General features: G+C 44.9%; 2 long non-coding RNA genes across 2 annotated transcripts; one reads left to right on the top strand and one right to left on the bottom strand.

Annotated features, from left to right (window-relative positions):
- Positions 1-21,490: 21,490 nt before the first annotated feature.
- Positions 21,491-50,079, bottom strand: LOC120993362. Its single transcript, XR_005777229.1, has 4 exons — positions 49,993-50,079; positions 30,207-30,219; positions 26,783-26,788; positions 21,491-21,501 (listed from the first exon to the last, which is right to left on the bottom strand). It is a non-coding gene; the product is annotated as an uncharacterized LOC120993362 (long non-coding RNA).
- LOC120993363 lies at positions 40,535-58,684 on the top strand. The gene is made up of 3 exons (XR_005777230.1): positions 40,535-40,620; positions 41,379-41,389; positions 58,673-58,684. It is a non-coding gene; the product is annotated as an uncharacterized LOC120993363 (long non-coding RNA).
- The last annotated feature ends 13,405 nt before the right edge of the window (positions 58,685-72,089 follow it).

Raw genomic sequence — 72,089 nt, 5'->3', positions numbered from 1 at the left:
AATATTTAATATGAAGAAGGTGAGCAGTAAGGGACGTGGCAGTGGCCGTGATGCTGATGGTGCACGCAGAGGCCGTGCTGCCAGAGCACAATAAAAACAATCATCCACAATACCTAGCTTCATGTCCGAGTTTGCAGTGCGGCGCCGGACACCACTCTTGAAGTCAGACCAGTGCGACCAGGTGGTCGGTTGGTTTGCAGCAGATAATGCTTCCAGTCGGTTAAGCACCACCCTGTCTTCGACCAAGTCCAGACTCAGTAGCCAAGAGTCTGCTCAACCCAATCCTCACCCTGATCCTCCTTCCTTCCACCATAGAGAGTCTGGGCAAACAAGTGATCCCACACTCGGATATTCCGAGGAGCTCTTTTCAGCGCCATTCCTTGATTTGGCCCTCTCGCCAAGCACGTTTGAAGAGGGACAGATCTTGTGCCCTGATTTCCAAACTCTTGAGCATCCACAATCACAAGAAGATGACGGTGGGGAACGGCAATTACTGTTTAAAGGGTTTCTACCACCTCGTTTTGAGAAATTTAGCTGTCAGACACTAGCGATCCGCTAGTGTCTGCTCTACCAAACAATGCTATTATAATAGCTTTTTGTGCAGCCGTTTCCATAAAAAACAAACTTTTATCGATATGCTAATGAGCCTCTAGGTGCTATGCGGGCGTCTTTTCAGCACCTAGAGGCTCGGTCTACCTTCACAAAATGCCGCCCAGCCCGTCCCTCCAGCCCGCCCATCTCCTCTGGAATGCGATCCTCCCTCTGAGTCAGCGGACGAATTCTCGCGCATGCGCCGTGCGCGTCTGTCTTCGGCGCAGGCGCGGTTAATGTCTGACCGTGGAGATGTCTGTGCAGAAAGCGGTCAGACATTAACTGCGCCTGCGCCGAAGACAGACTCGCACGGCGCATGGGCGAGAATTCATCCGCTGACTCAGAGGGAGGATCGCATTCCAGAGGAGATGGGCGGGCTGGAGGGACGCGCTGGGCGGCATTTTGTGAAGGTAGACCGAGCCTCTAGGTGCTGAAAAGATGCCCGCATAGCACCTAGAGGCTCATTAGCATTTCGATAAAAGTTCGTTTTTTATGGAAACGGCTGCACGAAAAGCTATTATAATAGCATTGTTTGGTAGAGCAGACACTAGCGGATCGCTAGTGTCTGACAGCTAAATTTCTCAAAACGAGGTGGTAGAAACCCTTTAACCTCTTTAGGACACAGGGTGTACAGGTATGCCCTGATGTCCTGGTACTTAAGGACACAGGGCGTACATGTACGCCCTGTGTATTTCCGATCACCGCCGCCTGGCAGGCGGTGATCGGAACAAGGTGCCTGCTCAAATCATTGAGCAGGCATCTCGGCTAAATGCGCGGGGTCAAATCAGACCTGCGTTTTGCGGCTTTTCATGTTGCAGGCGGCGGCGGTGCCATCGGCGGCGGTGCCATGGGGCTGTAAGGGGGACCCGATGGCATGGAAGGCAGCGCGATGCCTTCCTGAGGCATCGCCGCTGCCTTCCTGTGACGTGCCTGTGAGATCCAGCCCCCTGGATCTCACAGGCAGGAATCTGTATGAGTAATACACACAGTATTACTCTTACAGCCAATGCATTCCAATACAGAAGTATTGGAATGCATTGTAAAGGATTAGACCCCCAAAAGTTGAAGTCCCAAAGTGGGACAAAAAATAAAGTGCAAAAAAAGGTGGAAAAAAAAAGTTTTAAAAAAAATTTTAAGTTTCAAGTAAAAATAAACAAAAACATCATTTTCCCCAAATAAAGTAAAAAAATTGTGTTATTGTGTAAAACTTACATAAATAAAAATAATGTATACATATTAGGTATCGCCGCGTCCGTATCAGCCGGCTCTATAAAAATATCACATGACCTAACCTCTCAGATGAACACCGTAAAAAATAAAAACTGTGCTAAATAAACTATTTTTTGTCACCTTACATCACAAAAAGTGTAATAGCAAGCGATCAAAAAGTCAAATGCACCCCAAAATAGTGCCAATAAAACCGTCATCTCATCCCGCAAAAATTAAACCCTACCTAAGATAATCGCCCAAAAACTGAAAAAACTATGGCTCTCAGAATATGGAGACACTAAAACATGATTTTTTTTTGTTTCAAAAATGATATTATTGTGTAAACCTTACATAAATTTTAAAAAAGTATACATATTAGGTATCGCCGCGTCCTTATCGATCGGCTCTATAAAAATATCACATGACCTAACCCCTCAGATGAATACCTTAAAAAAAAAAACTGTGCTAAATAAACCATTTTTTGTCACCTTACATCACAAAAAGTGTAATAGCAAGCCAATAGTGCCAATCAAATTGACATCTCATCCCGCAAAAATCATACCCTACCCAAGATAATCGCCCAAAAACTCAAAAAACTATGGATCTCAGACTATGGAAACACTAAGGCCCATTTCACACGAGCGTGTCCGGATTAGATCCGGATGCGTCCCGGTGCATTGTCGCAAACCCGCGCGAGTAGGTACGCAATTGCAGTCAGTTTTGACTGCGATTGCGTTCCGATGTTCAGTTTTATCACGCGGGTGCAATGTGTTTTGCATGCGCGTGATAAAAAACCGACTGTGGAAAATATTAGCATTCTGAATACAGAATGCATAGTACAATAGGGCTGGAGGGATTAAAAAAATATATAAAAAAATTAAACTCACCTTAATCCACTTGTTCGCGCAGCCGGCATTTCTTCTGTCTTCTTTTGTGAGGAATAGGACCTTTGATGACGTCACTACGCTCATCACATGGTCCGTCACATGATCCATCACCATGGTGATGGATCATGTGACGGACCATGTGATGAACGTAGTGACGTCATCAAAGGTCCTATTCCTCACAAAAGAAGACCGTGGGAGCAGTTTCTCTGGATGTTCCCAGTGGAACTTTCTAACCAAAGAGGAGGCATGCATCCGATGCGCCGGCACCGAGGACCTCTCCTCAGGTCCAAAACCCCTCCAATCCACTAAGTACTGCAAGAAGTTTCAAACCTTCCTGACATCAAGGACCTTAGATATAACAAACTTATCATGGCCTTCTACTTCCCCGGGAGAGGGAGGACCTTGTGAAGGAACCACAGGTGAAATGTACCTCTTTAACAGTGACTTATGAAACACATTGTGGATGCGGAGGGAGTCGGGCAATTTCAGTCTAAAATACACTGGATTGAGAATCTCGGTAACCTCGTAAGGACCTACAAAACGCGGCGCAAACTTCCTGACAACCCCTTTCAAAGACAAATTTTTGGTGGATAACCACACCTTATCACCGATCATGAAGTCAACCCCCTTGGAGTGCTTCCTATTGGCTTCAACTTTTCGAGCCTCCTGGGTCTTCTCCAGGTTCGATTGAACCTGGGCCCAGACTGTGCACAGGTCTGATGTGAAGCTATCGGCCTCCGGGTTGAGAGAGGACACAGAAACATTTGAGCTAAAACGAGTATGATAACCCAGGTTACAGAAAAAAGGGGACACTCCCGTGGAGGAATTTACCTGATTATTGATGACGAACTCCTCCAACGGAAGATATCCCACCCAGCGATGCTGATTATCAGACACATAACATCTGAGAAACTATTCGAGTGCTTGGTTTAACCTTTCCGTCTGCCCGTTAGTCTCGGGATGGAAGGCTGACGAAAAGGATAAAGAAATCTTACACCTTTGACAGAAAGCTCTCCAAAACTTGGATACAAACTGAACACCCCTGTCAGAAACCACATTCTCAGGAACGCCATGCAGTCGTACAATGTGGTCAACAAATAAGGATGCTAGCGTCTTGGCAATGGGTAGTCTAGCAAGCGGGACGAAATGCACCATTTTACTAAAACGATCGACCACTACCCACACCACTGACTTCCCCTCAGAGAAGGGCAAATCGGTGATAAAGTCCATGGAGATATGAGACCATGGCCTGCAGGGAATGGGTAGAGGTTGAAGTTCCCCAGCAGGGCAAGTTTTAGGAGACTTGGATCTCACTTATACCTCACAAGCGAACACATAGGAATGGACATCTCTGGACAAGGTGGGCCACCAGAAAGATCTAGACACCAGCTCCATTGATAGCATTGATACCGGGATGGCCGCAAAGAACAGAGTCGTGACACTCACCTAAGAGTCGAAGACGGAAGTGGTACAGTTAATGACCGGGTTGTGGAGCTGCAACCAGGGCATTCCTAACACCATCTCCACAGGCAAATTCTCGAGAACAAAGAACGAACACCTTTCTGAATGACATACCCCGACAGACAAGGTTAATTCGGGAGTGCATAATTTGACGGTTCCTCCCAACAAGGGAGTGTTGTCAATGGCCACAATACGGATGGGAGTGGACAGATTCAAGACGGGAATTCCCACCTGACCCGCGAACCTGAGATCAATAACACTAAAGGCAGAACCGGAATCAATAAAAGCTCTACCTGATCCCCTGACAGTACCAAAGGTAACAGAAATAGGTAATAACAACTTCTTTCTTACCACCTCCGGGAGTACCTTTCTTTTGGATCCCTCAAACTTGGGTGGTCTTCCTGAGGGAGGGATCTTTGGACATTGATGAACCCAATGTTCCGAGTCGCCACAGTAGAAACAGGCACCCTGTAATCGGCGTCGTTCTCTTCGAGTCATACACAGCTGCATAGGCTCGTCCAAGTGAGACTTCAGGTCTGGAGGGTCCCTAGGGAAAGAAAAGATGTTCCCGCTGTCTCTCCCTGACACATACAGTACAGACCAAAAGTTTGGACACACCTTCTCATTCAAAGAGTTTTCTTTATTTTCATGACTATGAAAAATGTAGATTCACACTGAAGGCATCAAAACTATGAATTAACACATGTGGAATTATATACATAACAAACAAATGTGAAACAACTGAAAATATGTCATATTCTAGGTTCTTCAAAGTAGCCACATTTTGCTTTGATTACTGCGTTGCTCACTCTTGGCATTCTCTTGCTGAGCTTCAAGAGGTAGTCCCCTGAAATGGTTTTCACTTCACAGGTGTGCCCTGTCAGGTTTAATAAGTGGGATTTCTTGCCTTATAAATGGGGTTGGGACCATCAGTGGCGTTGAGGAGAAGTCAGGTGGATACACAGCTGATAGTCCTACTGAATAGACTGTTAGAATTTGTATTATGGCAAGAAAAAAGCAGCTAAGTAAAGAAAAACGAGTGGCCATCATTACTTTAAGAAATGAAGGTCAGTCAGTCGGCCGAAAAGTTGTGAAAACTTTGAAAGTAAGGGCTATTTGACCATGAAGGATAGTGATGGGGTGCTGCGCCAGATGACCTGGCCTCCACAGTCACCGGACCTGAACCCAATCGAGATGGTTTGGGGTGAGCTGGACCGCAGAGTGAAGGGCAAAAGGGCCAAAAAATGCTAAGCATCTCTGGGAACTCCTTCAAGACTGTTGGAAGACCATTTCAGGGGACTACCTCTTGAAGCTCATCAAGAGAATGTCAAGAGTGTGCAAAGCAGTAATCAAAGCAAAAGGTGGCTACTTTGAAGAACCTAGAATATGACATATTTTCAGTTGTTTCACACTTGTTTGTTATGTATATAATTCCACATGTGTTAATTCATAGTTTTGATGCCTTCATAGTCATTAAAATAAAGAAAACTCTTTGAATGAGAAGGTGTGTCCAAACTTTTGGTCTGTACTGTATGTCTAATCTAATGGCTAGGTTTATGGTCTCCTCTAAGGTTTCTGGACAGGGGTAACCCACAAGCATATCCTTGAGATTCTATGCGAGGCCTGACCTGAACTGACTTTTGAGCGCCGGTTCGTTCCAGCCAGAGGGTACGTGCCACTTACGGAACTGGGTACAGTAGTCCTCAACTGGTCTGTCACCCTGAATGAGGGACTTGAGATGGGACTCGGCTACAGAAGCTCTATCAGGTTCGTAGTACAGAACCCCCAGCGCCTGAAAAAATGCCTTGACGGATCGAAGACAAGGAGAGTCTGGGGGCAAGGTGAACGCCCACTACTGAGGGTCACCTTGGAAGAGGGAAATAACTATCCCCACCCTCTGCGGGTCATAACCTGATGAGTAGGGACGCAAGCAAAAGTACAACTTGCAGCTCTCCTTAAAGGCCAAAAAACACTTGCGATCACCAGAAAAACGGTCAGGCAATTTCACATGAGGCTCAACCTGCGGCTGTCACGACCATGGTCATGGTCGTGACTCCTTGGGAGCCGCATGCATTTGCCCGCGTCTGGTATTGTTGTCAACCACAGGTAAGGGCTAGTATCTTGTGGTTGTTGGGCAGTGGAGCAGCCTGAGCTGGTTGCTGGGCGGCTCGCTGTCCATGCATGCGGTTGTCTTTGGCAACGTGTAGTTTTGTGTCTGTTTGTTGTGCACGAGGTTATGTTTGTATGCACTGTGACACCTCCCTTCACTTGCGGTTGTCCACGGCAATGTCTGGTGTTGTGTGCATCTGGTGGCAGTGTCTCGGCCTGCTGGCTGTTCCTCAGGACATGGTTGCCACGCATGCCGTTGCCGGTGGTAACAGGTGAGTGTGTTTATGTGCTTTTCCCTTTAAGTGGCTTCACTACCCTGCCTGGTGTAGGAAGGGTTAACTCCCTTCTTTCTGTGTGAACACTGGGTGTGTCTGAGTGTGGGTGTGGCTACTTTGGGCTATAAAGCCTTTCTGGAGACCAGATGCTGAGGGGTACTTCAGCCATGGTTGCTGGAGGCATCCTCCTGGTTATTTACCATCTGCCAGTGTGGGCCACCCTTGTGGTCATAAGTTTATGTTACACATGATGTTTAGTTGATGTCCTATGCTTTTGGTTTTTATTGCAGCTATGGATGTCCTGGTTCCTCTGTGTTCTTATGTGTGTGCTGTTTGTCTAATGTTTGTGTGGACAGCGTTTCTGAGCACGGGTTCCAGTCAGCAAGGCTGTGGCAGGTTAGTGTGGAACTGTTTGGTTCACCTGTCATATTCATAGGTCTGTTCTTGTTCCCCTTCTCCCTGCTGCTTGGCCAGTGAGACTCCTGTTCCTCCGTGCCTAGGAGGAATAGGTAGTCTTACCCTCCTCCTAGTTCAGGGCCAGCCTGAGGGCTTCTAGGGACTATTAGGTTCCAGAGTATGAGCCCTCCTACCATCGGGGTCGGCTCATACGGCTAGGAGACAGGGTCATTATTAGGGACGCAATAGGAGGTGACCTACCCCCTAATTCTGTCGTCCTGGCCGAGTAGCGACCGGACATCTTCAGAATATCGCACGGCTGAGGGTTTCCCCCATCCTCAGTCGTGACAGCGGTGCAGTCGGGGCAGCAAGTGGGAAGGTCCGAGCGCATTCCTGGGCTTGTAATCTTTCCCCGAGCTCCTGAACTATTTGTGCCAGACTCTGCATGTGGTCAGTAAGGCCTTGCAGAGGCTCCATAGTGAATGTAATGGCCTGTGATTTTGTCACGCCGCCCCAGAAGGAAAGAGGGAGAGCGTGCACCCACTAGTCTGCCACCCACGCCCCTGTCCCTGCCTATTTGTACTTACCCGTCCTAGGTGACAGAGCGCAACTGGGCGGCGATCCCTAACTTGAGTAAGTGTGGGAGGGACAGAGAAAAGCAGAGACAGGCAATGGGCGGCGTGCGGCGACAGGAGCGTACAGCAGTCGAGAAGGGTCAACAAACTAGCAAAGAGAGGAACAGGATGAAGGCGGCGCAAGGGGAAGGACACGCGTCGCCGGCGTCCTGTGATAATTAAACTGGAAAATCTTACAAAAAAGTGAAACTTTGTAATTGTTTCTCTATTTTCCATAAATTCTTGTGGAACACCTAAAGGGTTAACGACGTTTGTAAAATCAGTTTTGAATACTTTGAGGGGTGTAGTTTCTAGAATGGGGTCATTTTTGGGTGGTTTCTATAATGTAAGCCTCACAAAGTGACTTCAGACCTGAACTGGTCCTTAAAAAGTTTTTTTTTTTTACATTTCTGAGAAATTTCAAGATTTACTTCTAAACTTCTAAGCCCTGTAACGTCCCCCAAAAATAAAATTTCACTCCCAAAATGATCCTAACATGAAGTAGACATATGGGAAATGTAAAGTAATAACTATTTTTGTAGGTATTAATATGTATTATAGAAGTAGAGAAATTGAAACTTGGAAATTTGCTAATTTTTCAAAATTTTGGGCAAATTTGGTATTTTTTTTATAAATAAAAATGAATTTTTTTAACTCCATTTTACCAGTGTCATAAAGTACAATATGTGATGAAAAAACTATCTCAGAATAGCGTGGATAAGTCAAAGCGTTTTAAAGTTATCACCACATAAAGTGACACTGGTCAGATTTGCAAAAAATGGCCTGGTCCTGAAGGTGAAAATGAGCCCGGACCCTAAGGGGTTAATGAGGTGGATGATGATGAGACACAGTTGCCAATAATAACTCAACGGCAAATACTGTCTCAAGAGGTTGATGAAGAGGATGAGACACAGTTGTCAATCACTGAGGTAGTGGTTAGGTCAACAAGTCAGAAGGATGAGCAGAGTGAGGTGGTGGATGATGAAGTCACTGACCCAACCTGTGAAGGTGGAAAGCCGAGCGAGGACAGCAGTACAGAGGGGGAGGGATCTGTTGTACCGCAACGGGCTGGAAGAGGCAGTGGGGTGGCAAAAGAGAGAAGGCGGCCACACCAAACAGGCCCGCAACTGTTCCACGGAGCACCCCCTTGCGGAAATCTCCCTTGCCAAGGGGTAGGTGTTCCGCAGTATGGCGCTTTTTTGAGGAAAGTGCGGACGACAAAAGAATAGTAGTTTGCAACCTGTGCCGCACCAAAATGAGCCGGAGCGTGAACACTAGCATCCTCACCACCACCAGCATGATCCGCCACATGGTATCCAAGCACCGTAATAAGTGGGACGAATGCCTGGGTCCACAATCTGTGTCTGCGGGTCACACCACTGCCTCCACTTCCCCTGTATTACGTGCTGGCCAATCCCCTGTCGAAGGCGCAGGGTCGGATGCCTCCCTCCCTGCACCTGGACCTTCGGTAGCACTATCAGCGCAGCGTCCAAATGTCCTTACCCCAGGCACTTGAACGCAAGCACAAATATCCAGCCAGCCAGCCACCCACCCACCCACAGGCCATAGCACTAAATGCGCAGCTTTCCAAATTACTGGCCCTGGAAATGATGCCATTTAGGCTTGTGGACACTTAGGCCTTCTGCAACCTGATGTCGGTGGCCATCCCTCGTTATGCAGTCCCCAGCCACCACTATTTTTCAAGGTGTGCCGTAGCCCGCCTTACACCAACATGTGTCCCGTAACACTTTCCCTGACCAAAACAGTTACTGGGAAGGTCCATGGACACAGGGAAAAGTGCATTTGGCCAGGGACGCTACATTTCCCTGACGGCACACTGGGTGAATGTTGTGGAGGTCGGGAGCGAGTCGTACCCTGGGATGGCACAGGTCCTACCGACGCCAAGGATTGCGTGCCCTAATTCCATCAGGGTTTCCGCCACTACCTAAGTTAGTGGCTCCAACCACCACTTTCCTCCTCCGCCTACTCCTCAACTTCCACCTCCGAATTATCCGCGTGCAGCACTAGTCAGTTGGTAGCTGGAAGCAGTGTAGCACTGCAGTGGGGAAGAGGCAACAGGCCGTGCTGAAGCTGATATGCTTAGGGGACAAACAGCACACCGCCACAAAGCTCTGGCAGGGGATAAGAGACCAGACTGAGCTGTGGCTCTCGCCACTCAAGCTAGAACCAGGCATGGTCGTGTCTGATAATGGCCGTAACTTGATGGCAGCTTTGTAGCTCAGCAAGCTCACACACATCCCATGCCTAGCCCACATCTTAAACTTAGTGGTTCAGCAGTTTCTCAAAACCTACCCCAATTTGCCTGAGCTACTGGGCAAGGTGCGCCGTGTGTGTGCACATTTCCGAAAGTCATTGACAGCTTCAGCCGGTCTGTCAACGCTGCAGCAGCGCTTGAAATTGCCAGCTCACCGGCTGTTGTGCAATGTGAGCACGGGGTGGATCTCTACGTTCCACATGTTGGCCAGACTTTGTGAGCAGCAGAGGGCAGTAGTGGAATACCAGCTGCAACATGGTCGTCGCCTTTCCAGTCAGCTTCCGCTATTCACAAGCGAGGAGTGGGCATGGATGTCTGACCTCTGTGAGGTTTTAAGAAACTTTGAGGAATCAACACAAATGGTGAGCGGCGATAACGCTATTATCAGTGTAACCATCCCACTTTTGTGTCTACTGAAACACTCGCTGATCACAATTAAGGATGACGCTTTGCATGTGGAAGAGGTGGAAATAGGGGAAGACATTACACAGGGTGATAGCCAGACCACCCTCAGTTCATCTTCTCAGCGCCAATTGGATGATGAAGAGGAGGAGGACGAGCAGGAGACGGTTGCCTCCGCTACAGAGGGTGGTACCCATGGGAGTTTAATTCCACCTGTTCTGCGTGGGTGGGCAGAAGAGGATGAGGAGATTAAGAGTGATCCTCCTGATGACGACAGCAAAATCTTGCCTGTTGGTACTCTGGCACACATATGTGGCTGACTTCATGTTAGGCTGCCTATCCCGCGACCCGCGCGTTATACACATTTTAGACAACACGGATTACTGGTTGTTCACCCTTGTCAATCCCCGCTACATAGAAAACTTCTCATCTCTCATTCCTCTGGTGGAGAGGACAAGCAAAATGGTACAATCCCAGAAGATCCTTGTTGAAAAATTTGCTCCAAAAATTTCCATCTGACGATGCTGGCGGCAGAGTCCGTAGTTCCTTGGCCAACCAAGAAGGGGAGACAAGGGGAACACACAGCAGTTCCAACAGAGGTAGGGCAACACTCTCCAAAGCCTGGAACAGTTTCATGACACCCCGCCAGCACCCTCACCCTGATGCGCAGCCTAGTGTCACAAGGAGGGAAACATTTTGGAAGATGGTGAAGGAGTACATAGCAGACTGTGTCAACGTCCTCAATGATTCCTCAGTGCCTTACAACTACTGGGTGTCCAAGCTGGACACGTGGCACAAACTGATGCTCTACGCCTTGGAGGTGCTAGCCTTCCCTGCTGCCAGCGTTTTGTCTGAGCGGGTATTTAGTGCTGCTGGTGGCATTATAACAGATAAGCGTATCCACCTGTCAACTAAAAATGCTGACAGGTTGCCTCTTATAAAAATGAGCAAGGCCTGGATTGACCATGACTTCTCGACTCCACCAGAGGAAAGCTAATGAACATAAAGGCACTTTAAATGTGTTGTTTATAATGTACTGAATACACTGTATTCCCATGCAACCCTTCTACCACAAACAAAGGTATGGTTGAATCTTCCTTTTCTCATCCTCCTTCTCCTCTTCCATCATATCAACATGCTTATTCGTTGCATATAATGCCCTCACATATATGCTCTTCGCATATAATGTTTTACAGGGTCAGCTCAGCTGCAGGCCCTCGTATATAATTTTTTAGAGGGTCAGCTCACCAGCAGGCCCTCACCTACAATGTTTTACAGGGTCAGCTCACCAGCAGGCCCTCGCATATAATGTTTTACAGGGTCAGATCACCAGCAGGCCTTCACCTACAATCTTTTTCAGGGTCAGCTCACCTGAAGGCCCTCGCATATAATTTTTTACAGGGTCAGCTCACCTGCAGGCCCTCGCCTACAACCTTTTAGAGGGTCAGCTCACCAGCAGGCCCTTGCATATAATTTTTTACAGGATCAGCTCACCAGCAGGCCCTCACCTACAATCTTTTAGAGGGTCATCTCACCAGCAGACCCTCATCTCAAATCTTTTACAGGGTCAGCTCACCAGCAGGCCCTTGCATATAATGTTTTACAGGGTCAGCTCACCAGCAGGCCCTCAGATATAATTTTTTACAGGGTCAGCTCACCAGCAGGCCGTCACCTACAATCTTTTACAGGGTCAGCTCACCTGAAAGCCCTCACATATAATGTTTTACAGGGTCAGCTCACCAGCAGGCCCTCGCATATAATTTTTTATAGGGTCAGCTCACCAACAGGCCTTCACCTACAATTTTCTAAGGGTCAGCTCATCTGCATGCCCTTGTATATAATGTTTTAGATGGTGAGCTCACCTGCAGGCCCTCACCTACAACCATTTAGAGGGTCAGTTCACCAGCATACTGTCACGGATGGTGTACAGGGAAACAAGACAATACAATATAATCTATGAGTCACTGGATCCACAACTAAGGAACAAAAGGGAGACCCCTGCATGAGACCTGCCACTCTCCCTGACTGCTCAGCCTATGCGAACACCCCAAAGGTGGATGGGCGCATATCCACGTACCTCGACTATCTTACAGCTGAAGACCCTACAATAGTGAGGGGACAAGACCACCGGCCCCCTACACAGACACGGAGGGAGCCAGGGTCACCTAGATCCAGCAAACAGAAAATCACAAATACATAAACAGTACTTATCTTGCAGACGACTGGGAACTAGGAAAGGCATGCACACACACTCCAGGAAGTTGTATAAGCCGCAACCTAATGCATCATGGGGAGGAACTTAAAGGGAAGCAATCAGTCCAACTGCATGACAGCTGAGATAGGCTAACGAGATGAGGAACTGAAATCAAAACAAAGAAACTCAAGGAGGAGGTTCTGGACAGCTCCTGTCAGAACTTCTCAGCTGTCTGGTTGTGACACATACCCTCACCTACAATCTTTTACAGGGTCAGCTCACCTGCAGGCATGCACATACAATCTTTTACAGGGTCAGCTCACCAGCAGGCCCACACCTAAAATATTTTACAGGGTCAGCTCACCTGCAGGCTCGCATCTAAAATCTTTTACATGGTCAGCTCACCTGCAGGCGTTAATCTAATTATACCTTATAGGTAATTTGCACGCATGCTGCCTTGCTTGAATGGGGTAGCTGTTTCTAAGGCTCCCTCTCCGGAATTGAACACCAATTAACCGTTAACCCGTGGTCACCTTGGTTTGCGCTGAACATAACATTGAAAGATGATAGGGCAGACATCCGAATTTCACGGGGATGTGCGATCGGACCCAGGTTATCTAGAGTCACCAAAGCGGCAGAGGGCCCTCATCCATAATGTTTTAGATGGTCATATCAGCAGGCCCTTGCTCCAAATGTTTTTGAGGGTCACCAGCAGGCCATCAATCATAATTTTTTAAGGCTGTGTAGGATGCCCTCCTTTATGTGCAACAAAGAGTGTATTGGAGAGCCAGTTCCTTGTAATTTTTGGCAGCCTTTTCACTTAGCGCATAGGCTTTATGAGTGTAGGAGTCCCACTACATGAACAATTGTACCACAATGTGAATAAGGCCCTCCTTTATGTGATATACAGGTTGTATCGGAGTGCCTCTTCCTTGTAATTTTTGGCAGCACTTGCACTTTGTATACAAGTAAATATACAGGAAAGAATGTTTCCTAATAATTTTTCCTCTAAAATCGATTTTATCTTCGGTTTGGTGTGTATTATTGTCAGTCTGTAAAAGTGGCCTACTACTCGGACAACATGGTTCCCAGCAGCGACCTGGGAGTCCAAGATGCATCCAGACATCCTCCTCATGCTGTTACCGAACCATTTCGGTGGTGTTTCCATCAATTTCTGACCTTTTCCTATGAACCAGGCACCCTCCCCTCTTCAGAGCAGGGGGTGCCTGGTTTAATGCTCGGGTTCTCCCATTGACTTTCATTATACTCCGCGCACCCGAGCATACCGATGTGTTCGGCCAGAGCCTCCGAGCACTTTGGTGCTCGATCAACACTAGTCACTATGTGATAATAACTTTGGAACGCTTTTACTTATCCAAGCCATTGTGACATTGTTTTCTCGTGACACATTGTACTTCATGACAGTCATACATTTGAGTCAATATATTTCACCTTTTTGAAGAAATCCCAAATTTACCAAATATTTAGAAAAATTCAAAATTTTCGAAATTTTTATTTCTCTGCTTTTAAAACAGAAAGTGATACCTCATAAAATATTTATTTATCAAAATTCCCCATATGTCTTCTTTATGTTGGCATCATTTTGTAAATGTAATTACATTTTTTTTGGATGTTAGAAGGCTTAGAAGTTTAGAAGCAATTTTTAAAATTTTCAACAAAATATAGATTATTTTTTTTTAAGCACCAATTCAGTTATAAAGTGATTTTGAGGGGCTTACGTAATGGAAACCACCCATAAATAACCCATTTTAGAAACTGAACCCCTCAAATTATTCAAACTGATGTTACAAAACATTGTCAACCCTTGAGGTGTTCGACAAGAATTAAAGGAAAATGGAGGTGGAATTTCAAAATTTCAATTTTTTGGTAGATTTTGTATGTTAATCAATTTAATCTTGCAACATAGCAAAGGTTAACAGCAAAATAGACCTCAATATATATTACAATGATTCTGCAGTTGACAGAAATACCCCATATATAGCGGCAAACTGCTCTATGGGCACATGACAGTGGTCAAAAAGATTTTGTAGGCAGATTTTGCTAGAATAGTTTTTAGGTACCAATTTCTATTTGAAGAGTCCCTGACGTACCACTACAGTGGAAACCCTCGAAAAGTGACCCCATTTTGGATACTACACCCCTTAACCACCTCAGCCCCCAGTGCTTAAACACCCTGAAAGACCAGGCCACTTTTTACACTTCTGACCTACACTACTTTCACCGTTTATTGCTCGGTCATGCAACTTACCACCCAAATGAATTTTACCTCCTTTTCTTCTCACTAATAGAGCTTTCATTTGGTGGTATTTCATTGCTGCTGACATTTTTACTTTTTTTGTTATTAATCGAAATTTAACGATTTTTTTGCAAAAAAATGACATTTTTCACTTTCAGTTGTAAAATTTTGCAAAAAAAAACGACATCCATATAGAAATTTTGCTCTAAATTTATAGTTCTACATGTCTTTGATAAAAAAAAAATGTTTGGGTAAAAAAAAAATGGTTTGGGTAAAAGTTATAGCGTTTACAAACTATGGTACAAAAATGTGAATTTCCGCTTTTTGAAGCAGCTCTGACTTTCTGAGCACCTGTCATGTTTCCTGAGGTTCTACAATGCCCAGACAGTACAAACACCCCACAAATGACCCCATTTCTGAAAGTACACACCCTAAGGTATTCGCTGATGGGCATAGTGAGTTCATAGAACTTTTTATTTTTTGTCACAAGTTAGCGGAAAATGATGATTTTTTTTTTTTTTTTTTTTTTCCTTACAAAGTCTCATATTCCACTAACTTGTGACAAAAAATAAAAACTTCTATGAACTCACTATGCCCATCAGCGAATACCTTGGGGTCTCTTCTTTCCAAAATGGGGTCACTTGTGGGGTAGTTATACTGCCCTGGCATTCTAGGGGCCCAAATGTGTGGTAAGGAGTTTGAAATCAAATTCAGGAAAAAATGACCTGTGAAATCCGAAAGGTGCTCTTTGGAATATGGGCCCCTTTGCCCACCTAGGCTGCAAAAAAGTGTCACACATCTGGTATCTCCGTACTCAGGAGAAGGTGGGGAATGTGTTTTGGGGTGTCATTTTATATATACCCATGCTGGGTGAGAGAAATATCTTGGCAAAAGACAACTTTTCCCATTTTTTTATACAAAGTTGTCATTTGACCAAGATATTTATCTCACCCAGCATGGGTATATGTAAAAAGACACCCCAAAACACATTCCTCAACTTCTCCTGAGTACGGGGATACCAGATGTGTGACACTTTTTTGCAGCCTAGGTGGGCAAAGGGGCCCATATTCCAAAGAGCACCTTTCGGATTTCACTCCTCATTTTTTCCTGAATTTGATTTCAAACTCCTTACCACACATTTGGGCCCCTAGAATACCAGGGCAGTATAACTACCCCACAAGTGACCCCATTTTGGAAAGAAGACACCCCAAGGTATTCCGTGAGGGGCATGGCGAGTTCCTAGAATTTTTTATTTTTTGTCACAAGTTAGTGGAAAATGATGATTTTTTTTTTTTTTTTTTTTTTTTCATACAAAGTCTCATATTCCACAAACTTGTGACAAAAAATAAAAACTTCCATGAACTCACTATGCCCATCAGCGAATACCTTGGGGTCTCTTCTTTCCAAAATGGGGTCACTTGTGTGGTAGTTATACTGCCCTGGCATTCTAGGGGCCCAAATGTGTGGTAAGTAGGTAAATGACCTGTGAAATCCGAAAGGTGCTCTTTGGAATGTGGGCCCCTTTGCCCACCTAGGCTGCAAAAAAGTGTCACACATCTGGTATCTCTGTATTCAGGAGAAGTTGAGGAATGTGTTTTGGGGTGTCTTTTTACATATACCCATGCTGGGTGAGATAAATATCTTGGTCAAATGCCAACTTTGTATAAAAAAAATGGGAAAAGTTGTCTTTTGCCAAGATATTTCTCTCACCCAGCATGGGTATATGTAAAATGACACCCCAGAACACATTCCCCAACTTCTCCCGATTACGGAGATACCAGATGTGTGACACTTTTTTGCAGCCGAGGTGGGCAAAGGGGCCCATATTCAAAAGAGCACCTTTCGGATTTCACAGGTCATTTTTTACAGAATTTGATTTCAAACTCCTTACCACACATTTGGGCCCCTAGAATGCCAGGGCAGTATAACTACCCCACAAGTGACCCCATTTTGGAAAGAAGAGACCCCAAGGTATTCGCTGATGGGCAAAGTGAGTTCATGGAAGTTTTTATTTTTTGTCACAAGTTAGTGGAATATGAGACTTTGTATGAAAAAAAAAAAAAAAAAAAAAATAAGCATTTTCCACTAACTTGTGACAAAAAATAAAAAATTCTAGGAACTCGCCATGCCCCTCACGGAATACCTTGGGGTGTCTTCTTTCCAAAATGGGGTCACTTGTGGGGTAGTTATACTGCCCTGGCATTTTCCAGGGGCCCTAATGTGTGGTAAGTAGGTAAATGACCTGTGAAATCCTAAAGGTGCTCTTTGGAATATGGGCCCCTTTGCCCACCTAGGCTGCAAAAAAGTGTCACACATGTGGTATCGCCGTATTCAGGAGAAGTTGGGGAATGTGTTTTGGGGTGTCATTTTACATATACCCATGCTGGGTGAGAGAAATATCTTGGCAAAAGACAACTTTTCCCATTTTTTTATACAAAGTTGGCATTTGACCAAGATATTTCTCTCACCCAGCATGGGTATATGTAAAATGACACCCCAAAACACATTCCCCAACTTCTCCTGAGTACGGCGATACCAGATGTGTGACACTTTTTTGCAGCCTAGATGCGCAAAGGTGCCCAAATTCCTTTTAGGAGGGCATTTTTAGACATTTGGATACCAGACTTCTTCTCACGCTTTGGGGCCCCTAGAATGCCAGGGCAGTATAAATACCCCACATGTGACCCCATTTTGGAAAGAAGACACCCCAAGGTATTCAATGAGGGGCATGGCGAGTTCATAGAAATTTTTTTTTTTTGGCACAAGTTAGCGGAAATTGATATTTTTAATTTTTTTCTCACAAAGTCTCCCGTTCCGCTAACTTGGGACAAAAATTTCAATCTTTCATGGACTCAATATGCCCCTCACGGAATACCTGGGGGTGTCTTCTTTCCGAAATGGGGTCACATGTGGGGTATTTATACTGCCCTGGCATTCTAGGGGCCCTAAAGCGTGAGAAGAAGTCTGGAATATAAATGTCTAAAAAATTTTACGCATTTGGATTCCGTGAGGGGTATGGTGAGTTCATGTGAGATTTTATTTTTTGACACAAGTTAGTGGAATATGAGACTTTGTAAGAAAAAAAAAAAAAAATTCTGCTAACTTGGGCCAAAAAAATATCTGAATGGAGCCTTACAGAGGGGTGCTAAATGACAGGGGGGTGATAAATGACAGGGGGGTGATCAATGACAGGGGGGTGATCAATGACAGGGGGGTGATCAGGGAGTCTATATGGGGTGATAACCACAGTCATTGATCACGCCCGTGTAAGGCTTCATTCAGACGTCCGGATGCGTTTTGCGGATCCGATCCATCTATCAGTGCATCCGTAAAAATCATGCGGACATCTGAATGGAGCTTTACAGGGGGGTAATCAATGACAGGGGGGTGATCAATGACAGGGGGGTGATCAGGGAGTCTATATGGGGTGATCACCACAGTCATTGATCATGCCCCTGTAAGGCTTCATTCAGACGTCCGGATGCGTTTTGCGGATCGGATCCATCTATCAGTGCATCCGTAAAAATCATGCGGACATCTGAATGGAGCTTTACAGGGGGGTAATCAATGACAGGGGGGTGATCAATGACAGGGGGGTGATCAGGGAGTCTATATGGGGTGATCACCACAGTCATTGATCATGCCCCTGTAAGGCTTCATTCAGACGTCCGGATGCGTTTTGCGGATCGGATCCATCTATCAGTGCATCCGTAAAAATCATGCGGACATCTGAATGGAGCTTTACAGGGGGGTAATCAATGACAGGGGGGTGATCACCACAGTCATTGATCATGCCCCTGTAAGGCTTCATTCAGACGACCGGATGCGTTTTGCGGATCCGATCCATGTATCAGTGCATCCGTAAAAATCATGCGGACATCTGAATGGAGCTTTACAGGGGGGTGATCAGGGAGTCTATATGGGGTGATCACCACAGTCATTGATCATGCCCCTGTAAGGCTTTATTCAGACGTCCGGATGCGTTTTGCGGATCCGATCCATCTATCAGTGCATCCGTAAAAATCATGCGGACATCTGAATGGAGCTTTACAGGGGGGTAATCAATGACAGGGGGGTAATCAATGACAGGGGGGTGATCAGGGAGTCTATATGGGGTGATCACCACAGTCATTGATCATGCCCCTGTAAGGCTTCATTCAGACGTCCGGATGCGTTTTGCGGATCCGATCCATCTATCAGTGCATCCGTAAAAATCATGCGGACATCTGAATGGAGCTTTACAGGGGGGTAATCAATGACAGGGGGGTGATCACCACAGTCATTGATCATGCCCCTGTAAGGCTTCATTCAGACGACCGGATGCGTTTTGCGGATCCGATCCATGTATCAGTGCATCCGTAAAAATCATGCGGACATCTGAATGGAGCTTTACAGGGGGGTAATCAATGACAGGGGGGTAATCAATGACAGGGGGGTGATCAGGGAGTCTATATGGGGTGATCACCACAGTCATTGATCACGCCCCTGTAAGGCTTCATTCAGACGTCCGGATGCGTTTTGCGGATCCGATCCATCTATCAGTGGATCCGTAAAAATCATGCGGACGTCTGAATGGAGCTTTACAGGGGGTTGATCAATGACAGGGGGGTAATCAATGACAGGGGGGTGATCAGGGAGTCTATATGGGGTGATCAGGGGTGATTAGGGGTGATCAGGGGCTAATAAGGGGTTAATAAGTGATGGGGGGGGGGTGTAGTGTAGTGTAGTGGTGCTTGGTGCTACTTTACTGAGCTACCTGTGTCCTCTGGTGGTCGATCCAAACAAAGGGGACCACCAGAGGACCAGGTAGCAGGTATATTAGACGCTGTTATCAAAACAGCGTCTAATATACCTGTTAGGGGTTAAAAAAAACACATCTCCAGCCTGCCAGCGAACGATCGCCGCTGGCAGGCTGGAGATCAACTCTCTTACCTTCCGTTCCTGTGAGCGCGCGCGCCTGTGTGCGCGCGTTCACAGGAAATCTCGCGTCTCGCGAGATGACGCGTATATGCGTGACTGTGCGCAGCGCTGCCACCTCCGGAACGCGATCCTGCGTTAGGCGGTCCGGAGGTGGTTAAAGAATATATTAAGGTGGGTACTGACTACTTTGACCCCCTTAGCGTTTTACAGAATTTGGAAACACTTGGCTGTAAAAATGAAAAGTTTTGTTTCTTCCAATAAAATGTTGCTTAAGCCCCAAATTTTTCATTTTCACAAGGGGTAACAGGAGAAAAAGCATCTCATATTTTGTTACTCATTTTTTTTCTGAGTATAGCAATAGCCCATATGTGGTGGTAAACAGCTGTGGGGGCACATGGCAGGACTCAGAACGGAAGGAGCGCCATATAGATTTTGAAGCACAGATTTTGATGGATAGTTTTATGGGTGCTATTGGTTTTTATTATTTATGTGATTGTCATTTTTTGCGGAATGAGGTGACGGTTTGATTGGTACCATTTTGGGGTACATAAGACTTTTTGATCGCTTGGTATTAAACTTTTTATGAACCAAGGTGAAATAAATGGCTGTTTTGGCATAGTTTTATATATATATATATATATATATTTTTTACAGCATTCACCTGAGGGGACATATAATGCAATATTTTTATAGAGCAGGTTGTTACAGACGAAGTGATACCTAATATGTCTATCATTTTTATTTTTGTTAAGTTTTACACAGTAAAAAGCCTTTTGCTGGGAGCCATATATATTTTTTTTTTAGCGATTGTCTTAGGTAGGGTCTTATTTTTTGCGGGATGAGATGACAGTTTGCTGTACATAAGACTTTTTGATCACTTGGTATTACAGTTTTTGTGAGGCAAGGTGAAAAAAAATGTTTTGTCATAGTTTTTTTTAATTTTTTGGCTGATTGTCTTAGGTAGGATCTCATTTTTTGTGGGATGAGATGACAGTTTGATTGGTACCATTTTGGGCTATATACGCCTTTTTTATTGCTTGGTGTTGCACATTTTGTGAGGGAAAGTGACCAGAAAATGACTGTTTTGGCACTGTTTTTATCTATTTCTTTTTTTATGGCATTCACCATATTGGGTGGATCATGTTATATTTTTATAGAGATGGTCGATATGGATGCAGTTAACCTAATATGTCTACTTTTCTCTTTTTCCTATTTTAAAAAAATAATAATTTAACTTTATTTTTGGAAAAGGACGCTTTTTTTTCTTTATTTGAAACTTATTTTTTTTGTAAAACTTTATTTTTATTACTTATTTTTTAACTTTCTTTTTTTGTTCCACTCTGGGACTTCAACATTTGGGGGTATGATCCCCTTTACAATGCATTACAATGCTTCTGTATTGTAATTCACTGGATGTAAGTGTATTACCAGTGTAATACACTTACAGCCTTCCTGCCTGTGAGATCCAGGGGGCTGGATCTCACAGGCTCACACAGATGGCAGCCACGATGCCTAAGGAAGGCATAGGGCTGGCGTCCAAGCCATTGGGTCCCCGTCACAACAGAGCGGGGACCCGATGGACACCTCGCACCCAGCAGGATACCGCACTTGCCTCGGTCAGCGCTGACTGCGGTAGTGCAAGGGTTAATGCGTCGGTATCGGTGTTTTCACCGATGCCGGCCCATACTGAAGGGGTCTGGCTATCATTTACTAGCGGATCCCTGCAGCTGATCAGGCGGGCGCAGCTCCTGCTCCCGCCCGATCAGAGCGCCGTAGCTGTACTTCGCTGGGAGTTGTGAGCCTGTTCCCAGCGCCGTTCATGTACAGCGCTGTTATCCTACGGGTTAATGAGTAGGCTGGAATGGAGAATAACAACTTAAATAGAAGCAATGTTGCAATTTCAGTCATAGACTGGTATAGTTATAGACTTCTATAGAATTTCAATACAAGTCAAAAGATCAGTGTATTAGTTTTTTCCATCCAAAACTTTGCATAGTCACTTATAGCAACTGTTCTCAGTGCATAGAGAGAAAGTCCCAAAGAATCTTAGCATTAGCTGGCTGTGCATTAACCCTTTCCACAGTGCTGTGCAGATATAGTGCAAGAACAGTGCAAATGAACAGGATAGATTACAATAAACATATAAAATGCAGTTCAACTATATAAAACAGTATAAGCGTAAACAAAGGCATAAATCATAGTGCAAGTTAACCCTTCCAATTGCACTAAAGTAGCGAGTTGATGGCTTTTCACAGTAGCAATAGGAGCAAATGTCCGCAAATATTTATAGTCCAAAGTTCTCTTGCCCCAGGGCATTCCAAATGCAGTTATTGCAGCACAAAGTGTTTACTAAAACTGTGGGTATATTTACACAATACAGTGCTTGGAATGATACTGCTATAATATGTACTTATTACAGAATAACACATTCACTAAAACTGCATGATATCTTGACTCAATACAATGCTTTAACTGAAACTGGTATATTAATGCAGTTATTGCTGCACAATGCACTCACTAAAACTGCATGTGCAGCAAGCCCGTGAGGAGCACAGGATGGGAGTGGTAGTGGCGCTGATGATGATGTATCATAGTGTACTCCCTCACTACCTGGGGTCAGTACAGTGAAGGAGGGGAACCCTGTCTTTGTTCAGGGCACTCCCTATAGCTGTGGGCTCCCTGATCTGCCAACACTGTTTCTGTTTTGTTTTTTTAAATGTGTCTGTCAATTCTGTGTGTGACCTTGTGCAGCTGATATACTTCTCTACTCTGCCAATATAACAAATAATAAACTTGTTCTAAAAAAAATGATTGGCACTCTCTCTGGATTCACACCAAACCTTGTATACTTAAAATGTAATCAATTTATTAGTAAATACAATCCAAATATATTAAATTCTTAAAAACCGGTGGTTAATAAAATTGTGTACACAACTACTGTATATAGAGATGTTTAAAAGTATAGTATAATATACAGTCCTGATCAAAAGTTTAAGACCACTTGAAAAATGGCAAAAAAATCATATTTTACATTGTAGGATCTTAACCCCTTCCCGACCGCAATCTGTATATATACGTGATAGCTGCACATACCCCGTGCAGCTACCACGTATATAAACGTCAAACCAGCTCTTTAATCCAAGCGCTGCAAAGCGCTTGGATTAAAGCTTCTGCCCGAGCCCTGCTGCTGTCACGGACAGCATACAGTCTAGTAATGCCGGCAAGGGACCAATCAGAGTGGCCCCTTGCCGACAATCGATCCGATTGGTTAGTCTGTGCAGACTAACCAATCGGATCGCGGCAGTGAAAAAAATGCCGGTTTCATGCTCTGATCTGCGCTTTGCAGATCAGAGCATGAAATCAGGTAGGGTCCTCATAATACCCCCCCATCTGTGCCCCCGATCTGTGGCTGTGCACCCCATCTGTGCCCCTCCAAGCCCCCCCTTGTGTCCGCCTGCAGCTCATCTAGAGGCAGCTGCCCTGATGCGGTCCGCCCCCTCCCCGCCCCATGCATTCATTCTCACCCGCCCCTCCTGCCCCAGCCTCCCTCAATATTGGCGGCCATACCCCCCCGATCACCCCCCTTTCCAGCGCTGCCCCCGAACCCCCCCCGATCCCCCTGCTGTGTGTGATGGCGGCGGCTCCATTACTGAGCCGCCGCCATCAGCAGAGAAAGTCAGCTCTATGCTGACACTCTCCTGTAACCCCATAGATGCTGCATTTATGGGGTTAATAGAGGGAGGGAGCTCCCTCTCTCAACCATCGGGGCTGCAGCACTGTGATTGCAGCACCCGATGGTTGCCATGGCAACCGGACGCTTTGCAAAAGCGTCCGCTGTTGCCACCTACAGGGCATTACAGGGCATCTAATAGTATTATACTTTGCAATGCAAGAGCATTGCAAAGTATAGTACAGCCATCAGCCCCACTGGATCTTCATGATCCAAGAGGGACTTGATAAAAAAAGAAAGTGAAAATAATAAAAATGAAAAATAAAAAAATAAATAAAAATGTAAATTAAAAAAAGAAATTGCCTTTTCCTATAAAAAAATGAAAAAATAAAATAAAATACACATATTAGGTGTCACCGCGTCCGTAACAACCGTCTCTATAAATATATCACATGATAGACCCCATCCGATAAACACCATAAAAATAAAATAAAAAAACGGTGCCAAAAAAGCTATTTTTGGCACCTTACATCACAAAAAGTGCAACAGCAAGCGATCAAAAAGGCTTATGACCCCCAAAATAGTACCAATCAAACCGTCACCTCGTTCCGCAATAAATGATACCCTATTTAAGACAATCGCCCAAAAAATAAAAAAGCTATGGCTCTCAGACTATAGAGACACTAAAACATCTTTTTTTTGGTTCCAGAAATGCTATTATTGTGTAAAACTTAAATAAATAAGAAAAAGTATACATATTAGGTATTGCCACGTCCGTAAGGATCTTTTCTATAAAACTATCACATGACCTAACTCCTCAGATGAACGCTGTAAAAAATAAATAAATGAAAACTGTTCCAAAACAGCCAATTTTTGGGTCACCTTGCCCTATAAAGTGTAATAATGAATGATCAAAGAATCCTATGTACCCAAAAATGGTACCAATAAAAACCTCAACACTTTCTGCAAAAAACGAGCCCCTGCACAAGATGATTGGCAGAAAAATAAAAAACATATGGCGTTCAGAAAACCAATCCAGCACAATCTGCCTTCCAAAAACCGTATGGCATTCCTTTCCTTCTGCGCCCTGCCGTGTGTCCGTACAGCAGTTTACGACCACATGTGGGGTGTTTATGTAAACCGCGGAGTCAGGGTAATAAATAGTGAGTTTTGTTTGGCTGTTAACCCTAAATGTGTTAAAGAAAAAAAAAATTGAAAATGGAAAATCTGCCAAAAAAGTGAAATTTTGAAATTTCTTCTCCATTTTCCTTTAATTCTTGTGGAACGCCTAAAGGGTTAACAAAGTTTGTAAAATCAGTTTTGAGTAACTTGAGGGGTGTAGTTTCTACAATGGGGTCATTTATGGGGGTTTCCACTATGTAAACCCCACAAAGTGACTTCAGACCTGAACTGGTCCTTAAAAAGTGGGTTTTGGAAATTTTCTTAAAAATTGTAAGAATTGCTTCTAAACTTCTAAGCCTTGTAACGTCCTAAAAAAAATAAAATGACATTTCCAAAATGATGCCAACATAAAGTAGACATATGGGGAATGTTAAGTAATAAATATTTTATTAGGTATCACTTTCTGTTTTAGAAGCAGAGAAATTTGGAAAATTTAGAATTTTGGTAAATTTGGGATTTTTTTATAAATAAAGGTGAAATATATTGACTCAAATATATGACTATCATGAAGTACAATGTGTTACGAGAAAACAATCTCAGAATGGCGTGGATAAGTAAAAGTGTTCCAAAGCTATTACCACATAAAGTGACGCATGTCAGATTTGTAAATTTTGACCTGAACACTAGGGCATCAATGACCCTTGGTCATGAAAGGGTTAACATGGTTCCAAGTAGAGCTTCAACATGCAACAAGAAGAAATCAGAGTGAGACAAAACATTTTTTGAGCATTCCATTAATTGAAAATAACGAATAAACTGAAACAGGCTGTTTTTCAGCTGATCCAAATTTTAGGACCATATGCCTTTTAAAAGGCCAAATCTGTGCAAAGATGTGGATTCATTGTCATTTTCTGTCAGTTAGTCGCACGTTGTGATGGCAAAGGCAAAAAAACTCTCCCTTTTTGAACGTGGTCGGGTTGTAGAACTGCATAAGCAGGGTCTCTCACAGCGCGCCATCGCTGCTGAGGTGGGACGCAGTAAGACAGTCATTTGGAATTTCTTAAATGATCCTGAGGGTAATGGAACAAAAAAGTCAAGTGGAAGACCCAAAAAAAAATTCATCACCACTGAGCCGGAGGATCCAATTGGCTGTCCGTCAAGACACTGGACGATCCTCAACCCAAATTAAGGCCCTTACTGGTGCTGACTGCAGCCCCATAACCATCAGATGGAATTTGAAACTGAAGGGCTTCAAAAACAAAAAACTTCTTCAAAGACCTTGTCTCCTTTGAACGCCACAGAACTGCTCGTTTGGACTTTGCAAGAGAGCACCAAACATGGGACATTCAGAGGTGGAAGAACGTTTTATTCTTTGATGAGAAAAAAATGTAACCTTGATGGTCCTGATGGTTTCCAACGTTACTGGCATGACAAGCAGATCCCACCTGAGATGTTTTCTACGCGCCACAGTGGAGGGGGCGCCATAATGGTCTGGGGTGCTTTTTCCTTCAGTGGAACAATGGAGCTTCAGGAAGTGCAGGGGCGTCAAACGGCCGCTGGCTATGTCCAGATGTTGCAGAGAGCATTCCTCATGACTGAGGGCCCTCGTCTGTGTGGTAACGACTGGGTTTTTCAACAGGACAACACTACAGTACACAATGCCCGCAGGACAAGGGACTTCTTCCAGGAGAATAACATCACTCTTTTGGCCCATCCTGCGTGTTCCCCTGATCTAAATCCAATTGAGAACCTTTGGGGATGGATGGCAAGGGAAGTTTACAAAAATGGACAACAGTTCCAGACAGTAGATGGCCTTCGTGCGGCCGTCTTCACCACTTGGAGAAATGTTCCCACTCACGGAAACGCTGGCATCAAGCATGCCGAAACAAATTTTTGAAGTGAGGAACAATAACGGCGGAGCTACTCATTACTGAGTTCATGTTTGGAAGTTGGATTTCTGTTTTGGGGAGGTTTAGTTTTTTTTTGGAGGTGTGGTCCTAAACTTTTGATCAGCTGAAAAACAGCCTGTTTCAGTTTATTCGTTGTTTTCATTAAATTGAATGCTCAAAAAATGTTTTGTCTCACTCCCATTTCTTCTTGTTGCATGTTGAAGCTCTACTTGGAACCTTGTTAAGATCCAGCCATGCTAAATATGATTTTTTGCCATTTTTCAAGTGGTCTTAAACTTTTGATCAGGACTGTAGTATAGATAATAGTGTGTATGTACACAATTATAGATGAATCTGCACTGAAAAGGAAAAAGATAAAAAGCATGCAAAGCAATCCTTATACAGTTGCAAGAAAAAGTATGTGAACCCTTTGGAATGATATGGATTTCTGCACAAATTGGTCATAAAATGTGATCTGATCTTCATCTAAGTCACAACAATAGACACTCACAGTCTGCTTAAACTACACAAAGAATTAAATGTTACCATGTTTTTATTGAACACACTATGTAAACATTCACAGTGCAGGTGGAAAAAGTATGTGAACCCCTAGACTAATGACATCTCCAAGAGCTAATTGGAGTGAGGTGTCAGCCAACTGGAGTCCAATCAATGAGATGAGATTGGAGGTGTTGGTTACGGCTGCCCTGCCCTATAAAAAACACACACCAGTAATTGGTTTGCTTTTCACAAGAACCATTGCCTGATGTGAATGATGCCTTGCACAAAAGAGCTGTCAGAAGACCTACGATTAAAAATTGTTGACTTGCATAAAGCTGGAAAGGGTTATAAAAGTATCTCCAAAAGCCTTGGTAGTCCATGGTAAGACAAATTGTCTATAAATGGAGAAAGTTCAGCACTGCTGCTACTCTCCCTAGGAGTGGCCGTCCTGTAAAGATGACTGCAAGAGCACAGCGCAGACTGCTCAATGAGGTGAAGAAGAATCCTAGAGTGTCAGCTAAAGACGTACAAAAGTCTCTGGCATATGCTAACATCCCTGTTAGCAAATCTACGATACATAGTACACTAAACAAGAATGGATTTCATGGAAGGATACCACAGAGGAAGCCACTGCTGTCCCAAAAAATCATTGCTGCACGTTTACAGTTTGCACAAGAGCACCTGGATGTGCCACAGCAGTACTGGCAAAATATTCTGTGGACAGATGAAACCAAAGTTGAGTTGTTTGGAAGAAACACACAACACTATGTGTGGAGAAAAAGAGGCACAGCACACCAACATCAAAACCTCATCCCAACTGCGAAGTATGGTGGTGGGGGCATCATGGTTTGGGGCTGCTTTGCTACATCAGGGCCTGGACGGATTGCTATCATCAAAGAAAAAATGAATTCCCAAGTTTATCAAGACATTTTGCAGGAGAACTTAAAGAGGACCTTTCACTACTCTACAAACTAAAAACTAACTATATCAGTGGGCAGAGCAGCGCCCAGGGGTCCCCCTGCACTTACTAGTATGTCTGGGCGCCGCTCTGTTCGCCCGGTATAGGCTCCGGTGTCTGCGCTCCCTCTGCTGTACTGGAGTGATTTCTTGTATGAGGCGTGTCCCTTGCTGCAGCGCTGGCCAATCGCAGCGCACAGCTCATAGCCAGGCAGAGGGAGTGCAGACACCGGAGCCTATACCGGGCGAACAGAGAGGCGCCCAGACATACTAGTAAGTGCAGGGGGACCCCTGGGCGCCGCTCTGCCCACTGATATAGTTAGTTTTTAGTTTGTAGAGTAGTGAAAGGTCCTCTTTAAGGCCATCTGTCCACCAGCTGAAGCTCAACAGAAGATGGGTGTTGCAACAGGACAACGACCCAAAGCATAGAAGTAAATCAACAACAGAATGGCTTAAACAGAAAATACGCCTTCTTGAGTGGCCCAGTCAGAGTCCTGACCTCAACCTGATTGAGATGCTGTGGCATGACTTTAAGGAAGCGATTCACACCAGACATCCCAAGAATATTGCTGAACTGAAAAAGTTCTGTAAAGAGGAATGGTCAAGAATTACTCCTGACCGTTGTGCACGTCTGATCTGCAACTACAGGAAACGTTTGGTTGAAGTTATTGCTGCCAAAGGAGGTTCAACCAGTTATTAAATCCAAGGGTTCACATACTTTTTCCACCTGCACTGTGAATGTTTACATGGTTTGTTCAATAAAAACATGGCAACACTTAATTCTTTGTGTGTTATTAGTTTAAGCAGACTGTGATTGTCTATTGTTGTGATTTAGATGAAGATCAGATCACATTTTATGACCAATTTGTGCAGAAATCCACATCATTCCAAAGGGTTCACATACTTTTTCTTGCAACTGTATATTCAGAATACTATATTCGCAACAGAAGGCATGCAAAATAATCTTTGTACATTTAAACTTGCACAGTACGGTTAATGCGACAATACTTCCACACTTAAATCCAGCCTCTGTTAATCTATGTCCATAACGATAACCGTTTTTTTTATGTGTCCTTTTAAATAACACTTGTTTATATAGCAATGAGTATATCCAATATATATGATTCACAACTCGTTAGTAAATGTTCAGGATCCTTTGTACTTTTGATTACTTAGCCTAAGTACCTTTAAAAACAAGCTGCAATCCTTCTCATGTTACGGCAAATTCTCCTTTATATTCACCCCATATGCCCACTAACTTACAGTTTGTTGCCGAGGGATCTCAATTGCAAGCCGGCCGTGGTGTCCCATGTGCCCCGAAGCTTGAAGCGATCTTACCTCAGTGCGAAGTTTCTGTTTGCTCTTGTACACTGGCGGATGGTATCAGCTGGGTGCCGTAGTTGTTCATAAGCCGTGCAGCAGTGATGATAGCAGGTACAGATTTTTTGCAAAAATTACGGAGCGCTCCGATGTATTATTGATTCCTGGTCTGTAGTCGCATAAAAATTCGGGGGTCCTCCTATACCAATAACAGACGCGTTTCGGAACTTTCTCTGGTCCCTTCTTCAGTGGTCAAGTTGTCAAGTTGAAAGCCCCGAAACGCGTCTGGTATTGGTATAGGAGGACCCCCGAATTTTTATGCGACTACAGACCACTCTTCTGTCTGTTATTCGATGCCCGTCCAAAGCTCCTGCATCATGTGGTTTTTTCCCCTCAAATGGAGGAGTTTCAGAACAGCCGGCTGTTGTTTCCCCCTGGCTGTGCTGAAGTTGGTGGTGCAGGTGTTACACTGACCGGATCATGAGGCGGTAGAGGAGGAAGCAGCAATAGGAGGCATTGAGAAATGTCCAGCAATCTTTGGTGGCGGTAGGACATGCACCAAACTGCTTTTTGCCTCAGGCCCAGCCACGACTACATTTACCCAGTGGGCAGTTAGGGAGATATAATGTCCCTGCCCGTGCTTACTGGTCCACATATCAGTGGTTATGTGGACCTTGCCACTGATGGTGTTGCGCAGCGCACACCTGATTTTTTCTGCCACTTGTTTGTGCAGGGCAGGGACGGCCCGCCTGGAAAAGTAGTGGCGGCTGGAAACCACGAACCATGGGACAGCGTCCACCATTAAGTTTTTAATACATCTCCACCAGAGGTAGCAGGAGGAGCCTCAGATCTTTTGTGATTATTCAGGTGTCTGCTCCACTGCAGCTGGTGCTTTGCAGTTATATTCCTGGTCATGCAGGTGGTGCTCAGGTTTAGAACAGTATGCTATGACTACACAGTGTGCAAACCACCCGCGTTTTGTCGTCAGCACATTGCCTGAAGAACTGCCACGCCAGGGAACCCCTTTGAGCTGGCTTTGGTGTGCTCTGTACCTCGGCGCAGTGGGCAGTAGCAGGCATACTGGCTAGGGGCTGGCCGCTGTGGTTTTGTACCCTGCTCCCTCTTTTGCTGTGCGGCTGGCGCTGCGTGACCACCACCTCTTCCTTCAAACTGCACACATCACTCGAATGACCTGTATGCCATGTGAGGTTTAGGACCTCATTTTCCTTTACATCATCTTCCACCCACTCCTCACCCCTGCCCACCTTGCCGGTCTGCACAGTGCAGAAAGCCGCAGAAGTTGAGACCTGTGTTTCATCATCATCATCATCATCAGAGACGCGCTGTGGCAGTCCTCCCATGTCCTAATCCTCAAACATAAGTGGTTGGGCATCAGTTTCCTCAATCTATTCCACTTTTGGGGAAGGGCTACGTGGATGCCTCACAGAAACCCCGCCAGCAAAGTCATCAAAAAGCATAAGTGACTGCTGAATGAATTGCTTGGCTGATGTGCAAGGAGTTGAGGTGGAAGACAGATGCCCGTGTGCATTCATAGAGCAGTATTGGGGCCTACAAAATGAGGCAGAATGTCCTGTCACCTGCATGCAAAAGAGGAAGGTCCTCTCCTTACAGCAGGAGCTCCACCAACACCAGCAGCATCACGACCATGGCCACGTCCCCTATTTGATGCTCTCCTCATTTTTTACGGTCACCCACCAAATTAGCTAACAGATGAACAACTGTACTTCTGTGTCAACAGCGCAAATGAAGTGTTTTTCACCCCAAGAAAATGTCTATAGGTCTCCGACAAAATTAACAGAAAGGTTAACTATTGTATTTCCGTGTCACTGATGCAGATGAGGTGTATCTCCCTCCCAAATAATGTGTTATGTCACCGACACAATTAACAGACTGTCTTATAACAGTAAGATGGAAGAAAATGTGGTGTTGTGAACCCCCAAAATGCCTTTATGTCACCGACACAATTAACAGACTGATTAACTGTCTTATAACAGTAAGACGGATGAAAATTGTTGGTAAGCCAACCCATGCGGATGGTTTTAGCTCTGAAAATGTTTATTGTTTATGTCTACCTTTGATGCACTGGCCTATATATGGTGGAAGTATGGAAATAAGGGATATTTGTTGTGAAGGGGAGCTCAGAGGATGTTATAAAATAGTTATATTCCTTGTCACCTTCCACCGCACTATACAGTACATTGATATATTACATCAGCCATGTCCACCTGTGGCTCTCCAGTTGTACTGAAACTACAATTCCCACCATGACCTGCTGTAGGCTGATCTCTTTATTAAAAGTCTGCACATGTTTGGAGTAGTAGTTAGCAAACAGCTGTACAGAAGCATATTGTGTATAACTGTATTTGAAATATATAACATTTGGCAAATGTTTGAGCAGTCACACTTTTCCCTGGTTACAACAACCCTGCTATCCACCAGCAGCAGCTGTGCTTGCATAGTATAGGAAAAAGTGCCATCTCTCTGTTGGCTGGAACCACTGGAGCTGGGATAGTCCTGCTTTTTTTCATGTATTGTGCAAGCGCGGTCACTGCAGCTGAATTTTATGGTGTTCGTAACCATGGAAGCAAGAAGTGTAGGAAGTGTTTAAAAAAATAGCCAGGCAGTGTAGTAAGAAATTTGGTTAATAAAAGTAGTAAAACATAATAAATGCTATCTGCAGAGGTGAAACAACCCCATATGATCCAAATAGACTGAAATGTGTGTTTACTGGCCCATTGAATGTATATGACCCAAATCATTTTGAAATTACATGTGTACTGCACTAACACAATTTTAGTAAAACACAGGTTACTGTATATGGTATCAACATAAATGTACTTCCATGTATACATTTTGTTGATCCATTTTTACACATGTGCTTTTACATGTGTGTGTGTACTGTAGGAAGGAACAATAATGGGCCATCATTAATGGTCGGTACGTGTCACCAAGGTTCCTGGCCAGGTAAGAGCCGTTTTTTTTCCCCCTGAAGTGTCATTATTGCATATTGCATAATGAAGTCAGGCGGCACAGCGTACTGGTTGAGGGGTGCTCGGTTTGTGTGGAGGTAATCCCAAAATCAGAAGAATGAAAGAAAACCGGCACTCCCAAAAATCTTTGCTAGTGATAGATTTATTGGTCACTCATATGACGCACGGCGTTTCGGCACTCACAGGTGCCTTTTTCAAAAAGGCACCTGTGCTGCTCACTTCTTGTTTGAAAAAGGCACCTGTGAGTGCCGAAACGCCGTGCGTCATATGAGTGACCAATAAATCTATCACCAGCAAAGATTTTTGGGAGTGCCGGTTTTCTTTCATTCTTCTATTGCATATTGCAGTCTGACACTTCAGCGGTTTAGTATGGCTGTTAAGCTGATCCGGGATGGCTCTTACTGGGAGTAGCCAAAGTGCTGGGTGGGTGGCTACTCCCCACGTTCCAGGCCTGGTCTTGGCAGGTTTATAAAAGGAGTCAGCATTATCAGGTGGGGTGGATTTTCCTCCATCTGACAGTGAAGATGTAGATTCCTCCAGGCTGAAGACTGCAAAAAGACGTGCAGGACGCCTGGAAGACTGCCAGTAAACTATTCTGTGGCTGAGCATTCAGCCAGGTGTGAACCGACACCTAGGATTCCAGGTGAACATTGTTTTGTTTTTGCTGTGTGTGAACAAGCACCAAGACTGTTATGTTTTGCTGAGTGTGAATAAAACACTGAAGTTTGATTTACAACCTGGTTCCTTGCCTCTATACTGTGTCCGCTAACCTGTCTACCAGGGCAAATCCCCACAATTGGTGGCTTGGAGCAGGCACATGCAGTGAGGCTGGCCTGAAGGTCTAAAAGTCTATTTTTTTCCGAGCACGGGTGTATGTCTTATATCAAGCCGGCAAGGTTACGACCTGTGTCCCCTGACAAAATGGAGGTGGTCGTGAAAGCCCTCATGGAGGCTAACTTGCAGCAGCGGGAGGCTAACAAGCAGCAGCAGGAAACCAACCAGCTGCTATTACAGCATGTGATGGCATTACAAGCTGCAGGAGCGTCCCAGAACGTCCACGATGCCCGGAAAGCTGTCTGTGCGGCGATCCCTAAGATGACCCCCTCGGACTACGTCGAGACCTATCTTGCGGTATTCGAAAAGGTGGCCATGAGGGAAAAGTTACTCCAAGACCAATGGACTGAGGTCGTCACTCCGTTCCTGGCCTCTGGACCCCAGCAGGTGTTTTTCGACTTACCAGATGGTCAAGCGGCCGACAACCCGACCGTAAAGGGTGAGATTCTGGCCAGACTAGGGGTGAATGTATTGGTCCGGGCCCAGCAGGTGCATCAGTGGGAATTTAACCCGGCTGAATCCGCCAGACCGCAGTATTATGATCTGCTACACCGGTTGCTAAAATGGCTGCAGCCTGACGTACTGAGTCTCACTGCTATGCTGGACCGTCTGTTGGCTGATGCGTTCTGGAGGGCTTTGCCGTACCATCTCCAGCACTGGATTGGCCAGGTGTCCCCTGGTAATGCCCTAGAGATGGTCGACCTGGAAGAGCGCTATGAGGCCATCAAAAAATCTACAGGGGGTTCTTTTGGGAGGGGGCCAGTTAAACCCCGGAAATCTCCACCCTTGACCAGGTGGCTGGTGCCAGCAAGGCCTGCTCGGGAAGTACTCCCTGCAGATCGAGCTCCGGTGGTCTGTTGGCGGTGTAAAGAGCCTGGTCACATAAGGGCCGACTATCCCCATCGGGGGGAACTCATGGAAAATAAATATGGCTACGGCCCTCAATGTATGCCAGGAGGCTGTGTGCAACCGGTACCCCCGGGACAATAGTCACCTGTGCCAGGTGCAAGTGGGATATACCCTGGCTGTGGCGCTGCTGGACTCAGGGAGCCTGGTGTCCCTGGTAAGAGCTGCCTTGGTGTGGCCCACCGAGTATACTGGCCGAAAAGTCGGCGTTGTGTGCATCCATGGAGACTTAAAGGACTATCCCACCGCCCTGGTGTCTATCCACGGTGGCCGGCAGTTGGACTCATAAGGTGGCCGTCGCCACAAAGTTACATTATGAACTAATAATTGGGAGAGACTTCCCCATTTTACCATCACTGTGGCCTGAGGTGAGAACCACCGATACCCAATACCCCAATAGAATGGCTCAGGGGGGAAACCCGGAACCCTGGGAACCTAAAACCAAAGGGCCAGCAGTAGGGGTGGCCGCCACTGCGGGGGAGGAGGGGAGCCAACCCCACTGAATGTAATGGTGGGCGACGTGAAGGATTTGCCGCCGGGTCCGGAATTGGCAGACCTCAACGTCTCTGGAGACAATTTTGGTACAGCGCAGCACCAGGACCCAACTCTACCTCGGGCCTGGGAAAATGTGGTAGTAGTGAGGGTGAACAGCAACAACTAGTCTATTTTCCCCCGTTTTGTGGTTCAACAGGAGATGCTGTATCGGGTAAATCAACTACGGGGTGAGCATATTGAACAGTTGGTGGTACCCAAGGCGTATTGCAAGCTCGTGTTGGAGTTAGCCCACCAACATGTTCTTGGGGGACACCTGGGCCAGCAGAAAATGCAGGACTGGATTCTACAGTGGTTTTGCTGGCCCAGTGTGTTCAGAGAGGTGGAAGAGTATTGCAAGTCTTGCCCAACCTGCCAGATAACTAGCCCCCAGCCACATTTCCGTAGTCCCATGGTCGTTCTCCCGATTTTTGAGGTTCCATTTGAGCTGATCACTATGGATCTCATAGGCCGAGTACCGAAGTCCGCTAGAGGGTGCCAACACATCTTGGTAGTCCTGGACTATGCCACTCGGTACCCGGAGGCGATGCTGCTGTGACATACCTCGGCCAAACTCATGACAAAAGAGTTAGTGGAGATATTTTCCAGAGTGGGCCTACCAAGAGAGATTCTGACTGACCAGGGGACCCCTTTTATGTCAAAGGTCATGAGGGAACTCAGTAAACGACTACAGATCAAACAGTTATGGACGTCCGTCTATCACCCGCAAACGGATGGCCTGGTAGAAAGGTTTAATCAAACCTTGAAAAACATGTCAAAGAGGGTGGTGTCTAAGGATGGGAGGGTTTGGGATCTTCTACTGCCCTATCTCATGTTCGCAGTGCGAGAGGTACCCCAGGCCTCTACTGGGTTCTCGCCCTTTGAACTGCTCTATGGCCGACATCCACGTGGTTTGTTGGACATAGCCAAAGAGGCATGGGAACAACAACTGACACTGCATAAAAGTGTGATTGAGTATGTCACTCGGATGCAGTAGCGGATGGAGACATTATTGCCGCTGGTTAAGGAACATATGGAGGCAGCCCAGCGAGCCCAGAGTAGGGTCTATAATCGTCAGGCTCGGGTTTGGAATTTTAACCCGGAAGATCGGGTTTTGGTTCTAGGTGCCGACGGTGGACAGTAAGTTCCTGGCTAGGTGGCAGAGTCCCTACGAAGTGCTTGAAAAAGCTGGGGAGGTTACCTACAAGGTACTCCAGCCCGGGCAGAGAAAGCCAGAGTAGGTGTACCATGTAAACTTACTGAAACTGTGGAAAGATAAGGAGACCTGTATGCACAACAGCCCCGGGCTGAATTTTCTGGGGGTAGAGTTTTCAGTCCCACAGCCTGATACGAGGGAAGCAGTTGCCAAAGTAAAGATTGCTGACAACCTTTCCTCTAAACAGACTCAGGAGGCCAGGGAGTTCGTCAGCAGCAGAACTTCTATCATCCGACATGACATTGTCACTGAGCCTCAGGCCAGAATCCGGTTTAAACCATACGGGGTACCTGATTCGTGGCAGCAAGCCATTTCGGAAGAAGTGCAGCTGATGTTACAGCTGGGTGTCATCAAGAAGTCAAAAAGTGAATGGGCCAGTCCAATAGTCTTAATACCCAAGCCGGACGGGACGTTACGATTCTGTAACAATTTCCGCAAACTTAATGAGGTTTCCAAGTTTGACGCATATCCCATGCCTCAAGTGGATGAGCTTATTGAGAAGTTAGGCCAAGCCCTCTATTTTTCTGTTTTGGACCTCACCAAAGGGTACTGGCAGGTACCCTTGATGGAGAATGCCAAGGAGAAAATGGTTTTAATCACACCAGAAGGGCTGTATCAGTACAAGGTATTACCCTTTGGTCTACATGGCGCTCCCGCCACGTTGCAAAGGCTAATGGACATTGTACTCCGTCCACATCATCGTTACGCTTCGGCGTACCTGGAAGATATCGTTATCCACAATACCGACTGGGAAAGTTACCTACCTAAAGTACAGGCTGTAGTGAACTCCTTTAGGGAGGCTGGCTTAACCGCTAACCCAAAAAAGTGTGCAATAGGGTTAGAAGAGACCAAGTACCTAGGGTATGTAATTGGGCGCGGAGTTATCAAACCTCAGGTGAACAAAATTCAGGCAATTCGGAATTGGCCCCGACCTGTCACTACTCGGCAAGTAAAGTCGTTCCTGGGAATGGTGGGATACTATATGAGGTTTGTCCCCCACTTTGCTACAATGGCTGCACCATTGACAAGCCTTTTGAAGGGATGCAAGTCAGTGACGGTCCACTGGAATGAGCAGGCGGAAAAGACTTTCTCAGCTTTGAAGTCGGCCCTGTGTGGGTCCCCGGTTTTGGTGACGCCCGACTTCAAAAGGAAGTTTATAGTACAGACCGATGCCTCCGAGGTGGGTCTCGGTGCTGTACTGTCTCAGGAGGTCAACGGGGAGGAGCATCCCGTTGTCTTCCTCAGCCGGAAGCTTACCTCAGCCGAGACCAGGTATAGTAGAGTTGAGAGAGAGTGCCTGGCTGTTAAATGGCACTCGAGTCTCTTCGTTATTATTTGTTGGGGAGAAAGTTTTGTCTGGTAACCGACCACTCCCCTCTCAAATGGATGAGCCAGGCCAAGGACAGAAATGCCCGGGTCACCCGGTGGTTTCTGTCTTTGCAAAATTTTAAGTTTTCGGTGGATCACAGGGCAGGCCGGTTACTAGGAAACGCGGATGCCCTGTCCCGGGTACGCTGTTTAATGTGTGTCCACCCATTCAGGGTTGAACAAAGGGGGTAGGTATTTAGGAAGGAACAAGGGGCCATCATTGATGGTCGGTACGTGTCACCAAGGTTCCTGGCCTCGGTGAGGTAAGAGCTGTGTCATTATTGCAGATTGCAGTCTGACACTTCAGTGGTTTAGTATGGCTGTAAAGCTGATCCAGGACGGCTCTTACTGGGAGTAGCCAAAGAGCTGGGTGGGTGGCTACTCCCCACGTTCCAGGCCTGGTCTTGGCAGGTTTATAAAAGCAGTGAGCACTATCAGGTGGGGTGGATTTTCCTCCATCTGACAGTGAAGCTGTGGATTCCTCTAGGCTGAAGACTGCAAACGTGCAGGCAACCTCGAAGCCTGCCAGTCAACTATTCTGTGGCTGAGCATTCAGCCCGGTGTGAACCGACACCTAGGATTCCAGGTTATCATTGTTTTGTTTTTGCTGTGTGTGAACAAGCACCAAGTTGTTTTGCTGAGTGTGAATAAAACACTGAAGTTTGATTTACAACCTGGTTCCTTGCCTCTATACTGCGTCCGCTAACCTGTCTACCCGAGCAAATCCCCACAGTGCATATACATTTAGAATTGTTTTCATGTTATATTTAAACAGTGCAATGAGTGAAGACCTGCTGGCAATCATGCCGCGATCAGTTTCGGCGGGAACTGGTCACTGCAAAGGGGCACAGTGGCGATGGGGGCCTTCGAAAGAAGCCCTAGCTATACACAAAGTGTAACATCCCAGAGTATGTCACTAAACTCTTTCTCCCTGCTACAACATGTCAGGTGCATATGTATATTGTCATCTTGTGTGATCTAACAATGCATTTTCCATTATATGTATTTTCCAGGCCTGTATAATGTATTTGCTGTAATTTCCATGTACACCAGCAGGTGGCAGCAATATGTTCAGCAGACCATAGCCAGTTTAGTATATCTAGACTGGAATAGTTCATTCCAGTCTAGCTCCCCCCTCTTTGAGGAGGAGTGGAATGTTCCCACATCCTACCTCATGGGGAGGAGAGGAAGTCTAGTTAGTGTGTTCCAGCTACCCCTGCTAGGGGAAGGCTGTGTTGGTAGAAGCTCCCAGAAACAGGGATCCCAACCTAGGATCCAGCCTCGGCTGAGGCCAAGGATCACTCTTCCAAGCCTGAGTCTTCTACCTCAGCTGGTGACAAAGCAAGCAGCACCTCTAGAACTACAGACCTCCAGGAAGAACTATTCCCTGCGAGCAGTCCTGAGAGTGCAGATCCAGAGTCCAGGAGAAACCAGATACCTCCTCAGCTAGTCAGGCCCATACCAATCAGAAGACAGAGCAGAAGATAGATACCTGCCAGATTCTCTAGGCATATGAATAGAGGAAGAATACATATTGATTCCTGCCACATATTGCCAATACCTGCTGGGACCCAAGACCTATGCTGTAACTCGTATGGATTCAAGCTGCCATTAAGTAAAGACGAGTTGGATTATATCACCAGTCTGGATCTCATTCCTTACTACCAAAGTTCCTCAGTTACTCCTACTAGCAACACTCATTTTATTGCAAGTGAGCCAGGATCCAGGAGTCCAGCCGTACCAAGGTAGGAGAGACCGTTGACACAATACCTACTACACAGAGACATTATCCCCCTCTGGAATTCCTCACCTGGTACGTGAGTTATAACACCTTAAAGGGCCCTGTTACAGTACCTGCGCAAGCTGCAATTGGCATCACAAACTACTCATAGACTTATATGCACATATCCTGACCCACTGCATCATTGGCCACCGTACCAGTGTCCTGCTCATTGCAAAAGCAGCTTCAGTTTCTGCTCCCTGTGCTGGATCTTAGGCCGTGAGTACCAAAGTTATTTCTTCTGCTATGCTCTCACTTGTTGCCTGGATTGCACATGCCTGGTAGACTTTGTTCTCAGCTTGTAATATACTGCCCATGTCCAGACCATGGCAGAAGAAGACTTCAATCTAGCATTGTTTCTACTGATATGACCTGCACAAATGAGTGACATGTTAAACATCTGAGGATAGCGAGAAGGAACATCCATCTGTGCAGGTCCCGTCAACAGTTCGTCAACATTGCTAGGCGGAAGTCGGTGTGGACAAGGACAGTACATCACTGCCAGTACTGAAACAGACCTTGGCCTCTGCTATGCAGCACATTGCTTATGGGAACAATGGACCAAGAAATTAGCAAATAATGTACTTTACTTTATACACTACATGAGATATGAAAGGTTTATTTGTGGTGCCATTTTGGAAACAAAGTAACCACTATATTAAGAGGTTCTCCAGCCTTTCAATAAATGACAAGCAATACTCAACATAGTTCATCAAATGTTTACTAGGCTGCTGGATCCCTGTATTCCAGTGTGGGTTATTAAATGTGTTTTATATGGTAATACCCTTTTATACACACATTGTTTATTAAAAATGCTCTCTCCTTCACAGCACCGTTGACAGCCTGGAGGAACTAGGGGTAATGCAAAAAAGCTCTACGGAGGAAGAGCAAGCTGCTGGTCTTCTGGAATTCCCTCGTTCTGTGGCTGAAGAGGAGTGTCGCAGGGGTGTCCGGAGAGACCAGAGGACTCTTTTGCTTTGGAGGGAGGTGCAGCTGGGCCATCAAGCCCCGAAATACCCAGGAGACAGCCACGACGGAGAAGGGGTGCTATAGACATTCCGGATTCTGCCACAAATACTTGAGCCCTGATTGATTCTCAGGTGCTCAATAATTTGAGGCAGAGGAGGAGTGAAGGGAAGGAGGAGCGAATGCTCAGTGAGCTAGCTCCCCTTATACAAAAATATTTTGAAGAAAAATATATATATTTGGAAAAAAACAGAAATAGACCGCACTGCTGTGTGAGGTTACCCGGATGGGTGCTCTCAGCCGACAGATTCACCCAATCTATAAGCTAAAACAATATTTCAAAGAAAGGGCTGGGCACTCTCTATATCTGGAGTAAGTGGTACTTTATTAGATAAAATCCAATAATAATAATAGTGAATACTCCTAAAATAATAATACAATCAATAATAAGTCTGGCCAGACTAAAATATGACAAACAGTACCTATAGACAATACTAATATAACAGTGCTGATATTGAACAGTGCTACTGTTAAAACAATCCTAAAAATTAAGAACAAGATACTCCTATAAAACGCAATGGTCGTTTTTGATGCAATGTCCAGAATTTCACATAAATAATCACAAGATAAGAAGTGATATTAAATATTCAAGATTATTTCTTAATATTATATCCAATGTTCAGAATTATACATATACTCGTGAATTATTCTAAATGGCTCTGAATTTTCCTATATAGTTTATAGTCTGTTAATAGGCAAATTGCAACATCGAAAAATGTCTTACGTTATCTTCGAATAGGACTATGTGTCGATTATATTTCTCATCGCAAATACTTATTCCATCTCTAATTGTATTGTCTACTCACGAAACAGATGTACGTAGGTGGATCCAATCGACAATCCGCGGAGTCCCGCGTGGTGATTCAAGTCCGATCTTCCGCTGCTGCTTATTCACGTGAGTATCGACTTTAACGTGGAATAGTAATATACGACTTGTGTTGGGATATCGAAGAAATTTCGACAACAAATGTCCTTTGCCGTTCACTTTAACAAGTGCAGGTTTTTACTTACTGGCGCCAGTAGCTCCTTTATATTTTCGATTCCACTCGTGCATGCGGTATGTCCTCGATCGTTTTTCTCCAAAGTATTCAAATCTGTGAAAGCTGGTGGTCCTTGTGTTGAATAGGGGGGTCCAGTACCAAACGCGTTTCGGGGCTCTAAGTGGCCCCTTCCTCAGTGGTTGACCTCCCCTCCATAATGCCTTTCCTTTTATAGGGAAATTAAAGTCATGCAAAATGGGAAATGGATCTGGTTTTCCTCAAACTCTGTAATTGATTTTTGTAATGGAATTCATTTGGATCAGACATTGCTCTTTTCTCTAATAAATAAACAATATTCTCCAATAATCTTTATTGTGCAAATTCACTAGGTTCTGTAGATCATGTTGCACCAAAAAACGCAGAATATCAAAAAAAACGCATGTGCGGTATTGATGCGTTTTCATTGCGTTTTCATTAAAAACACTCATTTGAACTAAATTAATACGTAAATACCCCATATATATCACTCAAATGTATGTAAAAATATATATCTCTATATAAATACATAAAAATCTATAAAAACCTTTTAATTGATACCTTCATGTTGATGTATTGTGGGTCCTGTATTCTTATTACATACAACGGTGAGGAGATATCACCGTTGAAAACTACTTTAGTTTATGAAGAGGTCTTGTGATAAAAATCCTTAAAGGGCTTCTGTCACCCCACTAAACAGTTTATTTATTTTTTGTTCCTTATAATCCCTATACTGCGATTTATGCATACATACTGTAATTAATCATTTTGGTTCAACAGATTCTGTTAAAAACGTACTTTTAAAATATGCAAATTACCTTGCTACCAGCAAGTAGGGCGGCTACTTGCTGGTAACAGCCGCATCCTCCTATCCTAAAGACGCCCCCTCCGCATGTCGATTGACAGGGCCAGCGGACGGGATCTTTCTCTGCTGGCCCTGTTTGCATTCAAAATCTGGCGCCTGCGCCGTACCTGTCTTCAGTCGGCGCAGGCGCACTGAGGGGAGGACGCTCGCTCGGCCGCTCCTCCCTCAATGCGCCTGCGTCAGGTGTAGATGTGACGTCATCGGCGCAGGCGCATTGAGGATGGAGCGGCCGAAGGAGCGTCCGCCTCTAAGTGCGCCTGCGCCGACTGAATACCGTCACGGCGCAGGCGCGAGATCTTGATAGCAGACAGGACCAGCGGGAGGACGATCCCGTCCGCTGGCCCTGTCAATCAACATGCGGAGGGGGTGTCTTTAGGATAGGAGGATGCGGCTGCTACCAGCAACTAGCCGCCCTACTTGCTGGTAGCAAGGTAATTTGCATATTTTAAAAGTAAGTTTTTAACAGAAGCTGCTGAACCAAAATGATTAATTACAGTATGTATGCATAGATCGCAGTATAGGGATTATAAGGAACAAAAAAAAAACTGTTTAGTGGGGTGACAGAAGCCCTTTAAGAACAATTAAAACTTAAAAAATGATCAAATCTGAAAAATTTTAAAATCTAAAAAATATATAACATACAATGGCTTCCTGCTGGCTAGAAATATTTATCAAGGTTAAATGATTGATAAATACTTCTAGCCAGCAGGAAGCCATTGTATGTTAGATATTTTTCAGATTTTAAAATTTTTCAGATTTTATCATTTTTAAAGTTTTAATTGTTCTTAAGTAGGGATGAGCGAACCCGAACTGTATAGTTCGGGTTCGTACCGAATTTTGGGGTGTCCGTGACACGGACCCGAACCCGAACCCGAACATTTTCGTAAAAGTCCGGGTTCGGGTTCGGTGTTCGGCGCTTTCTTGGCGCTTTTTGATAGGCTGCAAAGCAGCCAATCAACAAGCGTCATACTACTTGCCCCAAGAGGCCATCACAGCCTTGCCTACTATTGGCATGGCTGTGATTGGCCAGTGCACCATGTGACCCAGCCTCTATTTAAGCTGGAGTCACGTAGCGCCGCACGTCACTCTGCTATGATCAGTATAGGGAGAGGTTGCAGCTGCGACGTTAGGGCGAGATTAGGCAGATTAACTCCTCCAAAAGACTTCATTCAGTGATCGATCTACAGCTGTGGATCATTGAAGTGCTGATACTCAATTGCTCACTTTTTTTAGGGTGCCCAGAGCGTTTTTAGATCACTTTTTTTCTGGGGTGATCGGCGGCCATTTTGTGACTTGTGGTGCGCCAGCACGAGCTATCACCAAGTGTATTTAACCATCGATAGTGTGGTTATTTTGTGCTATATCGTACATCAGCTGCAGGCTGAGCCTGTGTCACCGAAGTGCATTTAACCATCAACAGTCTGGTTATTTTTTGGCCATATACTACATCAGCTGCAGGCTGAGCCTGTTTCACCCAAGTGCATTTAACCATCAACAGTCTGATTATTTTCTGGCCATATACTACATCAGCTGCAGGCTGAGCCTGTGTCACCGAAGTGCATTTAACCATCAACAGTCTGGTTATTTTTTGGCCATATATTACATCAGGGGCAAGTTGAGCCTGTCACCCAGCGTCTAAAAAATAGACCTGACATTTCTATTCAACCAAATCTGCACAGTTTTAGCTGGTCCAGTTATTTGTAGTGACCGTCAAAGCAGACTTTTTGTTCTGGGTTGAAAAAGCATTCCCAAATTTGCCATTCTGAAAATAACTAGTTTGTGGTATTTCAGGCCTACTTGAAATCTATCCCAAAAAGAAAATCTTCCATTGAAGTTATCGATAGTATCATTCAGAAAAACCTAAGACACACGCTAGCGTGCTGATAGAAGTGTCATTCTGTGATTAAACCTATAACTGTCACACAGCGCAAAAAAAACCAGGTCTCACATCTCTATTCAACCAAATCTGCACAGTTTTAGCTGGTCAAGTTATTTGTAGTGACCGTCAAAGCAGACTTTTTGTTCTGGGTTGAAAAAGCATTCCCAAATTTGCCATTCTGAAAATAACTAGTTTGTGGTATTTCAGGCCTACTTGAAATCTATCCCAAAAAGAAAATCTTCCATTGAAGTTATTGATAGTATCATTCAGAAAAACCTAAGACACACGCTAGCGTGCTGATAGAAGTGTCATTCTGTGATTAAACCTATAACTGTCACACAGCGCAAAAAAAAAACAGGTCTCACATCTCTATTCAACCAAATCTGCACAGTTTTAGCTGGTCAAGTTATTTGTAGTGACCGTCAAAGCAGACTTTTTGTTCTGGGTTGAAAAAGCATTCCCAAATTTGCCATTCTGAAAATAACTAGTTTGTGGTATTTCAGGCCTACTTGAAATCTATCCCAAAAAGAAAATCTTCCATTAAAGTTATTGATAGTATCATTCAGAAAAACCTAAGACACACGCTAGCGTGCTGATAGAAGTGTCATTCTGTGATTAAACCTATAACTGTCACACAGCGCAAAAAAAAAACAGGTCTCACATCTCTATTCAACCAAATCTGCACAGTTTTAGCTGGTCAAGTTATTTGTAGTGACCGTCAAAGCAGACTTTTTGTTCTGGGTTGAAAAAGCATTCCCAAATTTGCCATTCTGAAAATAACTAGTTTGTGGTATTTCAGGCCTACTTGAAATCTATCCCAAAAAGAAAATCTTCCATTAAAGTTATTGATAGTATCATTCAGAAAAACCTAAGACACACGCTAGCGTGCTGATAGAAGTGTCATTCTGTGATTAAACCTATAACTGTCACACAGCGCAAAAAAAAAACAGGTCTCACATCTCTATTCAACCAAATCTGCACAGTTTTAGCTGGTCAAGTTATTTGTAGTGACCGTCAAAGCAGACTTTTTGTTCTGGGTTGAAAAAGCATTCCCAAATTTGCCATTCTGAAAATAACTAGTTTGTGGTATTTCAGGCCTACTTGAAATCTATCCCAAAAAGAAAATCTTCCATTGAAGTTATTGATAGTATCATTCAGAAAAACCTAAGACACACGCTAGCATGCTGATAGAAGTGTCATTCTGTGATTAAACCTATAACTGTCACACAGCGCAAAAAAAAACAGGTCTCACATCTCTATTCAACCAAATCTGCACAGTTTTAGCTGGTCAAGTTATTTGTAGTGACCGTCAAAGCAGACTTTTTGTTCTGGGTTGAAAAAGCATTCCCAAATTTGCCATTCTGAAAATAACTAGTTTGTGGTATTTCAGGCCTACTTGAAATCTATCCCAAAAAGAAAATCTTCCATTGAAGTTATTGATAGTATCATTCAGAAAAACCTAAGACACACGCTAGCGTGCTGATAGAAGTGTCATTCTGTGATTAAACCTATAACTGTCACACAGCGCAAAAAAAAACAGGTCTCACATCTCTATTCAACCAAATCTGCACAGTTTTAGCTGGTAAAGTTATTTGTAGTGACCGTCAAAGCAGACTTTTTGTTCTGGGTTGAAAAAGCATTCCCAAATTTGCCATTCTGAAAATAACTAGTTTGTGGTATTTCAGGCCTACTTGAAATCTATCCCAAAAAGAAAATCTTCCATTAAAGTTATTGATAGTATCATTCAGAAAAACCTAAGACACACGCTAGCGTGCTGATAGAAGTGTCATTCTGTGATTAAACCTATAACTGTCACACAGCGCAAAAAAAAACAGGTCTCACATCTCTATTCAACCAAATCTGCACAGTTTTAGCTGGTCAAGTTATTTGTAGTGACCGTCAAAGCAGACTTTTTGTTCTGGGTTGAAAAAGCATTCCCAAATTTGCCATTCTGAAAATAACTAGTTTGTGGTATTTCAGGCCTACTTGAAATCTATCCCAAAAAGAAAATCTTCCATTGAAGTTATTGATAGTATCATTCAGAAAAACCTAAGACACACGCTAGCGTGCTGATAGAACTGTCATTCTGTGATTAAACCTATAACTGTCACACAGCGCAAAAAAAAACAGGTCTCACATCTCTATTCAACCAAATCTGCACAGTTTTAGCTGGTCAAGTTATTTGTAGTGACCGTCAAAGCAGACTTTTTGTTCTGGGTTGAAAAAGCATTCCCAAATTTGCCATTCTGAAAATAACTAGTTTGTGGTATTTCAGGCCTACTTGAAATCTATCCCAAAAAGAAAATCTTCCATTGAAGTTATTGATAGTATCATTCAGAAAAACCTAAGACACACGCTAGCGTGCTGATAGAAGTGTCATTCTGTGATTAAACCTATAACTGTCACACAGCGCAAAAAAAAACAGGTCTCACATCTCTATTCAACCAAATCTGCACAGTTTTAGCTGGTCAAGTTATTTGTAGTGACCGTCAAAGCAGACTTTTTGTTCTGGGTTGAAAAAGCATTCCCAAATTTGCCATTCTGAAAATAACTAGTTTGTGGTATTTCAGGCCTACTTGAAATCTATCCCAAAAAGAAAATCTTCCATTAAAGTTATTGATAGTATCATTCAGAAAAACCTAAGACACACGCTAGCGTGCTGATAGAAGTGTCATTCTGTGATTAAACCTATAACTGTCACACAGCGCAAAAAAAAACAGGTCTCACATCTCTATTCAACCAAATCTGCACAGTTTTAGCTGGTCAAGTTATTTGTAGTGACCGTCAAAGCAGACTTTTTGTTCTGGGTTGAAAAAGCATTCCCAAATTTGCCATTCTGAAAATAACTAGTTTGTGGTATTTCAGGCCTACTTGAAATCTATCCCAAAAAGAAAATCTTCCATTGAAGTTATTGATAGTATCATTCAGAAAAACCTAAGACACACGCTAGCGTGCTGATAGAAGTGTCATTCTGTGATTAAACCTATAACTGTCACACAGCGCAAAAAAAAACAGGTCTCACATCTCTATTCAACCAAATCTGCACAGTTTTAGCTGGTCAAGTTATTTGTAGTGACCGTCGAAGCAGACTTTTTGTTCTGGGTTGAAAAAGCATTCCCAAATTTGCCATTCTCAAAATTGTGGTGAACGGGAACAATGAGGAAAACATCTAATAAGGGACGCGGACGCGGACGTGGACATGGTCGTGGTGGTGTTAGTGGACCCTCTGGTGCTGGGAGAGGACGTGGCCGTTCTGCCACAGCCACACGTCCTAGTGAACCAACTACCTCAGGTCCCAGTAGCCGCCAGAATTTACAGGGATATTTGGTGGGGCCCAATGCCGTTCTAAGGATGGTAAGGCCTGAGCAGGTACAGGCATTAGTCAATTGGGTGGCCGACAGTGCATCCAGCACGTTCACATTATCTCCCACCCAGTCTTCTGCAGAAAGCGCACAGATGGCGCATGAAAACCAAGCCCATCAGTCTGTCACATCACCCCCATGCATATCAGGGAAACTGTCTGAGCCTCAAGTTATGCAGCAGTCTCTTATGCTGTTTGAAGACTCTGCTGCCAGGGTTTTCCAAGGGCATCCACCTAGCCCTTCACCAGGGGTGGAAGAGATAGAATGCACTAACGCACAACCACTTATGTTTCCTGATGATGAGGACATGGGAATACCACCTCAGCACGTCTCTGATGATGACGAAACACAGGTGCCAACTGCTGCGTCTTTCTGCAGTGTGCAGTCTGAACAGGAGGTCAGGGGTCAAGACTGGGTGGAAGACGATGCAGGGGACGATGAGGTCCTAGACCCCACATGGAATGAAGGTCGTGCCACTGACTTTCAGAGTTCGGAGGAAGAGGCAGTGGTGAGACCGAGCCAACAGCGTAGCAAAAGAGGGAGCAGTGGGCAAAATCAGAACACCCGCCACCAAGAGACTCCGCCTGCTACTGACCGCCGCCATCTGGGACCGAGCACCCCAAAGGCAGCTTCAAGGAGTTCCCTGGCATGGCACTTCTTCAAACAATGTGCTGATTCTCTGTTACGGGACCGCTCTCCTCTGTCTGGGTGCCGGGGCCTAAATGTGTGACAGTGGCCTGTTCCAGTGGTGGGTGACGTGAAGCCTGATTCTCTGCTATGACATGAATACAGATTCTGCGCTGACATAAGGCCAGATTCTCTGTTACGGGACCTCTCTCCTCTGCCTGGGTGCCTGGGCCTAAATGTGTGACAGTGGCCTGTTCCAGTGGTGGGTGACGTGAAGCCTGATTCTCTGCTATGACATGAAGACAGATTCTGCGCTGACATAAGGCCAGATTCTCTGTTACGGGACCTCTCTCCTCTGCCTGGGTGCCTGGGCCTAAATGTGTGACAGTGGCCTGTTCCAGTGGTGGGTGACGTGATGCCTGATTCTCTGCTATGACATGAAGACAGATTCTGTGCTGACATAAGGCCAGATTCTCTGTTACAGGACCTCTCTCCTCTGTCTGGGTGCCGGGGCCTAAATGTGTGACAGTGGCCTGTTCCAGTGGTGGGTGACGTGAAGCTTGATTCTCTGCTATGACATGAAGACTGATTCTGCGCTGACATAAGGCCAGATTCTCTGTTACGGGACCTCTCTCCTCTGCCTGGGTGCCTGGGCCTAAATGTGTGACAGTGGCCTGTTCCAGTGGTGGGTGACGTGAAGCCTGATTCTCTGCTATGACATGAATACAGATTCTGCGCTGACATAAGGCCAGATTCTCTGTTACGGGACCTCTCTCCTCTGCCTGGGTGCCTGGGCCTAAATGTGTGACAGTGGCCTGTTCCAGTGGTGGCTGACGTGAAGCCTGATTCTCTGCTATGACATTAAGACAGATTCTGCACTGACATAAGGCCAGATTCTCTGTTACGGGACCTCTCTCCTCTGCCTGGGTGCCTGGGCCTAAATGTGTGACAGTGGCCTGTTCCAGTGGTGGGTGACGTGAAGCCTGATTCTCTGCTATGACATTAAGACAGATTCTGTGCTGACATAAGGCCAGATTCTCTGTTACGGGACCTCTCTCCTCTTCCTGGGTGCCTGGGCCTAAATGTGTGACAGTGGCCTGTTCCAGTGGTGGGTGACGTGATGCCTGATTCTCTGCTATGACATGAAGACAGATTCTGTGCTGACATAAGGCCAGATTCTCTGTTACAGGACCTCTCTCCTCTGTCTGGGTGCCGGGGCCTAAATGTGTGACAGTGGCCTGTTCCAGTGGTGGGTGACGTGAAGCCTGATTCTCTGCTATGACATGAAGACTGATTCTGCGCTGACATGAAGCCAGATTCTCTGCTATGGCATGAAGAGACTGATTCTCTGCTGACATGAAGCCAGATTCTTTGCTATGGCATGAAGAGACTGATTCTCTGCTGACGTGAAGCCAGATTCTCTGCTATGGGACCTCTGTCCAATTGATATTGGTTCATTTTTATTTTTTTAATTTTAATTTTAATTAATTTCCCTATCCACATTTGTTTGCAGGGGATTTACCTACATGTTGCTGCCTTTTGCAGCCCTCTAGCTCTTTCCTGGGCTGTTTTACAGCCTTTTTAGTGCCCAAAAGTTCGGGTCCCCATTGACTTCAATGGGGTTCGGGTTCGGGACGAAGTTCGGATCGGGTTCGGATCCCGAACCCGAACATTTCCGGGAAGTTCGGCCGAACTTCTCGAACCCGAACATCCAGGTGTTCGCTCAACTCTATTCTTAAGGATTTTTATCACAAGACCTCTTCATAAACTAAAGTAGTTTTCAATGGTGATATCTCCTCACCGTTGTATGTAATAAGAATACAGGACCCACAATACATCAACATGAAGGTATCAATTAAAAGGTTTTTATAGATTTTAATGTATTTATATAGAGATATACATTTTTACATACATTTGAGTGATATATATGGGGTATTTATGTATTAATTTAGTTCAAATGAGTGTTTTTAATGAAAACGCAATGAAAATGCATCAATACCTAATATGCGTTTTTTTGATATTCTGCGTTTTTTGCATCATGATCTACAGAACCTAGTGAATTCGCACAATAAAGATTATTGGAGAATATTGTTTATTTATTAGAGAAAAGAGCAATGTCTGATCCAAATGAATTCCATTACAAAAATCCATTACAGAGTTTGAGGAAAACCAGACCCATTTCCCATTTTGCATGACTTTAATTTCCCTATAAAAGGAAAGGCATTATGGAGGGGAGGTCAACCACTGAGGAAGGGGCCACTTAGAGCCCCGAAACACGTTTGGTACTGGACCCCCCTATTCAACACAAGGACCACCAGCTTTCACAGATTTGAATACTTTGGAGAAAAACGATCGAGGACATACCGCATGCACGAGTGAAATCGAAAATATAAAGGAGCTACTGGCGCCAGTAAGTGAAAACCTGCACTTGTTAAAGTGAACGGCAAAGGACATTTGTTGTCGAAATTTCTTCGATATCCCAACACAAGTCGTATATTACTATTCCACGTTAAAGTCGATACTCACGTGAATAAGCAGCAGCGGAAGATCGGACTTGAATCACCACGCGGGACGCCGTGGATTGTCGATTGGATCCACCTACGTACATCTGTTTCGTGAGTAGACAATACAATTAGAGATGGAATAAGTATTTGCGATGAGAAATATAATCGACACATAGTCCTATTCGTAGATAACGTAAGACATTTTTCGATGTTACAATTTGCCTATTAACAGACTATAAACTATATAGGAAAATTCAGAGCCATTTAGAATAATTCACGAGTATATGTATAATTCTGGACATTGGATATAATATTAAGAAATAATCTTGAATATTTAATATCACTTCTTATCTTGTGATTATTTATGTGAAATTCTGGACATTGCATCAAAAACGACCATTGCGTTTTATAGGAGTATCTTGTTCTTAATTTTTAGGATTGTTTTAACAGTAGCACTGTTCAATATCAGCACTGTTATATTAGTATTGTCTATAGGTACTGTTTGTCATATTTTAGTCTGGCCAGACTTATTATAGATTGTTTTATTATTTTTAGGAGTATTCACTATTATTATTATAGGATTTTATCTAATAAAGTACCACTTACTCCAGATATAGAGAGTGCCCAGCCCTTTCTTTGAAATATATATATTTGTGGTCAGGACCTAAACGAGTGGAAGATGCCCAACCACCACCCCCCTACCTAATTGGCCTGAGGTGTGCCTTGGCCTCACTAGGTCGGTATGCCTGAAAAAGGGGGCATACCCTGAATGTGATGGTTGAATGACTGAATGAAGAATGGGAATGGGTGGGCAGGGGACGTCCGAATGCCGACGTGCTGCCTGGGAGAGCCAGACTGCTTAAGACACGTACCGGCCCCTCCCACAAATCCAGGCTGCCTGGGAGAGCCAGACTGCTTGAGACAGGTACCGGCCCCTCCCACAAATCCAGGCTAGCCTGCGGCCAGCCTTAACACTTGTGGTCAGGACCTAAACGAGTGGAAGATGCCCAACCACCACCCCCCTACCTAATTGGCCTGAGGTGTGCCTTGGCCTCACTAGGTCGGTATGCCTGAAAAAGGGGCAAAACCCACCAGTGAGGGAAGGATAGGCCTGAGGTGCTAGGTGCTACTCTGCCAATGTACTGAATGCTTGGACCAGCTCCGCTTGTGGCTTCGGGATATACCGTACAAAGCACCCCGAGCGCCAGCGCCCCAAATGTTTAATGATATGCACAGGGACTCCATGCTTGGACGCTGCGGATGCCGCACCGATGCGGAAAGAATGCCCCGAGAATTGAGCCGGATTCAATCCTACACAGGATGCGAATATGTTTGACGAACTGGCTGGACGGCAGTGGACCAACAGGGAATGGAAGTAATGGGTCAGTGGGGCTGTGAAGACTAAGGGCCAGCAAGAGGTTGTCCAAGACTGTCACTGGACACTATGCGTTTGTGGTCTGGAAGAACTTAACTACATGGCCGGGACCTACCTGCCTTGTTTTGTTGTGAGGCAACTGCAAATGAGTTACTGCCCATCCTGACTAAATCTCCCTTGCGGAGAACCACCGCCCCTTGTTTGGCCTGTGTCACTTCACCTGGTCTTAAAAACCCGTAAACGCCAAGTACATCGCCGCCTTGATCACCAGGCTGGGAAGGACTCTGAATGGTGAGAATGTGAGAACTTCCGACAGGCTACGAAACGTGTCCCCCTTAATAGGTTGACGGACCGACTTGACCGTGACCTGGCTCTTTTGAATGCCTCTGAGGATGGCCTTGATCGGGTGAGCTGAAAATATAGAGGGTCTGTCTGGCTCTTGAAGTGCCAAAAAATGCTACACCCCAGCCAAATATAGCCTAATGGTGTTGTAGGATAAAGCCAATACCGAATGACAATAAGGCACGAAAGCCACCATATACTTGACCTGACCTGTGTCACCTCTAGGATATGCCAACTTAAAGTTCGAAAAAACCACCCATGCTCGGCGGTACGACCGCAACGTACTGGCCGACAAAGACTTGGTAATGAGTGAACTGGCGACCACCATCAGAGAGTCTAATCCAAGACCAGCAGCCGCCAGTCCGGTACCGGGGCGCCCACTGAGTCTGCTTCTGGGTTCTGTAAGAAAAAGCGAGAAAAATCAAAACGAGATAAAGCATCAGCTGCAACGTTGCTGACCCCGTCCAAAAACCGGGCATGAAAATGAAACCCCCGTTCCAGAGCTACCCAGGTCAATCTACGCATGAAAGACGTGATAAGTAACGATTTAGATCTGCCCTTGTTAATGATCTCTGCGGTCGCCATGTAGTCAGTGTGGAAAACCACCGTGTGACCCGACCACCTATGCCCCCAGACTATAGCAGCTGCTACGATAGGATAGATCTCGAACAATGCCGACATCTGAGAAAACCCCGGCAACTGTAGCACGTGTGTGGGCCATGAGCTGGCGAACCAATGTGAGCCAAATATGGCCGCGAAACCTACCGAGGCAGCCGCGTCTGAAAATACGTGTGGAGAATCGGAAGTGGCCCTCGGAATAAACATGGAAATGCCGTTCCACCCACTGAGAAATCTGTCCCACATGAACAGATCTGCTCGGGCGTTCGCATTAAGATGCACTGATGCGTCCAAATCACTGGTCTGTTGTAATAAGACTAGCAATCTTGAAATGAATGCTCTACCCTGAGGAATGATCCTCATGGCAAAGTATAACATGCCCAACAGAGACTGCAATTCTCTCTTGCAAACCTGAGACATGAGCAAGGAACGGACACCTGATTTGATTCTGTCGAGTTTGTCTTGTGGCAGACTGGCTGACATGGCACGTGAATCCAGAGAGATCCCCAAGAACGTGACAACCTGCGCAGGCCCTTCTGTTTTGTGTTCGGCCACTGGAATGTTTAACTCCTTGAAGACCTGCAAGAGAACCTGCAATTCAACAGGTGCCTGTGAGGGTTCTTCGATCAACAGAAAATCATCCAGGTAGTGAATGACATTCTGGCAACCCTGTTCCAACAAAATCCATTCCAGTGCCTGCGCTAACCTGTCAAACAGACTGGGGCTGCTCTAGGAACCAAACGTCAACTTGGTGGCGAAATAGTACGCATCTCTCCATTTGATGCCATGCCACTGCCAGAGAGATGGGCTAATGGGCAGCAGTTTGAACGCATCAGAGACATCTGCGTTGGACAGCCAAGCCCCCATGCCTGTCTTGCAGAATGACCTGGATAGCCTGGTCTACGGAAGTATACTTCAAGGAAAATTCCTCGGACGGAATCAACGAGTTGAGACTAGGAACGTGGGAAGAATGTGGAGCAGACAAATCATAAATCAAACGAAATTTATTGGAATATTTTCCCTGCACCACCCCCACCGGGCTCACCCTCCAAGTGCAGAAAGGAGGGGACTGGAAAGGACCAATGATGAAACCCTTGTCCAGCTCAACTGCCAAGAGTGAATCCACCAGACCAGCATGTTTAGAAGCCGACTGCAAGTTGGGGCATTCATGAGTCTGCTGGGGCAAGGTGATGAGCCCAGTGTGAAATCCCCGTGAAAACCCTTCCACCAGGAATGTACGGAACGGCTGAACCGGATGAAGCCGCAGCAGCTGGTCTAGTGCCTCCACATTCACCCGGCTCAGTCACGCCGGCTTCAATGTGCAGATCGTGACCGGATGTGCCCTAAAACATGTGGCACAGACATGCAGGAGCCTGCACTGGCTGAAGTTGCAGATGGCGTAGACCACTGCAAACAACACAACAAACACCACAAAACAACAACAACAAAAAAAAAAAAACGAAGAAAGAAAAAGAGAAAAAAAAAAAAACAACCTGTTAACCCTACGACCTGCTGCCCGTAAGCTGACAAACAAGATGACGGAATCTAAGCCCCTCCCCTTCCCCCCCCAGCAGCGTGAAACGATTGAACGAAAAGCCTTCGAGGCTGACAGGGAGTATGATAGTCGTTTCCACCGACGTATGAAGCGAGCCCGAGTTTGTGTGAATCTGTGACGTGGTAGATTAATTAAAAACGAATACTGCGGGCTAAAGAACCTACAGACGTGGTAGGTGATGTATGTAAGTATAGGATTTGTGGAAACAGACGTATGACGTATGACACTAGTCTACGAGATCAAACGGGGTGTGTATGTCGTGCGAGCGTGTAGCTGTATTGGCGGATGTACCTATGCTAGAGGTGTATGGATGAAGCTTGGTGGATAAAGGTTTTATTTTATTTTTTTCTTTATTTGAACAACCCACTTTTTTTTTTTTTTTTCTTTATTTGAACAACCCACTTTTTTTTTTTTTTTACTTTATTTAACAATCCACTTGTACCCTTTTTTTTTTTTTTTTTTTATCAAACTGCCTGATGTGCGAACTATGTGTCTAAGGTATGTATGCAGTGTATGTGATGAGTGCCAAACATGTGCACAAGCAGCAACCTTGTAAGTAATCAACTCAGTAATGGCACCAGGACCCAGCTGACGGAATCTAAGCCCCTCCCCTTCCCCCCCCCAGCAGCGTGAAACGATTGAACGAAAAGCCTTCGAGGCTGACAGGGAGTATGATAGTCGTTTCCACTGACGTATGAAGCGAGCCCGAGTTTGTGTGAATCTGTGACGTGGCAGATTAATTAAAAACGAATACTGCGGGCTAAAGAACCTACAGACGTGGTAGGTGATGTATGTAAGTATAGGATTTGTGGAAAACAGACCGTATGACGTATGACACTAGTCTACGAGATGAAACGGGGTGTGTATGTGGTGCGAGCGTGTAGCTGTATTGGCGGATGTACCTATGCTAGAGGTGTATGGATGAAGCTTGGTGGATAAAGTTTTTTTTTTTATTTTTATTTAACAATCCACTTGTACCCTTTTTTTTTTTTTTCGTCAAACTGCCTGATGTGCGAACTATGTGTCTAAGGTATGTATGTAGTGTATGTGATGAGTGTCAAACATGTGCACAAGCCGCAACCTTGTAAGTAATCAACTCAGTAATGGCACCAGGACCCAGCTGCCAGAGTTTAACCTGCTGATCCCAGATGACTCGCAGCCCCTGTATGAACTTAGATACAGGTTATGCTGAGACAGGCAATGAGCTCCAACTATGTGACAATGCTGCCCATTGGTGCCAAAACTTGAATTGCATGTGCCTGAACGCAGTGAGGAGAAGCGATCCTCCGGCACACTTCCCCCTCTCTACACCCCCTCCTACCCTCCTCCACGTTACCACGCTCCCCGAACAAAGCAGTTATCATGGAAAACGACCTGAACAGCTTGCAGACTGAAGTGAAAGGTACACCCGGCTTCTCTGAGATCCGACTCGTGCAGGACGCTTGCTGATGACGTCACACCCGGAAGTAGCAGACGTCCGAATGCCGACGTGCTGCCTGGGAGAGCCAGACTGCTTAAGACAGGTACCGGCCCCTCCCACAAATCCAGGCTGCCTGGGAGAGCCAGACTGCTTGAGACAGGTACCGGCCCCTCCCACAAATCCAGGCTAGCCTGCGGCCAGCCTTAACACTTGTATCCATTATGGGTTCTGTGGCCACCATCATGGATACCCACATGGATCTACTTGAGCTGGTGCGGACTGTGGATAACTTGAAGCACCGTGCTTTAATTTTAGCCACAGAATCAAAACCTGTGCCCAGCATGCTGCCACAACATCCTGGGTCCAGCATGCTGCCACAACATCCTGGGTCCAGCATGGGGTCACAACAACCTGGGCCCAGCATGGGGTCACAACATCCTGGGTCCAGCTCTTATTATTCCCAGTCCCTCTTTTCTCAGGAGCATGAACATGGCCTCCGTGCTCATTATGACGACCCCAGAATGTCATCCCAAACACAAAGTCATGTGGCTGGGCCTCGTGCACATGCTCCGGGACCTTTCTTAAAAGACCTTATGGGCATATCATTTTTAAGTTATGTTGTGCTGTTTTTTAATACAGGCTGAATTTAAAGCCATTCTTTTATTTGGTAATTTAATTTTATCATATAAAGAAATATGGTAACGAAAATGTCTGGCCTTTTCAATATGGTATAACATTCAAACAAGAACATCATTTAGTTTTTTATTGAAATGCAAACAGTACTAACATAATACACATAGTGTAGCTTACTTTATTGAATTAATTACAACTAGGGCTGTGCATATACTTTAAAGATAACCATGCACATGGCAAAGGATTTTCCAAATGTTTATAAGTGCTGGGATAACCTCTAAAGGTGGCACCTTAGACAGCGTCTTGAAGTGTTCTGCATGCTTAAATAAATTAAATATGTTGTGAAATATATCTAAACAGGAGTGCACGAATCAATATGTACGAAACATATCATTATAAAGAGGTATTAGAGGGTTTATGTAGACAAAAAATAAAAATTAACTACTCATGCACATTTTAACAATGAACATGCATTAAAACACAGACAGATTTTTTTAAAGTTTTGGCTACAGATTAACCCCAGCCCACAAGCCCACATCAAGGGTCCTCTTTGTCTTGTGAGTCCCTACACTATCTACATATAACTCTCCTACCAAAATAAAAAAAACTAACTAGAAAACAAAAAAAACTATGATGACCAGAGTCCAGATCACTTCATAGTCTGCCATGAACTGCGTCCATCTGCCACGGCAATGCACCCTCAGGACTTGAAAAATATTGTTTATAGAGGGCCTGAACTGCAAGCCCTGCAGTTCCAGGTTGTCCATTAAGGGTCTGGATGAAGAAGATGGACCAGGTTCTAATAAATCAACTTCTGAGAGAGCATCATGAATCCAGACGAAGTTATGTAGGATCACACATGTGTGAATAACCCGGGTGGCATTCTCCTGTGCCATCTGTTAGGATGACAGTAATACTCTCCACTTGTGTGTGAGTATTCCAAACACACACTCAACATACCGACGAGCTCTACTCAGCCGATAGTTGAAGATACGTCTGCTGTCATCCAGGTTGCGACTGGGGAAGGGGCGCATGACATGTGTTGACAAAACAAACCCTTCATCAGCCACAATTACAAATGGAGCCATGGTCCTGCAGAACCTGGCAGTCTTCTGGGAGGCCTAGCTGTTTGAAGTTTCTCACACATTCTAGAAGAACTGAAAATGCTTGCATCTGCAGTGCTCCCATAGGCCCAATATCCACAATTATAAACTTTTAAGTACTGTCAGCCAAGGCCAAAAGCACTACAGAAAAATATTTTTTATACTTGAAGTACCGGGACCCTGAGTGAGGCGGCTTCTTAACACATATGTGTTTGCCATCCAGTGCCCCAATGCAGTTTGGAAACTGCGCATCAACATAAAACCCCTCAGCTATTCAGATCCAATCCCCAGCCTTGGACACTGGCAACACTGCTTCCCGGAGTTGCTGCCAAATCAAATCACAGGTTTGACAAGCAATCTGAGAAGTAGTTGAGACTCCCAGCAGGAACTCAAAATACAGAGATGAAAATTAATTCCCGGTTGCCGAAAATTTGGAAAACAAATAGAAAAACAATAATGCAATGCAGATATACTATCACACCCAAAAAATAGTATAAATCTACATATGCAAATTATCAGTTTTTAGCTACACTATATCACATATTACAAATATATAATTTTTTTTAAATAGTTTTCACATTCTACAAATATAAAATAATGTGAAAAATACATACCTCAATGTCACGATGAGCCGTTCCTCAGGAGAAATGCAGCACCTCATATTTGTGTTCTGGTATGTGAGGCAGAGTCGCTAACAACAAATCAAAGCTGTTCACAGACATTCAACAAAACCCATGAAATTTCTCAGGATGCTGTCGCAGATCCATGTACAGCGTGTGGAAATGCTCCTCCTCGGTTCTACGTTCAGCATAGTTGGCTGCTGTTTCTGTTCCCGAGAAAGCAGCCAGCACAAGAGAACAATTTCCTCCGTATCGTCAGTCATGATACAACAGAAAATTATAGCCAGAAACCAATGTCTGCCAAACACAGGATTCCAACTAAGGTCTCAATGCTGCAACAAGCTGTATAAAATGGAGGACCAACAATCACATGAACAAGTTAAAAAGGGGGTGAGTGAAAAAGGGGATGCGTCCAAAAATGTTAATTTCAAAGTTCCTATTTCCGTTTAGGCCTCTTGCACACGAACGTATTTTCATTCCGTTTTCGTTCCGGGTTTTTTTGCGGACCGTATATGGAACCATTAATTTCAAAAAAGTGGAAGTTACTCGGTGTGCATTCCGGTCCGTATTTCCGTATATCTGTTCTGCTAAAAGATAGAATTTGTCCTATTATTGTCCGCATAACGGACAAGGATAGTACTGTTCTTTTCTGTTCCGCAAAATACGGAATGCACACGGACTGGTGATTTGTAAAGTGGCAGGACTATGTTCTCATCATGGGCATCTATGCCCCTTTTGATGCACCCCATAATCTTATTGGGCTTGGCCGCAGCTGCCTGACACTGGTTTCTACAGCTTAGTTTGCTGTTCACAAAAATTCCTAGGTCCTTTTCCATGTCAGTGTTACCCAGTGTTTTACCATTTAGCATGTACTGGTGACTTGTACTTTTCTTTCCCATGTGTAAAACCAGGGGAGGGCTGGCAGCCTTAGTCCTGGGAGGCAAATCCAGTCAAGTGGCCCATTTTTAGCCCCATCCATTATTAAAAGCCCCTCCTACATATAATAGGCCACTCCCAACACACACTGTACAGCTGACATTCTATAGTTGAGGCCTGTCTACACATCATACGGAGAGGGGAGGGTCTGTCCTGGCTGCACTGCCTGCTTATATACCAAGCTACAGCCAGGAAGCTCCTCCGCTCTCCTCCCTCCCCTGATCCTGCTCAAGGCTTGTGGTTCCCCCCCACCATCTGCCACCCGCCCGTGGCTTGCTGCCCCCTTTCGTCGTCCTCACCCAGCTCTGAATCCTCCTTCTGCAAATGGCAGGAGGAGGAGCCGGAACATCTCCTCTCCTACATAGCACCACATACCTCTTACATCCAGTGATGTCACCTTTGATGTAGACGTTCTCTTTCCTCATCTTCTCCATTCAGACGACCGCCATGATGATTTTTCTGCCATCTCCCATCTCTGCAGAGATTGAGAAACAGACTTTAGTTTCCTGCCACCCCCAATACTATACTGCAGAAACAGTACCCCTGGAAATACTACTACCACACAGATAGTGCCCCCTTAAACAATTATTGGCACACAGTGCTCTAAAAAATAACTGCGCCCAGACACTAATAGTATAAAAATAATGTCCCCCAAAAATAATTGCGCTAAGCTGATACTATGCCAGGGTGCCCCCAAAGTAACAGTGCTCCCCAAAATCCCACCAATATAAATAATTCTCTGACAGAGCACACTTAGTAGTAATAATGCCCCTATAGTGCCCTAGTAATCATGTTCCCCATAGCCCCCCAGTAGTAGTAAAGCTCCCCATAATACCCCCTAGTAGTACTAATTTTCCCTATAATATGACAGTACATGAAATACCCCCGCTTAGTGCCCGCAGTTGAGTTAATGTCCCCATAATGTATGCCAGTATAAAATACCCCTATATAGTGCCCCAGTAAATGCCCTCATACTGCTCCTCTCCCCCTTCCCCATAGTGTCCCCCATAATATGCCAGTAAAAAAATGCCCCTTAGTGCCCCCAGCAGATGCCCCTATAGTGCTCCTCTCCCCCACAATGTGCCAGTAAAAAAATGCCCCTTCTTAGTGCCACCATATGCCCCAATAGTGCTCCACTCCCCCATAGTGCCCCCAAATAATGCCCCATAGTGCCGCTCTCCCCTATAGTGCCTCCCATAATGTGCCAGTAAAAAATGCCCCCTTAGTGCCACCAAATGCCATAGTGCCCCCCCATAATGTTCCAATACAAAAGGCCCCTTTAGAGCCCCCACTTCCCCATAGTGCCCCTATAGTAACACCAGATGCCCCATAGTGCTGCTCTCCCCTATAGTGCCCCCCAGAATGTGCCAATAATTAAAAAAAGCCCCTTTAGAACCCCAAGAAACCCCCATAGTGCTCCACTCCCCCATGGTTCCCCCCCATAATGTGCCAGTAAGAAATGCCCCCATAGTGCCAGCTCCTCCAATAGTGCCAGCCCCCCCCATAGTGTCAGCCCCCCCATAGTGCCAGCTCCCCCCTAGTGCCAGCCCCCTTATAGTGCCAGCTCCCCCATAGTGCCAGCTCCCCCATAGTGCCAGCCCCCCTAATAGTGCCAGCTCCCCCATAGTGCCAGCCCCCCTAATAGTGCCAGCTCCCCCTATAGTGCAAGCCCCCCCATAGTGCAAGCCCCCCCATAGTGCCAGCTCCCCCCCCATAGTGCCAGCCCCCCCATAGTGCCAGCTCCCCCCATAGTGCCAGCCTCCCCATAGTGTCAGCCCCCCCATAGTGCCAGCTCCCCCTATAGTGCAAGCCCCCCCATAGTGATAGCTCCCCCATAGTGTCAGCCCCCCTATAGTGCCAGCTTCCCCACAGTGTCAGCCCCCCCATAGTGCCAGCCCCCCTATAGTGCAAGCCCCCCCATAGTGCTAGCTCCCCCATAATGCCAGCCCCCCCTATAGTGCCAGCTCCCCCTATAGTGCCCCCCCATAGTGCTAGCTCCCCCATAGTGCCAGCCCCCCCCATAGTGCCAGCTCCCCCTATAATGCAAGCCCCCCCCATAGTGCCCCCCCATAGTGCTAGCTCCCCCATAGTGCTAGATCCCCCATAGTGCTAGCTCCCCCATAGTGCCAGCTCCCCCTATAGTGCCCCCCCATAGTGCTACCCCCCCCCTATAGTGCAAGCTCCCCTATAGTGCAAGCCCCCCCTATAGTGCCAGACCCCCCCCATAGTGCCAGCCCCCCATAGTGCCAGATCCCCCCCCATAGTGCCAGCCCCCCGCAAAGAAGAAAAAAAAAAAAAAACACTAATACTTACCTCCATCAGCAGCGATGCAAGCCTCTTCCGGCCTGTGTCCCTGCTGTGTGCTGCCCGGCTCAGGCGTCGCGATGATAATGACGTCATCGCGCTGCCTGAGCTGGCCTCTGATAGGCTGCAGGCATTAGTGCCTGCGGCCTATCAGAAGAACAGGGGAGGGACACGCCTCTCCCTCCCCTGCCCCACAGCACACACAGCACGGCCGCAATTACATCCTGGGCCGCACCGCCTGTGGTGATTGGCGGTGCGGCCCTGAAGAATAAAAAATAAAAATTCATTTTTTTAAAGACGGGCGGCCCAGCGGCCGTTAATTTAGGGCGGCCTGGGGGGCAATTGCCTCCCTGCCCCCCAGCCCAGCCCGCCCCTGTGTATAACCTTACATTTGTCATTGTTAAACCTCATATTCCACTTCTCTGCCCAAGACTCCAATCTATCCAGATCCATCTGTAACCGTATACTGTCTTCTCCCGTGTTAAAGACTTTACACAGCTTAGTGTCATCTGCATAAAAATTATATTTTACTGTGTAAGCCTTCTACAAGATAATTAATATATAGAAGAGAATAGGGCCCAATACTGACCCCTGAGGTACTCCACTAGTGACAGTGACCCAATCTGAGTGTGTGCCATTAATAACGACCCTCTGTTTTTACCCACATACACACATTTTCTCCCAGTCCAAGCATTCTCATTTTGCCATATTTTTCGCCTTATAAGACGCACCGGCCCATAAGACGCACCTAGGTTTTTGAGGAGGAAAATAAGAAAAAATATATTTTGAACCAAAAGGTGTGCTTTTGGTGGGCTTTGAACTAATGGTAGCCTGTGAATGACACTATTATGGGGGATCTGTGGATGACGCACTGTTATGGGGGATCTGTGGATGACACTGTTATGGGGGTCTGTGGATGGCACTGTTATGGGGGTCTGTGGATGGCACTGTTATGGGGGTCTGTGGCTGACACTGTTATGGGGGTCTGTGGCTGACACTGTTATGGGAGTCTGTGGCTGACACTGTTATGGGGGTCTGTGGCTGACACTGTTATGGGGGTCTGTGGCTGACACTGTTATGGGGGTGTCTGTGGATGACACTGCTATGGGGGGGATCTGTGGATGACAGATAAATAGCATCTTATGCTATTTGTCATCCACAGATCCCCCATAACAGTGTCAGCCACTGTGAATGACCCCCAATACAGGGGGTGGGGGCTGGCATCTACACTAGTTTTTTAATGGCAGCGGTGGCCCAGTGCAGTCATTGTATTCTATTGCACCGGGCCCACTCACTGTACTAATCGTATCTACGGTAACTGCAGGCAATGTTTAACTATAGAATATGTTCGATCCAGCAGCCTGTACTTACGACCATAGCAGGCAGGAGGCAGGAGGCTGGGCGGGCGGGCACTGGCAGCGTAACTCACTACGTCACGTGCCCGCGCCGCCTGCTTCATTCATAAAGTGGGCGGAGCAGGCGCGTGACGTAGGAAGTTATGCTTCCAGTGCCCGCCCGCCCGGCCTCCTGCCTCCTGCGGTCGTAAGTACAGGCTGCTGGATCGAACATATTCTATAGTTAAACATTTCCTGCAGTTACCGTAGATACGATTAGTACAGTGAGCGGGGCCCGGTGCAATAGAATACAGTGACTGCACCGGGCCCCGCTGCCATTACAAAACTAGATGCCAGCTCCCAGCCCCCAGCCCCTCCTCCCTCCTCGCTGATACACACTCAGGCCGCGCTGTGCAGCATGCGGTCGTCGGTGTATCAGTGTAAACGGCAGCATTCGCCCCATAAGACGCACTGCCATTTTCCTCCCACTTTTGGGGGGGAAAAGTGCGTTTATAGGGCGAAAAATACGGTATATACTAACCTTTTATGTGGTACAGTATCAAATGATTTGGAGAATTGATTCGCCAGGGTCAAGTCTCGAACTTACCTCCTCAGGGAAACTAGTTTGACATGACCAATCCCTCATGAAGCCATGCTGATATGGCGTTATTTGCTTTTTTTCATTGAGGTACCTCAACATAGCATCTCTTAGAAAACCTTCAAACAGTTTACCCCTCGAAAGATGTTAAACCTACCGGCCTATAGTTTCCTGATTAAATATTGCATTTCTGTATCACTGGTGCAAATGAGTTGTATTGCACTGACCAAAAATACAGGTCACCTACAGATGTGCAAAATAGAACAAGAAAACTGTGGCTCTACCTGTTGAAACCTATAGTATAGGTGCAGACACCTCGACTAGGGGCAGATTGGCCATAGACCTTACAGGGAAATTTCCTGGTAGCCCAATGCCCAGGGGGCCGCCTGGGCCCTCCTCACGGCCGGCCAGTGGAAGTTTCTGGGGATGTATTTTGTGCTGCTGGCAGTATTTTGTGATGGACAGGGGTATTTGGCTCTGTTGGGGTGGTATAATGTGCCACAGTATGGTATTGCTGGCCCTGCCTTCCATCAATTTGGACCAAACTACTATTTTTTCCAGGGCTACTATAAGTTCCCAGTCCGCCCCTGACCTCGACGCACCCAACGTCGATATATGAAAAAATATAAATATAAATAAAAGATGGAGGGCACTCACTTATCTGATGTTATATAGAATACTCCAATTCAATTCAAAATAAAACACATTTATTAATAAAAGTACATGAAACACACCCCTCTGGCAACAGATTGATGCCTATCTAATAACCGCACTGGAAATTCTTAAATTGTCCTGGATTCAGGGGCGAGCACTTAGTTCTTGATGGTGACCAATAGGCTCCAAAAGTGATTCTGAGTATCTTTTGCTCATGAATGTACCAGGACACATTTATAGCTGATTCATATAAACATAATAATTATAGTATCCCATAAAACATAAATTAAAAATATATAAAATCAATGTATTGCCATATATGGAAATGTTCGGCCGACCCTTGTAATAAATCCGATGTTGAATATAGATTGCGTTCTTGAATGGCAAACAATGGGTCAATCACTGTTAGTACTAGTTAAAGTGGAAATTGTCCTCTACCCAAAAAAAGTAAAAAGAGTTGCATATAAAATGTATAATCACCGCTAATAAATAAGAATCGCTGATATGTTTGAGATATGGCAACAATGTAATTCATTGGTATGTTTATGCCAAAACAGCGAAAGAGTTACATATATCAGCGATGAAGTTATATTGTCTATGATCCTTGATATACCATATAACTTTGGTAATATCCTGTATATATCAGGCTTTTATATGGAAGAAATGCATTTCACTTTTAAATCAACTCATTGTTAGTTGGATAGCAGTTGTAGCAAATTGTGATCACTTTAGCAATGCTTAATATTGACACTGTATGTAGCAGCGTTAGAGATGGTTACTTTACCACTCCTCGTGGACACATGTTGTGTTGGTGTTCTGGCTCTTTGATTCACTGCGAGATGTTCCGGGTATGGCTCGGCGTAGAAGGTTCAGCTGTAGCTGAGCGATATGTAGCTTGCTACTGCTCTGTTAAATTGAAAGAGCCTCCAAACTGAAAATATATACTTATAATAAGTCACTTGGCTGTTCCAGTAGTTCACTGAAAAATAAAGTCCAGTCCCAAATGCATTTCGGAGCATCTGGCTCCTTCTTCAGTGGTAGTTCAGTGGACATTTTTCTAACCCTTTTTAAAGGGAGAATTTGTTAATTAAGGGTAGAGATAACAACAATAATAGTATAAAGCAGAGCTGGATTATTCCCGTAACGATATTATATACCTATATAAATGTCAGTGACTAAATAAAGCCAAAGAGAAACTACCAATAATTTTATCAACTACATGTTCATTGAATACATGTTAAATAGAGCAAAAAAATGAAAAATATGAAGAGATCATAGAAACTTGTGCAAAAGCGCACCTGCATTTTTGGTGTGTTTTTGATGTGGCATTAATAAAATATATATCTATTTCTATTTTATTAGTTTTGTGCTATGTCTATAAGAATGGAGATGTAATATATGCATATTATTTTCATATTTGATCTTTTTTGTCTCTTTTTTCCTTACTGTGCCTTATCTTTTTTCTTTTTGTCTTTAGAGATGGAAATTGGAATCCTGGAGATGTTTTGGGGACGGGGGCTGGCCCAGGAGGGAAGATTGAGGTGCTGGTAAACAGCCGGACCTCGATGTTCCATCTCAGATTGGCACCGTCCCAACAATCACCAGAAGCCAAAGAGTTCCATCTCAGCATTAAGATCAGTTGTAATTATAGTGTCAAATTCAAATATTCTTCTCGACTCTAGACATATTTGCCACTTGATTGCCACCTCTCCATTGTTTTCTAATCTGTTCGAAAGCAACAAAGGTGAGGTAGGTGGGATCTTTATTATGATAGTCTTTAAAGTGCTTTGAGACCGAATGTTGTTCAAAGCCTTTCTTTATGTTAGCAATATGTTCACCCATCCTCTTCTTGAATACACGTTGTGTATTGGAATGCTGCCCAAACAACTGAGGAAGCCAGGTTAGCTGGTGAAACATGTCGGGAGGCAGTTCCTAGGTTTTAGATCTACTGTTTCACTTGCCTCTTGAGCTTAAACCATTTGTTTCATTGAATGAAATAGAGTGTGGAGGCAGACATAGCTCCATACAATAATCAGTGCCATAGCAGAAAATGAGTGGCATGCTATCAGTTAGCTAGTGACCTTAGCAGGGAGAGTGCACATCCTTGCAGGGGTTAAACAAACAAAGCAAATAAAATACAAACAGCCATTAGAGACAAGGAACAGTTTATTTTTAATTCCTTCTTTAGATTGACTCACAATTTTGGTTCTGTTTTAACAAGTCATGATTAAAAGTTATATTTTATTAACATACTATTAGCTAGGTAAAGTTGGTATGTAGTCCGCAAGGTCTGATTTGTACAAGTATAAGTCTGTGAACTGAAAATCAAGAAAGATCAAAGAAAAACCAACAAGGAACTCCTTGGGGCAGGGAAAAGACATTACCTGTGGCCTCAGTTGGAAGAGACTTGCTCTGGATGCTAACGCCAAGCCAGGCGTGCCGCCTATTCATAGCAGATTAGAATGTAGCGTCTCCCAGGAGGTGACGCACAGGGGACTGACGTAGAGCAGCACAAACAAACCTCTCGACCAATTCCGGAATGCACCAGCCGCGATAGGACCACAGATCCAGAGCAGTCCAAAGAACAGTAATAAGTAGCAGAAATCACAGCAGCATATCCGGTGCATCTGTTTATTGAAAGCCTAGAGTGCACACACAAACAAGGTACGACGTTTCGGCTAAGCAGTAGCTTTTATCAAGCATACAAATGATAAAACTGGCAACCATAAATACACATCAGTGGCCACTCCTATACCATGAAAGAGCCAATCACCCGGGGGCTCAACCCATTAAACACATGTGTGTGATTAAAAGCAGCCCAAAATCCAATCAGGCTGTCTGTGACTCATTATACTACAGATGTGTACCTGATCAATATTAGATGACATCCGATCCCATCATGTATGTCTGCGCTCAATGTCGGCATCTCTCCCAGTGCACTGCGCATGTCCATGACGTCACCGCGCCGCCGTCCTAGCATGCCGCCGTATGGACTCAGAGATGCACGCGCTACCCATATCCACAGCATGCGTGCGCATCAAGTGACCACAATCATGTGCGTCACGCATCATCCAGTCACATGACAGGTGCAAGGTCCTGCACCAACCGTGCACATAAAGCAATATGGAGACATTCTATATGGAGAACAACGCCGGCCATACATGCATGAATGGGGACCATGTCATGTCTCACACATAAATTTGCATCCAGAAACAAAAACGTTCATCCAATAAACATCAAGTATATCTTCCACATAGCTAGATGCATGGCGCAAGGCAAATACCGTGCAGTACATCTATCAGTGGACACCGACATGGAGCACAATCAAGTTGAATATGGATGGAACTGAAATATGTCTGATAAACATCAATGTAGATATGTGAAGTAAATAATCATAAAATTAAAAATATACCATAAAAAAAACATGTGAAGTGAAAAACCATGAATGTAATAATATACCATAAAATACCATTTAAAAACCAATACTTATACTGAATCCGACAAATATACATATGTAATTCTACCTATCTATGCTATTCACATTAAATTCAATGTTGAGTCCCTGGGGTTGTAAGAATTGTAATGTAAAAATCAATTTAAGCTCTTTTTTTCTCAACATGCGTTCCCTATCACCCCCTCTCTTGGGAACCTCAACAGAGTCGATGACCCGAAATCTCAATTGGCTGACAGAGTGGCCACAGTCATTGAAATGTTTGGCCACAGGTTTGTCCATTATTTTTTTCCTTACAGTGCTTTTGTGTTTGTTGATGCGCTCCCTAATTTCCATGGTTGTTCCTCCCACATAGATCAAGCTGCAAGGACAAACAATCATGTAAATGACAAATTTGGACCGGCATGTATAATACCCTGCAATGTTGTATTTCTTGCCACTATATGGGTGGACAAAGGTATTACCCTTTAGCATGTTCCCGCAATTACAGCATCGCAGACATGGGAAATTCCCTGTCGTCCTGGGTTTCAGGTAGCTCTGCCCGCCTTTCATAGCATCACCCATGTCAGTTTTAATCAATTTGTCATGCAAATTAGTGCCCCGCTTATACGCCATTAATAAAAGGAGGCACCTTTGGTAATACTATGAAACCTGATGAAAGGGAAGTTTTAATCCCCGAAACACGTTGTTTCCATTAAAGAGGAAGAATCCATTCCATTGAGACAGTCTCCATGGTGGACTTGCGCCGAAGCAGAACCTCCTTTCTTTTATTGCAACTTTTCTCTTCGGGGGACTGGACATCCCATCCAAAAGAATACATAATCTGCGGCTGCAGTTCCGGCAGATAAGTCTCATTAATACAAGCCTTCAATAGGGTTGTGCCCTATTCTAGCACAACCCCAAAAGGTGAGCCTTCACAATCCTCACTATATCATTTTATCTGTATATACATACTATCCTATTGTGCGCCCCTTTCTCTTCCATTCTCTCTTCCCCTCATCCGTTCAAGAGGAATTTAGATTTGTCCAACATACAAAGACTATACGCCATCAATGGCGGACTATCAAATTCACAAACTGTGGGGAGGCCCCTGTGTAAGAAGTGCCATTCTCTTCTCAAAATATGTGCTATATCAGCACTATGGCTGCCATAGGTGGATACAAACGGAAAGGGGAAGAGAATGGATCAGAGTCATTTTGGTTTCACAACTTGTGACTCGGAGTCAACGGATGAATCTACCAAGTCTGCTTTTTTAGGAAGACCACCACACACAGTGGGATGAAACTCAGACGGGGCTGCAGGAAACACCACAGGGCCCAGAAAAGATCAGCCTCCCCCTACATATCCGAGTTACAACCAGGGAGCACGGGAGAGATTGACGAGACGCACGCACAAGTAGTAAATCATCTGGTGGTAAATATATTATCAATTGAACTGAGCACTGATCAGGTTAATGTCTTGGGACATGGACTATCCTTCTGCCCCACGGCAGATATGGATTGGTTTGAGATGGAACTTGATCTACAACGCTTTTTTAGGTGTCTTAGATTAAAAGTTTTTTTTATACTAATGTTGCCAACAGGAGTACACCTAATAGGGATGTTGCTGAATTGTCTTTAGCTAAATACGTGTTGAGTAACAAGAGTCATTTTATGCCTCCACACAACAATAACATTGTTGAATCATATGTCCAAATAGTTACCAAACAGATTAGGTTACTGCAAGAACACAGTAGGCAGTTACATTACAGACCTAATATGACACACAGTGAGAGGGAAGCCCTTAAACAATTGACACAAAACAGAGATATCACTATCAAACCAGCCGACAACGGGAGGGCTGTGGTGGTAATGGACACAGACAGATATATTGGTGAGATACGTAGGCAGTTAGATGATTGGGAGGTATATTAAGTATTAAGACAGGACCCCAAATGGGAGATTGCCAGGGTGGTGACAGACATTGTTGACACAGCCCAGGCTTGGGGTATTATTGACCAAGATTTATGTCAGTTTCTCAAGTTACCATACCCCGTCACCCCTCTTATTTATGTTCTCCCTAAGATACACAAGCGGTTGATTGACCCCCTGGGCAGACCCATTGTGTCTGGTAGGGGGTCTATCTTTAGTACGATTGCTATCTTTTTGGACCGACTGCTCCGTGTCCATGCAACCTCAGCCCCCTCCTATGTTAGGGAAACGGGACATTTTTTGACTAGATTGAGTGAGATTACCTTACCTGCTCATTTTTACTTAGTCAGTTTTGATGTGGTATCACTGTATACGTCAATTACACATGATTATGGATTAAATGTCATCGATGTGGCCCTGGCCGGCACAGGACTCACTCTTGATGCACACCGGTTTGTCCTCAGCCTCCTCGAGTTGGTCCTGAAGAGGAATTACTTTCTCTTTGGCAACACCTTTTACCAACAGACTAGCGGTGTGGCCATGGGTTCCAACGTGACACCAACTTATGCCAACATGTTCATGGCGGAGGTTGAGGACAAGATGGTTTATGCATCTTCTTTTCAACAGTGGGTCCTGTGCTGGTGGCGCTACATCGACAACATTTTTATGATTTGGAGTGGCTCATTGGACTTATTGAATGAATTTCACGAACATCTTAATAGTGGTGTATCAGGTCTTCAATTCACTGTGACTTCCTCTTGCGAGGAGTTACAGTTTCTTGATGTCAGGGTATATATTGAAGGGGGCATGCTTAAGACAGACTTGTATAAGAAACCTACAGACAGAAATAACCTTTTGAGACATGACAGTAGTTATCCACGTCGCATGCTTGATTCCCTGCCTTGGAGTCAGATGCTGCGTGTCAGACGAGTGGTATCTGATGATGATGTATTCACTAGCCGTATTGATGAGATGTGCAATAAATTCTCCAAGAGGAGGCATCCGGGTAGGTTTTTGCACAAGACTAGGACCAAAATCTCCTTGGTTGACAGAGTGTCCACATTTCAGGCCTCCTCTAGGAAAATGAATGCAGGACGCATTCCGTTTGTATCCACCTATTGGCAGCCATAGTGCTGATATAGTACATATATTGAGAAGAGTATGGCACATCTTACACAGGGGCCTCCCCACAGTCTGTGAATTTGATAGTCCGCCATTGATGGCGTATAAGGGGGGCAGTAATTTGCATGACAAATTGAGTAAAACTGACATGGGTGATGCTATAAAAAGGCGGGCAGAGCTACCTGAAACCCAGGACGACAGGGAATTTCCCATGTCTGGGATGCTGTAATTGCGGGAACATGCTAAAGGGTAATACCTTTGTCCACCCATATAGTGGCAAGAAATACAACATTGCAGGGTATTATTCATGTCATTTACATGATTGTTTGTCCTTGCAGCTTGATCTATGTGGGAGGAACAACCATGGAAATTAGGGAGCGCATCAACAAACACAAAAGCACTGTAAGGAAAAAAATAATGGACAAACCTGTGGCCAAACATTTCAATGACTGTGGCCACTCTGTTAGCCAATTGAGATTTCGGATCATCGACTCTGTTGAGGTTCCCAAGAGAGGGGGTGATAGGGAACGCATGTTGAGAAAAAAAAGCTTAAATGGATTTTTACATTACAATCCTTACAACCCCAGGGACTCAACATTGAATTTAATGTGAATAGCATAGATAGGTAGAATTACGTATGTATATTTGTCGGATTCAGTATAAGTATTGGTTTTTAAATGGTATTTTATGGTATATTATTACATTCATGGTTTTTCACTTCACATGTTTTTTTATGGTATATTTTAAATTTTATGATTATTTACTTTACATATCTACATTGATGTTTATCAGACATATTTCAGTTCCATCCATATTTAACTTGATTGTGCTCCATGTCGGTGTCCACTGATAGATGTACTGCACGGTATTTGCCTTGCGCCATGCATCTAGCTATGTGGAAGATATACTTGATGTTTATTGGATGAACGATTTGGTCTCTGGATACAAATTTATGTGTGAGACATGACATGGTCCCCATTCATGCATGTATGGCCGGCGTTGTTCTCCATATAGAATGTCTTCCATATTGCTTTATGTGCACGGTTGGTGCAGGACCTTGCACCTGTCATGTGACTGGATGACGCGTGACGCACATGACTGTGGTCACTTGATGCGCACGCATGCTGTGGATATGGGTTGCGTGCGCATCTCTTTGAGTCCATACGGCGGCATGCTAGGACGGCGGCGCGGTGACGTCATGGACATGCGCAGTGCACTGGGAAAGACGCCGACATGGAGCGCAAACATACATGATGGGATCGGATGTCATCTAATATTGATCAGGTACACATCTGTAGTATAATGAGTCACAGACAGCCTGATTGGATTTTGGGCTGCTTTTAATCACACACATGTGTTTAATGGGTTGAGCCCCCAGGTGATTGGCTCTATCATGGTATAGGAGTGGCCACTGATGTGTATTTATGGTTGCCAGTTTTATCATTTGTATACTTGATAAAGGCTACTGCGTAGCCGAAACGTCGTACCTTGTTTGTGTGTGCACTCTAGGCTTCCAATAAACAGACGCACCGGATATGCTGCTGTGATTTCTGCTACTTATTACTGTTCTTTGGACTGCTCTGGATCTGTGGTCCTATAGCGGCTGGTGCATTCCGGAATTGGTCGAGAGGTTCGTTTGTGCTGCTCTACAACACTTTTTTTGTGCTTCCCAAGGTACTAGTCACTCTCACACCACACAATTAGACCTCCCCTACTCTAATAGGATCTACTCAAAACCACTACAATGCCCCTATACAATATTGGCATAGCGCTTGCCCTTCTAGCTTAACAACATGTTATGTACATGCGCGCGTCTCCTGGCCGAGTGACGTCAGTCCTCCTGTGTGTCACCTCCTGGGAGACGCTACATTCTAATCTGCTATGAATAGGCGGCACGCCTGGCTTGGCGTCAGCATCCAGAGCAAGTCTCTTCCAACTGAGGCAACAGGTAACGTCTTTTCCCTGCCCCAAGGAGTTCCTTGTTGGTTTTTCTTTGATCTTTCTTGATTTTCAGTTCACAGACTTATACTTGTACAAATCAGACCTTGCGGACTACATACCAACTTTACCTAGCTAATAGTATGTTAATAAAATATAACTTTTAATCATGACTTGTTAAAACAGAACCAAAATTGTGAGT

Source organism: Bufo bufo, chromosome 3, assembly GCF_905171765.1.
Source record: "Bufo bufo chromosome 3, aBufBuf1.1, whole genome shotgun sequence".
Taxonomy (NCBI): Eukaryota; Metazoa; Chordata; class Amphibia; order Anura; family Bufonidae; genus Bufo; species Bufo bufo.
This window is presented reverse-complemented; position numbering and strand designations above follow the sequence as displayed.